Source organism: Phyllobates terribilis, unplaced genomic scaffold (assembly GCF_046119375.1).
Source record: "Phyllobates terribilis strain yellow unplaced genomic scaffold, ASM4611937v1 Scaffold_200__1_contigs__length_3551848, whole genome shotgun sequence".
Classification (NCBI taxonomy): domain Eukaryota; kingdom Metazoa; phylum Chordata; class Amphibia; order Anura; family Dendrobatidae; genus Phyllobates; species Phyllobates terribilis.
This window is the reverse complement of record NW_027362960.1, coordinates 2,871,880-2,943,968: the sequence shown is the minus strand read 5'-3', so window position 1 is coordinate 2,943,968 and position 72,089 is coordinate 2,871,880. Positions and strand designations below refer to the sequence as shown.

Here is a 72,089-nt window from a genome sequence, read left to right as displayed (position 1 = left end):
GTTACCAGCAGATACTGTGGTTCTGTTACGGTTTGAGTGCTGAACACTTGACGGTCCCACGGTTGGCAAGTTGGAACTGTGAGATTCACTACGTGCACCACTGGTGATTTGTGGAAAAGCACATGTAAGATTCTGCAACAGTCTCTGCTGATACTCCTGCATGCGTGCATCCCTTTCTATGGCAGGAATAATTTCGGCAAATTTACTTTTGTACCAGGGATCTAACAGTGTGGCAACCCAGTAGTTAGGATTATTTCTAATTCTCACAATTCGAGGGTCATGTTGCAGGTAGTGCAGCAAGAAGGCACTCATGTGTGTTGCGCATCCAGGAGCACCAAGTCCCTGTTGTGTTGGTGGCGAGGTAACAATCATGCTTCCTTCCTCTGTCCTCTCCCCCCAACCTCGCACAACAGAAATGTGATCAAGGTCTCCCTCATCTGATGAGTCTTCCATCAGTTCGTCCTCCACTTCTTCCTGGGCTCCTGCACCTTCCTCACTAGTTTGGCTGCTACCATGCGCCCTGGTAAAACCATCTCCCCCACCCTCACATGCCTGCCGCCTTGGTGCTGCCGACCGTCTGGACCTTGCAGATGTTAGCCCTTCCGCATACAACTCCTCCTCCTCTACTTCCTCCACCTCCTCTTGTGCCACCACCTGACTCCGAATTCTGTTTAACATGTGCTCCAGCATGTAAATCACCGGAATAGTCATGCTGATAATGGCATCGTCAGCACTAAACATCTTCGTCGCCATTTCAAAACTGTGCAGAAGGGTGCATAGGTCCCTGATCTGAGACCACTCCTCCAGCGTGATTTGCCCCACCTCTGGATCTCGTTGGCCCAGGCTATACGTCAGAACGTATTGCACCAGGGCTTGTCGGTGCTGCCACAGTCGCTGCAACATGTGCAGAGTTGAATTCCACCGGGTAGGCACATCGCATTTTAGCCGGTGAAGTGGCAGGCCCAACGACTTCTGTAGAGATGTAAGTCGCTGAGCTGCGGGATGCGAACGGCGGAAGTGAGCACACAGCGACCGTGCCCTCTGCAGAAGGCCATCTAGTCTGGGATAGTGGGCTAAAAATTGCTGGACAACCAGGTTCAACACGTGAGCCATACAAGGCACGTGTGTGACATTGCCCCGGCGAAGGGCCGCACCCAGGTTTGCAGCATTGTCGCACACGGCCTTCCCTGGTTTCAGGTCCAGTGGAGACAACCATTCATGAAATTGGTTCTCCAGAGCTGACCACAACTCCTCAGCTGTGTGACTCACATTTCCCAGACATTTCAAAGTAAAAACCGCCTGATGACGTTGAGCCCTACTGCCAGCATAGTAAGGAGGTGTGCAGGATCCCTTCTGCACAGTTAGAAAGCTTGTGGCATGACCAGACAGGCTTTGGGTGCAGGTGGAAGACCGAGAGGAGGTTGAGGAGGCAGAAGCAGTGGAGGAACTTTGACATAAAGAGGATTGACGCACAACTCGTGGGGACGGCAAGACTTGGACAGCAGCCCCTTGTCCTGCTGTCACCATAGTTACCCAGTGCCCAGTCAGCGACATGTAACGCCCCTGTCCATGCCTACTCGTCCAAGTGTCTGTGGTGAAATGCACCCTGTCACACACAGAGTTTCTCAAAGAAGCGGTGATGTTGTGTGCGACATGCTGGTGGAGCGCAGGCACACCTTTCTTTGAGAAGTAGTGCCGACTGGGCATCTGGTACTGGGGCACTGCGACGGACATAAGGTCTCGAAAATCCTCTGTGTCCACCAGGTGGAAAGGCAGCATTTCTGTAGCCAAGAGCTTGCAGATGGTGAAATTCAACCTCTTAGCTTTCTCATGGCTAGGAGGAAATGGTCTTTTACTTGTCCACATCTGAGGGACCGAGGGCTGGCTATTGTGCTTAGACGGGGTTGATAAGGGTGTCCCCGGCAAACTGCCGGTCTGTAGGGAAGATGCAGGCGGACATGTTAGGTTGCCTTGATCCAAAGGTGGTGCTATCGATGTCGGACAGCGCTCAACACCAGCTGGTGTTACCACCTCCAAAGAAAATGATGACCTGCCAATCACGCTGGCTGTTGCGGGTAAAGAGGTGGCAGGTCTGCGCCCCAAAACAGGTGTGACTGCTGTCCCCCCAGTCACAGAGGATGAAGAAGCCGCGGATGCACAAGATATGGCAGACGGTGGTTGGCCCGGCCGGCTAGGCCGCATTGTAGCACACTGAGCTTCCCACTGCAACTTATGCTTCATGTCCATGTGCCGGTTCATGCATGAAGTACTCAAACTATGTATTTTTTGGCCTCTACTTAGCTTTTGCTGACAAATGTTACAGATAACACGAGTTGGGTCATCTTTATCGATCTGAAAAAATGCCCAGGCTATGCAAGGCTTAGCACCCATGCGACCTGAAGAGCCACCACGACTTGTGGTGAGAGGCAGAGTTGTGTTTGAGGATGCAGTTGTTGACGTGCTTCCAGTACTACGTCTCTGTCCAGGAAGGCGCAACCTGACCTCGTCGTCACTAGCATCTTCCTCCACCTCCTCTGCTGACCTCATCTCTTGGCTGACTGTGGGTTGACAGTAAGTGGGATCTCCAACCTCATCATCATCACCCTGTGCGTTATCACACCCGTCGTCCTCAGAGCCAACCTGTTCCTGCCCTGACAAAAAACTAAAGTTGTCGCTCCAATCAGGTATTTGAGTCTCATCATCGTCTTCCTCATTGTCTCCACCAACAGGAGTTACAGTTTGGGAATGAGGGTCTACATTATGGTCAGAACCTTCTGCGTCTGGTCCTGGATCCGACTCATAAAGATTCTGGGCATCAGTGCAGATCATTTCCTCGTCTGGATTCACAGAAGCGCTGGAGTCGACCTCTGATTCCCAGGCTATAGTATGAGTAAACAGCTCTGCAGACTCAACTATCTGTTCTACCTCATACTCAGACGGGCAGCTGGAGATTTGGGAGCTGTGAGGAAGCAAGTGCGATTGGGGTGACACCTTTGAGGACTGGAGTATTTGTGATGTTGAAGTTGATGTGGAGGAGAGCCCACTTAAAGGAGCACTTGATATCCGTTGAAGCACCTGCTGTTTTTGTGCCTCATCTGGAATTTGTAGCGATTGGCGTGGCCGTAAGAAAGGGATGTTATCACATTGTCCGCTAAAAGAAGTAGACATTTTAGTTTGGCTGGAAGATGGTCTTTCTTCTGCAGATGTTACTGTTGCTTTAACACCTACCCCACGGACACAACCTTTTTTCCCCTTCCCAACACGCCTATTCCCCTTTCCACCAGCAGCAGGCCTTTTTCCACTCATTTAGGTGGTTAACTAATTCACAACTCTGGAGTTGTTTGCACAAAAAAACAATGGATGGGAACCGAGCAGAGCTGAGTGGCCAAACTGAGGTATTAGGCCAAAACTATTGGCTGGGTTAGATGCAGAAAAAAATTATATTCAATTTGCAACCTGATGGAGGTCAGTATAGATGGACTAATAGAACAAGTCCCACACACTGCTAGAAGGCCAAATATTTTTTCAGAGCTAGATGCAGATAAATATTATTTTTAATTTGCAACCTGATGGAGATCAGTATAGATGGACTAATAGACCAAGTCTCACACACTGCTAGAAGCCCAAATATTTTTTCAGAGCTAGATGCAGATAAATATTATTTTTAATTTGCAACCTGATGGAGGTCAGTATAGATGGACTAATAGAACAAGTCCCACACACTGCTAGAAGCCCAAATATTTTTTCAGAGCTAGATGCAGATAAATATTATTTTTAATTTGCAACCTGATGGAGGTCAGTATAGATGGACTAATAGAGAAAGTCCCACACACTGCTAGAAGCCCAAATATTTTTTCAGAGCTAGATGCAGAAAAAAATTATATTCAGTTTGCAACCTGATGGAGGTCAGTATAGATGAACTAATAGAATGATGCTATGCCCAAAAGGTTTTACTTCACTAGGTGCAGTAAAAAAAATTGGTATTCTATACACAGGTGGTGTAGCTTGCAACACAGATAGGCTACTCCACTGACTAACACACTCTGCAATAGGCCAAAAAGGATTTGCTTTGCTAGATTTTGCCAAATGCTGTGAAAAAAACTTGCACAGCACTGGCACAGACCTGCCTGGCAAAAACTGATAGGAACTGATGTAACTTAGTCCTGAAAAGGACTGCAATTACAATTAGTCTTTATGACTCGCCCCCTGGGCCGTGGGGCACTCGGATCCGGGCAATAGGGGAACGATGGGGGTAGTAGTGGCTACCCGGTTCCGTGGCTCAGGGTGGTCAGACCAGTGGTAGTCTGCGATGCGCTGTTGTGTCCGACTACGCCACCCGTGGATTGCGGTCAGTGCGGACCGCCGCTGCCAGGTAGACCGCTGGGGCTGATGATGTATGCAGCTGGTATAGTGTGACTCCCCACGGGAACAGTGCGGCCCCAGGGCAGTATAATTGAAGATGGGGGTGATGGTGTAGGGGGTCCCAGTACCATTAGTGGTGGAGGAGCAAGGAGCACACAGACAACAGGTTGCAGTCCAGGGTCTTTACTAGAACAGGTGAACTGACCCACAAACAGTCCCGACCAGGAGGGGACCTGGATGCCTGAGAGCAATTGGGAAATTGGCCCTGGTCAGGGTGAGGGTGTAGGCATACCGTGCTCTCTGCGCTCCTTCTGGCTATCTCCTCCTGGTAGGGTAACAGCCCACGGTCCCGAGCTCACCGTGTCCTCTCGCCCATATGGTTTGCAACGTGGGTTCCTTTCTACTCCCGGCCTGGTACGGCTTTGCTGGTCCCTTCTGGTGTGGCGGAACCTCCGGGCTTCTTAGGCCAAGGAACGTACAGTCCCCTGCGGACTGGTTATCTGCTGTAGGACGTGGAATCCTCACAGCCTCAGACATCAAAGTCTGGTAAATTTGGTTCTTTATCTGCCAGGACAGGCGTACTTCACCTCTTGTCCCTAGCTTGTGGCTCTCCTACGGCCACACGTCCACTTAGGGTGCAATACAACTGTCCCTCACTGCTCTGGGACACCTCTCAATCCAGAGACAGGTCGTCCAGTTCTCCCTAACCCTGCCCCCAGTTCCAGCTTTTATAGGGGCGGGCAGCCTGCTCCCCCTACTGGCCTGTGACAGGAGGTATTGCATGCTAATGTTCCCCTGACCAGAGAACCTCCCCCTTGCTCTCAGACACAGCTTTATTATATTTGTTGTATCCAGGCCAGGGTGACACATTCCCCCCTAGTAAAATTTAGTACTCCGGGACTAAACAGTAAACAAAGATAATATACATGACTATAAAACATTATCAGGAAAGTGACGCACAGATTGAGTTCTTAAGGTCACAGTGTGGTCTGTGACCGGGTGTCCATATCACCAATACAACGGGGAGCCTTAACCAGGTGGGGGTCTGTCCTAGCCCCAAGTCCTTTACAGTCTTAGTTCATTCCTTGGTTAGGCTCCGAATGCAGTCCATACAAAGTCCCGGTTATTAAAAGTCCATAACCTTCGAGTCCGTACGGTAACTGCAAGAAACTGAAATACACTATTAATAATCATGCAGGTAACTTGGCAAACATTTCAACATTTGGCAACAGGGTTATTTACAATTTTAGTGCACCCTATATTCTCCAGAGAGCGGGTATCTGCCCCTTTGTGCTCCTGGTTGACCTCCTTAACCCACTGTCTGGTGGTGGACCGACCTGGCTTTCCCCACTAGCGTTAGGGGTACAGCTACCAGCTGGACTTGCAGGCAGGGCAGGCAGCTGTCTGCGGGTCCTTTGGCTTACCGCAGGCATGGCAGGCTCACTGTCAGCAGAGGGTTGACTCTCCTGGGCTGCTGGTACAGGCTCTTCTGCCTCTGGAACTGCTTGCTCTTCTTCACCTTCTGGCTCTGGTGTAGTTTGTTGCTGAGCCGGTTGCAGGAAATGCAGGACGGGTACCACTATTGCACCGTTTATTCGAGTCCAGGACTGAGGGAACTCTCCGAGAACAGTGCTGATCATTTCTTCCTTGTCCTCTGCGGGTTCAAGGTCACTTTAATCCTCTTCTGCACTACGGAGTTGCTCGAGGGCATCTATTGAGGTGGTCTCTGGAGACGGTACTAGTGGTTTCTCCTACATCCTTGGTGATCATGCACACCTTCGGGTTGTATTGATCAGACTGCAGTACGGTGTAGGGTTCCCTTTCCCACTGGTCGTCCAACTTGTGAAGCCTTCTCTTTCGCTTCAGGACCTGCTCACCAGGTTCTAGGGGACCAGCAGGGGCGTGTTGGTTGAAGAGTTTTTCTTGCCTCTCTCTCACCTGGGCCAGGCTCTTCTCCACACTCTCCTGTACCTTCTTGTACTGCAGTTGCCTTTCCGTATCCCAGTCCGCATCCGGGGAGGTGTCCTCAGGTGTTAGGACTCCCATCTCCAGGTCTTCGGGCAGCTTACCTGGTCTAGCTCGCATCAGGTAAGCCGGGGTGCAGTTTGTAGCATTCACCGTGATATGGTTGTACAAGTCTATTAGATCCGGCAGTTTTTCTGGCCACAGGCTGTGTTCCTCCAGGGGCAACGTCTTCAGGAGATCAATGACTATATTGATCATTTTCTCACACATCCCGTTGGTTTGTGGGTGGTAAGGCGTTGTCCGAATTTTCTTACAGCCATAGAGGTTGCAGAACTCTTGGAAGATTTCGGCCTCAAACGCTGGACCCTGGTCTGTCAGAACTTGTTCTGGATACCTGTGTGGACGGCAGAAGTATTGCTGGAAGGCTCTGGCCGCCGTTTGGGCTGTCAAGTCTTTTACTGGGACCACCACTAGAAAACGGGAATAGTGGTCCACGATTGTCAGGGCATAGATGTATCCTGACCGGCTTGGAGCCAATTTGACGTGGTCCAGAGCTACCAGCTCAAGAGGCTGCGTGGTGATGATGGGCCTCAAGGGTGTCTTCTGGCTGGCACGATCCTTCCTCCTTAGGTTACAAGGGCCACAGGCTCTGCACCACTTCTCTACAGCCTCTCTCATGCCGACCCAAAAGAACCGTCCTCTTAGCAGGAACTCCAGTTTCTTCCAACCGAAATGCACCGCTCTGTCATGGTAAGCCCCCAGGACCATAGCTGCATCCCGCCTTGGGACCACGACTTGCCAGGTCAGCTTGTGCATCCGGTGGTTGACAAGCCTTCTGCACAGCTTGCCTTAGTAGAGGAACAGCTTGCTCTTCTCTTTCCATAGCTGCTTGGCTTCCTCTGGAGCATCCGGATCTATGCGGGCATCTTCCTGGGTCAGCAGATCTTTCACCAGGTGGATTGCAGGGTCACTATCTTGAGTCTTGGCCCAGCTGTGGTGAGGTAGGGGATTGATCATAACGGTGGTTAAATCTTCCTCCTTCAAGCGGTGGGAGTATTGAGCGGCTCCGTACCGGTGAAACGCGGGGAGTTCTACCTCCTCCAGCTCTTCTGGGTCTTCGTCACCTTCACATAAGTGAGGCATTCTTGATAGGGCATCAGCGTTGGCATTGGTTTTGCCTGCCCGGTACTTGATCACGAAGTCATAATTGGAGAGACGGGCCATCCACCGCTGTTCCAGGGCACCCAGTCTTGCATTGTCCAGGTGTGTCAACGGGTTGTTGTCCGTGTACACGGTGAACTTTGCGGAGGCCAGGTAATGCTTGAAGCGTTCCGTTACGGCCCACACCACCGCCAAGAATTCTAGCTTAAAGGAGCTGTAATTCTCCGGGTTCCTCTCGGTGGGCCTCAGCTTCCGGCTGGCGTACGCGATCACCCTTTCTCTGCTCTGCTGGTTTTGTGACAGTACGGCTCCCAGTCCCACATTACTGGCGTCTGTGTGGAGAATAAAAGGCTGGCCATAATCAGGGTAGGCCAGGATCTCATCCCCTGTGAGGGCCATCTTCAACTGGCGGAAGGACTCCTCTTCCGGTTTATCCCACTTGAAGGGTGGCTTTTGACTTCGGGACTTAGACTGTCCAATCAGGAGGTCCTGCATAGGAGCTGCCATCTTAGTGAACCCGGGGATGAACCTTCGGTAGTAGCCTACCAACCCGAGGAACTGCCTTACTTCTTTGATGTTCGAGGGGCTGGGCCAGCTCTTGATTGCCGTGACCTTGTCAGGGTCGGGGGCTACTCCTTCCGCACTTACCATGTGCCCTAGGTACTGGACCTTTGGTTTCAGCAGGTGACACTTCGATCGTTTCACCTTCAGGCCATAGCCTGCCAGGGCTTCGAACACCTCGGCCAGGTGCTTTAGATGATCCTCGTAAGTCTTCGAATAGACGATCACGTCGTCCAGGTAAAGGAGGACCGTCTCGAAGTTTCGGTGCCCTAGACAGCATTCAATCAGCCTCTGGAAGGTCCCTGGTGCGTTGCAGAGCCCGAAGGGCATACAGTTGAACTTACTCAGTCCCATCGGGGTGGTGAAGGCGGTCTTCTCCTTGTCAGCCTCTGCCACAGGAACCTGCCAGTACCCGCTAGTAAGGTCCAAAGTAGAAAAGAAGTTAGCTGATTTTAGTGCGGCTAAAGACTCCTCTATTCTAGGCAGCGGATATGTGTCTTTGTGGGTGATACGGTTGATTTGTCTATAGTCCACGCACATTCTCATGGTGCCGTCTTTCTTTTGTCCCAGAACCAGGGGGGCTGCCCAGGGGCTACAGCTATCTCTAATGACCCCAGCTTCTTTCATTTCTCATAGCATGCCCTTGGCGTTCTGATAATGTGCAGGGGGTACAGGCCTGTGTCTCTCTTTTATCGGTGGGTGGCTCCCCGTGGGGATATGGTGTTCTATCCCTTTTACTCTGCCGAAGTCTAGCGGATGCTAACTAAAAATTCTCTTGTACTCCTGGACCACCCGGTAGACTCCTTGTTTTTGGTGCAGGGGAGTGGAGTCAGCACCCACATGGAGTTTCTGGCACCAGTCCTCCTTTTGTTTCTGGGAGCCATTACCCTCCGCCTGAGGAGATGGAGGCAAGGGCTCCACGGCCCTGATAGCTTTGTGCTTAACAGCAAACAGTTTGGCAAGTGTAGCGTACCTGGGTAAATGTACCTCCCTCTCCCCAATGTTGAGAATGCGAACGGGCACCCTCCCATGATGGACATCAACCACCCCCCGGGCTGTCAAAATGGTGGGCCTGCTGTCTGAGTACACGGGTTCTACCATGGCTTGGTAGTCTCTACCTCTCAACCCGATTGCAGTCCGACACCAGATCATCATTTCACTTTTGGGAGGCATGGAAATGGGGAATGGGTCACTCATTCTTACGCTACCGATCTCACCACCAGACAGTTCTACCTGCTGCCGTCTCATCAGGGCTTTTATCTCCTTGTTAAGGACTCTCTGTTGGCTGGAACTAGCATTCACCGCCACCTGTTGTAGAATTACAATTACCTCTGAAAGACAATTTTCAATCACGTTAGTACCCACAGTTATTTTAGGGTGACTTTCACGACGGTCAATGTCCACAATAATCACTCCCTGTGCCGGTAGTTTAACTTTACCAATTTTAATGGTCATCTCCTTGAACCCCATCTGCGGCACGGGCAAGCCATTGCTGGCGATGATGCTCAAGTTACTGTCTGGATACCGTGTGATATCAGCATCAGTCCAATACTGCTTAAAAAGTACATAAGGGATAGTGGTTACTTGCGACCCAGTATCCAGCAAGCCGCTCATGGGGATACCGTCCAGCACCACGGGTCGGCCCTCTGCCCCAGGTTGGACCCGTTTAAATTACAGTACCTGGAAATGTGTCCAGGCTGGTTGCATCGACGGCAAATGGGCTGTCCATCCTCTGCGTAGCGGTCTGTGGGCCTCCCACTGAACGACGGGGTCCTCCTCTGTCGACGCCACGGGACATCCTCCGGACTTGAAGCCAACTCAATGGGTCTTGACGGGTCCACTTGTAACGCCTGGACGGTCCTGGTCAATGCCGCAACGCTCCTGGTCAGCTCCTGGACTTGGTGGTGCAGATCTTTCGACGAGGCTTGGTTCAGGGCCTGTGTGTCAGCCACCACAGAGTCCATAGAGGAGGGCGCTGCCTCCTGGTGGTAGGTGAGAGCAGGGCACCGGGGGTTTATAGCGCCACTTGTTGCGGGTTCACGGAGCACCCTTATGGCCCTGTCCTTAAATTGGGCAAAGGTCAGATCAGGGTTCTGAAAGAACATGAGGCGCAGTTGGGCCCTGTGGGCGCTAGACAGCAGACCTTCTATGAATTGTTCTGTTAGCAGCTTGTCCGTTTCCTGCACACTGCCAGGGTCAGTTTGTTTGATGGCCCTCAAGGCTTCATGCAAATTTAGGGCATAGTCTCTGATGCTGTCCTGTGCCCGCTGCTTACATCCATTAGAACCGCATTTTAATTCCTGCTGAGGTACGGGTATCAAAGGTACCTCGCAGCCGGGCCAGAATGTCCTTCACAGTCCTTTTCTCCTCAGCGGGCCACGACTTTACCTCCCGCTGGGCTGTGCCAGTTAACTGCCCCGTCAGTATGCTGACCTTCTGTTCCTCTGTCAGGGGGTAAACTTGGAACAAACTGTACAGCCTTTCCTTAAAATCAGTCAGGGCATGGGGCTCCCCTGAGTACTTAGGCAGCCAGGCCGCTCCAGGGATGTAGGGCAGGGAAAATGGCATCACCGCTGCTGCAGCTGCGCTGGTGGTAGTGGGCGCCTCTGTGTCCGCCATCTTCTTCCCCCCTAGTTAAGCGTGGCCTACCTTCCGACGATCCTCTTCTGTAGGCCGCGGCTCCGCTGATGCTGCTCTGGACGAGGACCTTGCGTCGCGTCCTGGTGACGTCAGCGTCGCTCTCTCTTCCTTCCAGGACCTTGCGCAGCGTCGGTGCATGGGGCGGAGCTTCGGGTCTTGCGCGGTTTGGACGTCCACGCCCCTCTTCTTCCCGCGCGGCGTCCTGAAGATGGCGTCCGATGGCGGGAAAACGGCTGAAGATGGCGGGAAACGACAGAAGATGGCGGGAGACGGCTGAAAATGGCGGGAAATTACTCCGGATGGCGGGAAACCTCTTTTCAGCTGCGTGTATAGTCTTTTTCAGGCACGCAATACCCGTTTGTGGCGGGTTGGTTACTATCCTGCCGACTACGCCAAAGCTGACTCGCCCCCTGGGCCGTGGGGCACTCGGATCCGGGCAATAGGGGAACGATGGGGGTAATAGTGGCTACCCGGTTCCGTGGCTCAGGGTGGTCAGACCAGTCGTAGTCTGCGATGCGCTGTTGGTGTGTCCGACTACGCCACCCGTGGATTGCGGACCGCCGCTGCCAGGTAGACCGCTGGGGCTGATGATGTATGCAGCTGGGATAGTGTGACTCCCCACGGGAACAGTGCGGCCCCAGGGCAGTATAATTGAAGATGGGGGTGATGGTGTAGGGGGTCCCAGCACCATTAGTGCTGGAGGAGCAAGGAGCACACAGACAACAGGTTGCAGTCCAGGGTCTTTACTAGAACAGGTGAACTGACCCACAAACAGTCCCGGCCAGGAGGGGACCTGGATGTCTGAGAGCAATTGGGAAATTGGCCCTGGTCAGGGTGAGGGTGTAGGCATACCATGCTCTCTGCGCTCCTTCTGGCTATCTCCTGCTGGTAGGGTAACAGCCCACGGTCCTGAGCTCACCGTGTACTCTCGCCCGTATGGTTTGCAACGTGGGTTCCTTTCTACTCCCGGCCTGGTACGGCTTTGCTGGTTCCTTCTGGTGTGGCGGAACCTCCGGGCTTCTTAGGCCAAGGAACGTACAGTCCCCTGGGGACTGGTTATCTGCTGTAGGACGTGGAATCCTCACAGCCTCAGACACCAAAGTCTGGTAAATTTGGTTCTTTATCTGCCAGGACAGGCATACTTCACCTCTTGTCCCTAGCTTGTGGCTCTCCTACTGCCACACGTCCACTTAGGGTGCAATACAACTGTCCCTCACTGCTCTGGGACACCTCTCAATCCAGAGACAGGTCGTCCAGTTCTCCCTAACCCTAAGTTCCAGCTTTTATAGGGGCAGCCTGCTCCCCCTACTGGCCTGTGACAGGAGGTATTGCATGCTAATGTTCCCCTGACCAGAGAACCTCCCCCTTGCTCTCAGACACAGCTTTATTATATTTGTGGCATCCAGGCCAGGGTGACACATTTACTCCCAACCTATCTATTTAAGAGCACAGACCTGCCTGATAAGTCATAGGAAATGCTGTAACCTAGTCCTTAGAAGGACTGCAATCACAACTCTTCCCTACTCCCAAGCTATCTGTAGATTTGTGCGAAAATTGGCTTGAAATTAACAAGGTATAGCGCACACAGCAACAGCGATGCCGTCTAACACGCAGCTGCAGCAGTGAGAAAATGGTGGCGACGGGGAAAATGGCTGGGTCTTATAGGGCAAGGACATGTGACATACACTGCCAATGACACATGCCCTTGCTTGTGTGAAAAAAAGCAGTTCGCTCCGTGTGTGCGCTGCTGATAGGCTGACAGATTGCACCTCCCCACTGTAAATGCGGAAAAGAGAAAAAAAAATGGAGATCTTCATTATTCCTGCAGAGATCCATCCCCTGCCCCTCCCCCCGCCCCGCTGTACACTCAAACTGCATATTAACATTAATTTTCAGCATTACTGAGAAAAAATCCAGTTATGATTTTGGTGCACGAACAGTTATCGAACATAACCTCGAACAGCCGAATTTTTTTCAAATCGTTCGTGTTCGCCGAACGGCTCGAATTTGAGATTGGCGAACAGTTCGAGTCGAACACCGCTCATCTCTAATCCTAAACCACAACTCTTTTAAGTATGAGGAAAGACACTACAGGCCAAGATGGGGCACCGCAATGGACACAAGCTTCGCGCCCAGTTACCCTAATCTGTATGTAGGCATGTGGGAACACCACAATATCTTCACCAATGGTAGTCTACACCCGGACTTGATTTTTTGGCGCCGCTTCATTGATGATATCCTTTTTATTTGGTCTGGTAGCCAGGACTCCCTTAAACTATTTTTGGCTGACCTAAATAATAATGAATTTTATCTTCATTTCACCTCAACAATAAGTACTAATCAGGTAAACTTTCTGGATTTAAATATATATATTAATGAAAGCCAAATATGTACCCATACTTTTTTCAAACCCACTGACACCAACAGTTTTATACACACAAATAGCTGCCACCTCCCAAGCTGGCTCTTAAATGTACCCAATAGTCAATACAGGAGACTATATCGAAACTGCTCAAAACCAAAGGATTTTGAGGAGGAAGCAAACCTCATGACGGAAAAATTTCTAAATAAAGGTTATGATCCAATACTTCTGGACAATGCCAAGGTCCAGACACGTAAAATTGTCCGAGCAGAACTCCTGGACAACAAAGAAGAAACAACTAATCAAAACACAAATGGTTCCACTATCGATATCCCAATAATAACCACATACAACTCTAATACTTACCTCCTAAGGAAAATTATTCAACGGCACTGGAACATTCTTAGAGACGATAAGTTAGTAGGGGACCAGATCCCCCTAAAACCAAGATTCATATTTAGGAAAGCCAGAAACCTTGGCAACCTAGTGGCCCCATCTATTTAAAACCCTCCATCCACCACTCTACCGAAAAGCCTATTTCCAAATCCTGCCGGCTTCTATCCATGCAACAAATATTCAGTCTGCAGGAATTTACATACAAAAAAACAAAATAAAATATCCCATGGTGATATTGAATTCCCGATCAAAGATTTCATCACTTGTACCACCAAGGGGGTAATCTATGGACTAAAATGCCCTTGCGAGAAGTTATATGTGGGACGTACTATACGTCCCCTAAATAGGAGAGTGGGTGAACATCTAAGGAATATACGGACAAAATTTCCGAAACACCCCCTCTCCAAACACTTTGCGGACAAACATGAAGGCTCAATCAAAGGTATAAAAATCACAGGGATTCAAATTGTCCAGAAACACTGGAGACAAGGTCATTACATCAACCAAATGTCCCGAATTGAAAGTAACTGGATCTTCAAATTAAATTCACTGAGACCAAAAGGTCTTAACAGTGAAATAGAACTCTTTGCGTTCAACTGAACAATGGAACTAATTACAATAATTCACTGATCCCAGACTACAATTAATTAACTACATCTGTTAGGAGACTTTAGCAACACATTGGAACCTCCTAGGGTGTGTTGTATTAACCACAAGTAAAGACTGGGTTTTGTCAACTAAACAACTACGACAATCAGCTCCACCCTGTATCATCTGTCTCCAATTAAATGTAGCACTAGGAGGACCGAGTACTTACGTATATAAGGAAGCACTCAGCACTGAAGGACCATCCCTGACGAAGGATTCCGTGCAATCCGAAACGCGTAGGAAAGGTCCTCAGTGCTACCCGTACCCAATCCACCGCGAGACCCCACGTGACCCTACGTCACGTACACCACGTGACTAGACGTCCCGCAGGTCCTCGCGAACAGGAAGAAGGTATCGCTACCTCTGAGCGCCCGCCACTACCGGAGCCTCCGGCCGGGACTCTGAGTGTGGCGTGACCCTCACACAATCAAGCGCAACAGCTCTCATCTACAGGTCAGTAATATACAGACCTTCACAACGCCGCCAGCGGACTGAACTATCAGAAGGTACGTGCTTGCACTGTCAACTGCCGCCTCAACTGTACGGTCTCCAGCATACGGTATACCACCGCTGACCTTCAGAAGTAGACAGCAACAAGACGCTGGCACCTACTCCTGTCTGGCACTAATTTACAGTGACCACGAAGCAAGACAGAGTAATTCCTCTTTTGCTCCTCCTGGCACCTGGAGGGGCGTAACTAAGTATCAAGCCGATCTGACCAAGGTCGCACGACGGCTACGACGCCGTGCACCAGGGAGGAACCGAGCAGAGGGACCAGGTGCTACTCCAGGCCAGACCCCGGACACGGCTGTGGACCCACACCGGGGAATACAGGAACAGGCAGGTTAGGCTGGAACACAGACAGGTGGGTATTGGCAGGCACGGATGGCATGCAGACGGGTGGGCACTGGCAGGCACGGCTGGAGTGCATACAGGAGGATACTGGCAGGCACGGCTGGTATACAGACAGGAGGGTACTGACAAGTACGGCTGGCGTGCTGACGGGGAGGTACTAGCAGGTTGGAGCACAGGCTGGATAGGGTCCAGTACAGACTGGGACTCAGGAACAGAACCGCAGATGTGGTAGACATGCAGAGCAGAAAGGAACCGCCGGAGCGGTGAGCAAGGCAGAGCAGGCAGGAACCGCCGGAGCAGTGATAAAGGCAGAGCAGGCAGGAACCGCCGGAGCGATGAGCAAGGCAGAGCAGGCAGGAACCGCCGGAGCGGTGAGCAAGGCAGAGCAGGCAGGAACCGCCGGAGCAGTGATAAAGGCAGAGCAGGCAGGAACCGCCGGAGCGATGAGCAAGGCAGAGCAGGCAGGAACCGCCGGAGCGGTGAGCAAGGCAGAGCAGGCAGGCAGCAAACGGAAGTACAGCGACAATGAGTAGGAGTTAGGTGCAGGTTCAGACTCTGCAGAAAAAGGGAAGGTACGGACATAGAGAAAAACAGGTAACAGGCTAGGAGAGTGTACAGACAAGAACGGACACTGCAGCGAGATACAGGAGCGGGTCTAGGTATGTGGCCCCTAGAAGGCGGGACGAACAGGCTAGGAGCGTGTTCAGACTGGCCTGGAAATACAGCCTCCAGGAAGGCGGACAGACAGGCAAGAAAACACAGATAACAGATCTAGGTATGCGGCCCCTAGAAGGTGGGACGAACAGGCTAGGAGCGTGTTCAGACTGGCCTGGAAATACAGCCTCCAGGAAGGCGGACAGACAGGCTAGGGTACAGTTCAGACAGGAACTGCTACTGAAAAAGATACAGGAGCCAGTCTGGGAATACAGTCCCCCGAGTGGCGGAAACAGACAAGAACAGAACAGGACCTGGCATATTCAGAGTAAAGGAGCACACTGAATGATAGCGTTGCTCAGGCACCAGCTTCCAGGTGAAGCTGGTTTAAATATCCAGTGACAGACAGCAATAGGCTGAGGACGCATTAGGGGTGCGCCCACAGCAGCTACAAGAAACAGGAAGTAACCGGGCCACTGCCCTAAGCAGTCATAACAGAGACAAACAGACAGCATGAATAGAAGCCAGGCTAGCAGAGTGGACTGAAGATCAAGTTTGCGATCTTGCATAGTGAGAGATGGTGCACCATGCAAGCCCACCAACAAGTATGTTACACTGTTCACTCTCCCCAGTACCACAAGCTCGCTGCCTTTGGGTAACCCTGGACTCTGATCTCTCCTTCAAACCACATATCCAAGCCCTTTCCACTTCCTGCCGACTCCAACTCAAAAATTTCTCCCGGAACCGTGCATTCCTCAGCAAAGACTCTGCAAAAACATCAGTGCATGCCCTCATCATCTCCCGCCTCGACTACTGCAACCTCCTGCTCTGTGGCCTCCCTTCCAACACTCTTGCCCCCCTCCAATCTATCCTAAACTCTACTGCTCGACTAATCCACCTGTCCCCCCGCTATTCCCCGGCCTCTCCCATCTGTCAATCCCTTCACTGGCTCCCCATTGCCCAGAGAATCCAGTTCAAAACCCTAACCATGGCATACAAAGCCATCCACAACCTGTCTTCTCCATACATCTGTGACCTAGTCTCCCGGTACTTACCTGCATGCAACCTCTGATCCTCACAAGATCTCCTTCTCTACTCCCCTCTTATCTCCTCTTCCCACAACCGCATACAAGATTTCTCCCGTGCATCCCCCATCACTCTCCTTCTTGGTCAAACAGCCCTTACACAGCCTGTAGGAGTGTTTGGAGTCATTGTCATGTTGAAAAATAAATGATGGTCCAACTAAACGCAAACCGGATGGAATAGCATGCCACTGCAAGATGCTGTGGAAGCCATGCTGGTTCAGTATGCCTTCAATTTTGAATAAATCCCCAACAGTGTCACCAGCAAAGCACCCCCACACCATCACACCTCCTCCTCCATGCTTCACAGTGGGAACCAGGCATGTAGAGTCCATCTGTTCACCTTTTCTACGTCGCACAAAGACACGGTGGTTGGAACCAAAGATCTCAAATTTGGACTCATACGACCAAAGCACAGATTTCCACTGGTCTAATGTCCATTCCTTGTGTTCTTTAGCCCAAACAAGTCTCTTCTGCTTGTTGCCTGTCCTTAGCAGTGGTTTCCTAGCAGCTATTTTACCATGAAGGCCTGCTGCACAAAGTCTCCTCTTAACAGTTGTTGTAGAGATGTGTCTGCTGCTAGAACTCTGTGTGGCATTGACCTGGTCTCTAATCTGAGCTGCTGTTAACCTGCGATTTCTGAGGCTGGTGACTCGGATAAACTTATCCTCAGAAGCAGAGGTGACTCTTGGTCTTCCTTTCCTGGGGCGGTCCTCTTGTGAGACAGTTTGTTTGTAGCGCTTGATGGTTTTTGCAACTGCACTTGGGGACACATTCAAAGTTTGCCCAATTTTTCGGACTGACTGACCTTAATTTCTTAAAGTAATGATGGCCACTCGTTTTTCTTTACTTAGCTGTTTTTTTCTTGCCATAATACAAATTCTAACAGTCTATTCAGTAGGACTATCAGCTGTGTATCCACCTGACTTCTGCACAACACAACTGATGGTCCCAACCCCATTTATAAGGCAAGAAATCCCACTTATTAAACCTGACAGGGCACACCTGTGAAGTGAAAACTATTTCCGGTGACTACCTCTTGAAGCTCATCAAGAGAATGCCAAGAGTGTGCAAAGCAGTCATCAAAGCAAAAGGTGGCTACTTTGAAGAACCTAGAATATAAGACATATTTTCAGTTGTTTCACACTTTTTTGTTAAGTATATAATTCCACATGTGTTAATTCATAGTTTTGATGCCTTCAGTGTGAATGGACAATTTTCAAAGTCATGAAAATACAGAAAAATCTTTAAATGAGAAGGTGTGTCCAAACTTTTGGTCTGTACTTTATGTATGTATGTATATATATATATAATATGTGACCTTGTTATTTGTTATTTTTAGGGCTGCGGTGATCAGTGTGACAAGACGAGTCATGGCTGGGAGATGTCGACATGAAAGTCTGACCAGATGGAGAAGAAACAACAGAAACCGGCTCTGATCAGAAGAGACGTCAGCGATCACAGGATGTAAGTATTTATTCTGTATCTGCACTGTATGACTTGGAGTAATACTGTTATTTGTAAAATCACTTAGGCCACATTCTCATTTTTGTGTGAAATGTCCATGAGCTGCCAGATTTTTTTATTAGACGGCACACAGACTCAGAGTTTTATAAATCCATTCACATATCTGTGAAAGTCACAGATCCGAGAGTGAGATCTGCAAGACTCAAATCATGTCCTGTTCTGATCCGGTTTTGAAGATCGGAATAGGACTTACTCAGTGGGTCTGTGTGCTGTTTGAAAGAAAAAGAAAATTAAGCAGGACACTGATGCAGAAATGTAGCCTTATTATATATATAGAGCAGTCCCTTAGTGTATAATGTACTCACTTATTATGGATAGCACAGTCCTTAAAGGAGTATTCTAATCTCCAAGTTCCTATTTCAATTTGTTGTAGGTATAATAATAGTAACAAATACCTCCAATTAGAAATGTAGTATAGTTCTCCTAATTAGCTATGTCACTTACCCCATGTGCAGGCATTGCAGTAGCTTAGGTATCCATGGTTACAACTACACACATATTGTTAGTTAGTCAGCTGTTGGTGGTCGTAACCATAGATACTGTGAGGCAGTGACCGGGATCGTATACGAGGGACGTTATATCTCCCCCAGAATGTGTACAGAGACCTATTAAAACCATTGGAGTGCATTGCAGTCATAGACACAGCTGCAATGCAGGAATGAAGGTGAGCATTGACCTGGTCAGACTACCTGGCTAAGGCAGATTAAGTAAAACCCGGCAGGGCCTTCATTTCTTGGAGGAGGTCACAGGAGGCAGTGGGGCGGCCTCCTCCCTCCAACCCGGGGTTTCCAGTGGCTCTTGCCACAGGTCCTTTAAAACCCCTGCACTAAGGATTAGTGTTCTTCTATGTTGGAACCTGCTAGGTTTATACCTAATTTTGCTGGGCGAACGGCGGCCCTGACCGATCTCTTGAAGGGAAAAAAATCGGTAATGGTTCGGTGGAACCCTCAGGCAGAAGAAGCCTTTCAGTCCATGAAGTTGGCCCTGTGTGGACAGCCGGTCCTCATCAGCCCCAACTTCAAGGAAACCTTCATGCCTCGGAGGTAGGCCTAGGGGCGGTATTGTCACAAAAATTGAATGGTGAAGAGCACCCGGTCACCTACTTAAGTAGAAAATTTGTCCGGGTAGAGAAAAACTATAGCGTGGTAGAGAAGGAGTGTTTGGCTATTAAGTGGGCCTTGGAATCACTACGTTATTATTTACTCGGTCGTCAGTACCACTTGGTGACGGACCACTCACCCTTGGTATGGATGAGAAATGCCAAGGAGAGGAATGCGCGAGTCACCAGGTGGTTCCTATCACTGCAAAATTTCAGTTTCTCTGTAGAACATCGCCCCGGGAAGTCACAGGGAAACGCGGATGCCCTGTCCCGGGCACCGTGTATGATGGCAAATGTTCAACCCCACAAGTTTGAACAGAGGGGGGGGATATGTGAGGCAGTGACCGGGATCGTATACGAGGGACGTCATATCTCCCCCAGAATGTGTACAGAGACCTATTAAAACCATTGGAGTGCATTGCAGTCATAGACACACCTGCAATGCAGGAATGAAGGTGAGCATTGACCTGGTCAGACTACCTGACTAAGGCAGATTAAGTAAAATCCGGCAGGGCCTTAATTTCTTGGAGGAGGTCACAGGAGGCAGTGGGGCGGCCTCCTCCCTCCAACCCGGGTTTTCCAGTGGCTCTTGCCACAGGTCCTTTAAAACCCCTGCACTAAGGATTAGTGTTGTTCTGTGTTGGAACCTGCTAGGAGCTCAGCCGGATTGAGAGTGGCTGAACCCACTCCTGGGAAGGCTCTGCACCTGTCAGGCTCTGAGCGGCCCAGCGCGGCCTTTGCCCCCGGCAACCGTTGTTTATGGACTCATGTTAACCCGGCTGCGAACCGGAGGACTTTCTGTTTACCCGTGAGTTGCTGAATAAAAGCTGTTTATGTTGGACTTGCTTGGGTCACTGCCTCAGTTACTGCACAGTGTGAACAACTTGGTGGAGAATGCGGGCATAGTGACTGAGGCATACCCCACCAGCAGCTGCATGACCACATTCCGACCTGCCACCTTTCAGTTCCACCCCGTGGACAAAATGGAGGAGCTGTACAAACAGTGGATACTCTCCCGGAGCAGCGTGATCAGCAGCAGCAGTTACTGTACCAGCAGCAGCAGAAAACTATCGAACTGTTGCTCCAACAGATTGTTGCCATGCGGGAGACGCCGACGGCACCAGCCCCGGAACGTTGAGAGGCCGGGACCAGGTTCGCTCAGCGTTGAGGAAGATGGGACCGGAGGACGACGTGGAAGCCTTCCTGACCTTTTTTTTTTTTTTTCTCAAGCATCATTTTTATTTGGTTTTTAAACATAAGAAATCATAGAAAAACAAATAAGAACAAATATAACAGAGCCAGGATGTAGAGAATAATAAACCTGTGCACAAATCACGTACCATAAATGATCAACAAGCTCCGGTTACCTGGCTTAACAAATAGACATCTAAACTCAGTATTAGCAAGTTACAGTCATCTACAATCAATGGAATTAATTAAATAACGATACATTGTGATGAATTTCTCCCCTGCTTTAGTTAACACGTAAGAGTCCTAGGTTATTATTTAGATCCTCCAGAATATACCATTCTGTAGAAGTAAATGGTTGGACAATTTTATTCTTTTCAGACAGAGAACGGCAAGTTATAATAAACTGTTTCCATTTTGATAGAAATTTGCCAGCTCGCTGTTCCTTGTTACTAAGGGCATCTAATTGCTCCACTCCCATAAAATGTTTCATTTGGATTATTAGCTCTGCTATGGGGGAATGATGGGATCCAGCCAATGTTTAAGTAACTGTTTTTTTGCCAGGAGGAGTAGAGTATGAAGCAGTTTTGGGGGGCCTTTTGATTTTTGGTCAGGGTTTTCTGGTTTATCCCAATGATGTAATATTGCTACATATGGAGAGAGATTGTATCCTGGGCCCCAAATAGTCTTTATCACATCTGATACTTGATTCCAGTATACTGTTGAATCAGGGCAGGACCATAGGCCGTGCATAAGATCAGAGTATGGGTGATGACATTTAGGGCAAGCAATCATCCTATTTGACAAGGGATCTTTTTTCGATATGTTTAAAGCGTAAATGGCAAGCGTACATTCGTTTATAATGTATTTTCTAAATATATTCCAACCCGATCTGATTTTAGTAGGGATTTCAACGTCATCTAATTGTTGCTTCCAATATTTAAAGAAGACATCAGGGTGTATCTTTAATAAATTAGATTTCATAGCCGAGTAAAGACTAGAATTTGAGGGAGTACCAGTTGGAGATAGTAAAATTACATCTAATTCGTTTTGAAAGGTCTCGAAGGTGACATCCTTTAAGTTTGACATAATGGATAATCTAATTTGTTCAAATTGGAGGCCATGCTGCAGAGGTAGATCATATTTATCTATACATTCTGGGAACGTCAACCATCTCCGATCGATTGGGTGGAGTAGGTGGGATATGTTATGAATACCTGCTTGCTGCCATTTCATAAATAATTTATTTTCACTGCCCTGTGGAAATTCCGGATTCCGCCATAGCGGCAGGTGTTTAGAAACTCTGTAAGAAAGGCCATATTTCTTTCTAACTGCTTTCCAAGCGGAAATGGTGTCTTTAAGAGTCACAGATTTTTTGATTGCTGGGGGAAGAGAAGAGTAGCGAGAGTGTAGAAGAGCAGTTAAATTAAAGGGGTAAGCATAGTCTGATTCCAAAGAGTAATCAGAGTATGTATGTCTTTTGTGGAGCCAGTCAATTATGTAGCGAAAAAGACAAGCCAGGTTATAATTTCTTATACTTGGAAAATTGATGCCTCCATCATACTTGGACGACATAAGTTTGTCAAGGCTAATCCTAGGAGGTTTTCCTCTCCATATAAAATGACTGAATGCCTTATTAATAGTGTTGAGCATTCCGATACTGAAATATCGGGTATCGGCCGATATTCACTGTATCGGAATTCCGATACTTAATTCCGATACTTTTATAATATCGAATACCGGAATCGGAAGTTCCCATAATGCCTGCGCTCTGCAGTGTCTGTGAAGGATGACAAGCTGGGTGGCAGCGCTCAGCTGCGATCCAGCCTGTCATCAGAATGCCATCCCAGCGTGGGAGAATTCTCCTGATTGTTTAAAAGCCGGCGGGCGGTAAAAAGCCGCCGGCTTTTAAACAATCACACAGCCCCATACTGCTTCCCCGCAGCCTCCCACCCCGATCCTCCGCTCCCCTCACCACCTCCAATCCCAATCGTAAATTAGGACCGGGCGGGGAGCGGAGCACCAAGGAGTGAAGGACCCGGGCGGGGAAGCCGGCAGTGAAAAGACTTCACCGCCGGCTTTCCCGTTCTGTGCTGCGCTTTCCCGCCGGTTATTTCAAATGAACAGCTGAGGTATCAGGTGATGCCGATCAGCTGTTCATTTGAAGTCGCTGCGGTGCCCTCAGAGGGTTCACGTGAGTTCATGCTTGACTGCATTGCATGAACTCACATGAACTTTCCCACGGCCGCACAGGTCAGCCTCACCTCCCGGACCCGTCATGATTAGTGTGTGCGCGGGGTGTGTGTGTGCGGGGTGTGTGTGTGCGGGGTGTGTGTGTGCGGGGTGTGTGTGTGCGGGGTGTGTGTGTGCGGGGTGTGTGTGTGCAGGGTGTGTGTGTGCGGGGTGTGTGTGCGGGGTGTGTGTGCGATGTGTCTGTGCGTGCAGGCAGACATAGGCCGATGTGACACTACTACTCCCATCGGCCTATGTCTGTCCCCCGTCCACTCGTGCCAGCAGGATCAGCTTGATGGGAGCAGTAGTTCCCATCAGCCTGATCCTGCTATTTAAATTGCCCTACTGTGTCCCCAATAAATGTTAAATACATGTCATTGGTGGCCAGTGGTTACCTAAAAGAAATTAGTTCATACATTACCTGTCCCCGCCGATCGCCACCTAAAATAAAGTGAAAAATAAAAAACTACACCTATACTCACCTAGACACCTAATTCCCCGAAGCCATCGATCTCCTGTAATAAAATATAAAATAATAAACCACAACCTTATCCTTACCCCTCCGTAGTAGTCCACGAGTGTCCCACGAAGATCTCCAGTTTAGAGCAGACACATAGAATGTGACCGCTCTGAACCGCTGCCGCCGCTAGAATGACGGGGCCGTAAGGGTTCACCGGAGTTCAGGCAGCGCTGCTCCGGTTAGCTCCTTTACGGCCCTGCTGTATCGTGAGAAATTCCCACGGTACAGCAGTGCCGTAAAGGAGGTCTCCGGAGCTGCGCTGCCTGAATGCACTCCGGTGACCTCAGTCAGTGGCTCCTGCTGCCGGGAGCGGACGTGTTCCCGGCAGCGTGAGCTTACAGCAGCCATGCACAGCTGTCACCTTCTCCAGATGTGACAGCTGTGCATGGGAGATCAGCGCAGGAACGTGGACAGGTAACTATTTTTTTTTAGTAAACTAAGAATTAAATAAAATGGTGTGTTTTATTTCAAATAAATTATTTTTTTCTGGGTGTAGTGTGTTTTTTCTTTTTAACACTTTGTAGGTTAGTAATGGGGGTGTCATATAGACGGCCATCATTACTAACCTGGGCTTCATGGCAGCTGGCGCTGACATGAACCCCACCACTATTACCCCCTGCCACCGCACCAGGGCAGCGTGGAAGAGCGAGGCTAAGTGCCAGAATAGGCGCATCCTATGGATGCGCCATTTCTGGGGCGGCTGACGGCTGGTGTTTCTAGCCTGGGAGGGGGCCAATATTCATGGCACCCTTCCTGAGCTATTAATATCAGCCCCCAGCTGTCTGCCTAGCCTTTGCTAGCTATTAAAATAGGGGGGACCCCACGTCATTTTTTTGGGGGGGGTCCCCCATTTTAATAGCTAGTAAAGGCTAGGTATTCAGCTGGGGGCTGATATTAGTAGCCTGGGAAGCTCCGTGGGTTTTACCACCTTCCCAGGCTTCAAACATCTGCCCCAGCCGTCTGCTTAACCTCCGCTAGAGACTAAAATTATGGGGGATCCCACGCCATTTTTTTTTTAAATAAATCCTTTATTTTAACACTAAATGACATTTGAGGAGTTAATAAAGATGCAGTCCCTAAATTATTATTTATTTTTTAATTAATTTTTCCCAAAAATTTTGACGTGGGCTTTGCCATATTTTTGTATGCCAGCCAGGTACAGCATCCAGCTTCTATGAGCGCGCCATTTTCCGGGGCGGCTGCGGACTGCAATTTGCAGCGGGTGGGGCCCAGAAAGCTTGGGTCTCCCTGCGCTGCAGATTCCATCCCCCAGCTGCCTAGATGTACCTGGCTGGACACAAAAATAGGGAGAAGCCCCACGTATTTTTTTTTTTAAATTATTTCATGAAATTCATGAAATAATAAAGAAAAAAAGGGCTTCCCTATATTGTTGTGTCCGGCCAGGTACAAATAGGCAGCTGGTGGTTGGGGGCAGCCCGTTCCTGCCTGCTGTACCTGGCTGGACACAAATATAGTGCGAAGCCCCACGTCAATTTTTTTTTAATTATTTCAGGAAATTCATGAAATAATTAAAAAAAATTGATGTGGGGCTTCGCCCTATATTTGTGTCCAGCCAGGTACAGCAGGCAGGAACGGGCTGCCCCCAACCACCAGCTGCCTATTTGTACCTGGCCGGACACAACAATATAGGGAAGCCCTTTTTTTCTTAATTATTTCAGGAATTTCATGAAATAATTAAAAAAAAAAATACGTGGGGCTTCGCCCTATTTTTGTGTCCAGCCAGGTACAACTAGGCAGCTGGGGGCTGGAATCTGCAGCGCAGGGAGACCCAAGCTTTCTGGGCCCCACCCGCTGCAAATTGCAGTCCGCAGCCGCCCCGGAAAATGGCGCGTTCATAGAAGCGCCATCTTCTGGCGCTGTACCCAACTCATCCAGGGCCCTGGTGCGGTGGCTCACTGGGTAATAAAGGGGTTAAGGCCAGCTTGGCATTATCAGCTGGCCCTAAGCCCGAAATTCATGGGGTCACGCCAATATTAGACATGACCACCATGAATTTCTAGTAAAGTATTTAAAAAAAACACAACACCCAGAAAAAAGTCCTTTAATTGAAATAAAGACACAATTCTTTATTGTTCTAAATTAAACTATACTTACCATCACGCCCATTCCAGCTGAAGCCAACGATCTCCTGCAATAAAAGAAAAATAATAAACCAACCTCATCCTTACCTTCCCATGGTTCCCAGGACAGCTTCAGCTCTGCTACATCGAGATGACAGGCTGGACCTGCAGAACGCTGCCATCCAGCCTGTCATCCCGCAGACACTGAGAAGCGCAGGCATGCTTGCGCTCCTCAGTGTCTCTCTGTGACGGCATCCAGATGAGCCGAGGTCATGTCCAATGAACTCGGCTCACCTCATGTACGTCACTGACAGCGTGGGAAAATTCTCCTGCACTCAGCGCTTCAGCGTGAGAATTCTCCCACGCTGTCAGTGACGTGCATGAGGTGAGCTGAGTTCATTGGACATGACCTCACCTCATGCACGTCACTGACAGCGTGGGAGAATTCTCCTGCACTCAGCGCTTCAGCGTGAGAATTTTCCCACGCTGTCAGTGACGTGCATGAGGTGAGCTGAGTTCATTGGACATGACCTCACCTCATGCACGTCACTGACAGCGTGGGAGAATTCTCCTGCACTCAGCGCTTCAGCGTGAGAATTCTCCCACGCTGTCAGTGACTTGCATGAGGTGAGCCGAGTTCATTGGACATGACCTCGGCTCATCTGGATGCCGTCACAGAGAGACACTGAGGAGCGCAAGCATGCCTGCGCTTCTCAGTGTCTGCGGGATGACAGGCTGGATGGCAGCGTTCTGCAGGTCCAGCCTGTCATCTCGATGTAGCAGAGCTGAAGCTGTCCTGGGAACCATGGAAAGGTAAGGATGAGGTTGCTTTATTATTTTACTTTTATTGCAGGAGATCGTTGGCTTCAGCTGGAATGGGCGTGATGGTAAGTATGGTTTAATTTAGAACAATAAAGAATTGTGTGTTTATTTCAATTAAAGGACTTTATTCTGGGTGTTTGTGTTTTTTTTTTAACTTTGACTATGGGGTTAGTAATGGGGGTGTCTTATAGACGCCTCTCCATTACTAACCTGGGCTTGATGTCAGCTGGCATTATAAGCTGACATCAACCCCAGCCCTATTACCCCCTGCCACCGCACCAGGGCAGCGTGGAAGAGCGAGGCTAAGTGCCAGAATTGGCGCATCCTATGGATGCGCCATTTCTGGGGCGGCTGACGGCTGGTGTTTCTAGCCTGGGAGGGGGCCAATATTCATGGCACCCTTCCTGGGCTATTAATATCAGCCCCCAGCTGTCTGCCTAGCCTTTGCTAGCTATTAAATTAGGGGGGACCCCACGTCATTTTTTTTGGGGGGTCCCCCATTTTAATAGCTAGTAAAGGCTAGGTATTCAGCTGGGGGCTGATATTAGTAGCCTGGGAAGCTCCGTGGGTATTAACCCCTTCCCAGGCTTCAAACATCTGCCCCAGCTGTCTGCTTAACCTCCACTAGAGACTAAAATTAAGGGGAACCCCACGCCAATTTTTTTTAAAATAAATCCTTTATTTTAACACTAAATGACAAGTACAGTAATCAACACTGTCACTGTACTTCATATATATGTGACTGACATGTTTCTATCTATCTAATCTATGTATGATTCTCTATTCCTTCTATTCTAAATTGTCGGGTACAGATGCTGAATTGCCGGCTGGCTTTCTTAAAGAGACGGTGCATGAAAACACTATTATTTTTTTAAATAAATCCTTTACACTAAATGACAAGTACAGTAATCAACACTATCACTGTACTTCATATATATGTGACTGACATGTTTCTATCTATCTAATCTATGTGTGAAGCTCTATTCTGTCTGTTATAAATTGTCGGGTACCGCTGCTGAATTGCCGGCCGGCTTTTTTAAAGAGACGGTGCACGAAAACACTATTATATTTTTTAATAAATCCTTTACACTAAATGACAAGTACAGTAACCAACAATGTCACTGTACTTCATATATATGTGACTGACATGTTTCTATCTATCTAATCTATGTGTGAAGCTCTATTCTTTCTGTTGTAAATTGTCGGGTACCGGTGTATGCCGCTGATGAAAATGGATGATAGTAATGTTGTTGTTGTATGCCTTATGTTTATGAGTGACAGTTTTCCTGCTATATACCTGCATGTCATAAGAATTTAAATTAAAAAAGGACCATGTTAAATTCAAATCTGTTTTTTTTTAAATTTTTACCGGTGTTTGGTATGCGTTGGAAAAGGGGTAGTCTTATACGGTGAATATATCCTAAACTCTATATTTTAACAGGAAAGTAGGGGGGTCGTCTTATACACCAGGTCGTCTTATACGCCGGAATATACGGTATTTATAGACCGCATGGCTGGTCTTAATAATCCTATACTGCTACTTTTTTTTAGGGATCCATATTAAGGCCCACATTTTACATCTAGGGGATTTCCCCATTTCTGGGTACGTCCTAGGAATCCAGGCACCAGGTCAGAGTCAGAGCTGTGTGAAAGCCCCATCCTCTTTCCTTAGTATATATGTATATTGGCTCACTATATGTAATTCCACCTCCCTTAGCGTAGCAAGGGTAATTATTCTGGGACCTCCATTAAATATATTTACATATTCATGAATGAAATCATTTTTCACATTACACCTTCATAAAGAATATCATTAATCATGTAAACACTGATGCTGGATGAGTCGTCCATTTCACCATCTTTATTCATGGAGGTGCTGATCTACAAGAAAGGGAACAAAATATAATTTAAAAAACGTTCACTGATTTCATCATTTAAAAGAAACAGACACTACTGAATTGTTGGGTTGAATTGTAAGTTATCACTGTAGTATTGAATTCCACATTCAATCCGTTCTGTTTGAGTGTATTTTACCTATATATCCATTCTAATTATTTTTCCTTTAATAGCTTAACTCTATCTCCCCCTCTCCTTTGGGGTAAGACTACATCTATTATCCTGAATTTTAATTGTTTTTTGACATGACCAGCTTCTACAAAATGTTTCGATACCGGGAGGTCCATCCGTTTTTTCCTTATTGTATATCTATGGTGATTGATACGGGTTTTAAAATCACATGTTGTCTCCCCAACATACCAAAGTGAACAAGGGCATTCCAATAGATATATCACGTGATCAGAATCAAATAATGTCTGATGTTATATATAACTCCCATTTTTGGATGAGTAAACTTTTCACCCTTCAGCACTGAGTTACAATTTATACATGAGAGACAGGGGTAACATCCCTTTTTGCTCCTACCTGTAATGAATGTCTGTGTCATAGTTTTTAATGTTCCAATGTCTGAATGGACCAACTTGTCTTTGATATTTTGTGCCCTTTTATAAGAGAATATTGGAGGATTTTTAAATTCTGGTACATTTGTCAGGCAATTTCCTAACATTCTCCAATGATTTTTAATAATTTTAGCTACCTCCCCACTTTCATCACCATATGTTGTGACAAGAGGTATCCTACCCATATACTCCCTCTCCTTTTTTGATTGAATCAAATCCCTCCTTTCAACTTGTTGAACTTTAGCCATTTGTTGTTCCAATAATTTTTTTGGATAACCTCTGTCCTCAAATTTTTTCGTTAATATTTTAAAATTTGTTTCCAAACCACTCTCCTCACTTTCAATTCTTTTAATCCTCACATATTGGTTATATGGCAAGGATTGTATAATCTTTTTTGGATGATGGCTATTAAATTTTAACATAACATTATGATCCGTAGGTTTGGTATAAAGGGAGGTTTGCAGACACCCATTTTTTTGTGAAACAAGAACATCCCAAAATTTTATTTTTTCTTTAGAGCTCACCAAAGTGAATTTTATGGTTTCATCAATTTTATTTAAATAAATGTGGAACTCTTTCAACCCTATTTAGGAACCAGTCCACAGGAGGAAAACGTCGTCTATGTATCACCACCACTCCAGAACCTTCCCGAAGTGGTGGGACACATAGACGAGGTCCTCCTCCAGAGATGCCATCACAATATTGGCGTAAGCCAGCGCCATATTGGCCCCCATCGCAGTGCCACGTAATTGGATAAAAAAATCATTTCCAAAAAGAAAATAATTATGATACATTACAAATTTTATTAATTCTATAAAGAACTTCTGGCTCTCACTAGTGTACTCAGTTGTCAGGAACTTGCGTCTGATTGGCTCAATCCCGCTTTCATTATCAATAGATGTGTAAAGGGAAACCACATCAAACGAGACCAACATCACCTCCCCTTTAAGTTCAACATTTTGTAATTTCAAGATGAAATCCAAAGTGTCTCGTATATATGATACCAAATTTTTTGATAGAGGATTCAAAATTTTATCTAGGTATGTCCTAATTGTACTGCTCAACAAATCCACACCCGACAGTATCAGTCGCCCTGGTGGACTTTGTAAGCACTTATGGATTTTTGGCAACTCATATAGTATGGGTGTGGTCAGATGCTCCATCCATAAATATTCATACAAATCCTTGTTAATTAATTTTTTATCCAATGCTTTAAGCAAGATAATCAAAATATCTCAACATATGCATAAATTCAAACTTGGGATCCCTCTCTATTTTTTGTTATATACCTCCCCATTGCTTAATTGTCTCCTAATTTCATTAATATACTTGCCCTTGTCCATGATGACGACAGCCCCACCTTTATCAGCTGATTTTATTATGATGTCGTCGTCATGGACAAGGGCATTTAGAGCTTTCAATTCCTCTACTCCTAGATGAGGATTTCTTGTATTCCTATTTACATTCTTTTTGAGTACCTCTATATCTCTGTGTACCGCTTCTATAAATGCCTCTATAACCGGCACATTCCCTGGTGGTGTAAAGGTACCCTTTTTAGTTATAAGCGCTTGCTGTAGACTGAGCTCACTATCACATACTTTGGGAACCACAACATTATTGGTAAACCAATTCTTTAACTTAATATTTCTAACGAACTTCTGAAGATCCAGCACTAACTGAAACCAATTCACGTGTTTGGTTGGACTAAAAGTCAAACCTTTATTCAGAAGCGCCATTTGTTGATTCTGATAACTCTTTACTTGATATATTTACCACTAATTAATGTCCTTTTTCCGTGTTGTTATTTGGCTTTGCTGTCGTTGCTTGCTCCTGTCTCTTTTCTCTCTTTTGTTGTTTCCGATGCCGCTTGCCTCACCTTTTTGGTACTTTTTTGTATGCTGTGTTGTATCTGGATCTAGGGAGAATAATATTATGGGTATGGGTAAGTCCTTAAATTATTATGTCTCATTTTTAGATTCTTATGATCATAACCTCTTCTATTCCAAGAGGTATTCCCCTCTTTCTGCCAATTGTATATATGACCATTCTGGTAATCCTCTATATCTCGATTCCACTTGCGGCGCTTTACAGAGTGGCAATTACTGTGAGTAATTTTGAGGGGCTGTGTATTGGTGAGCTGCCACACCAGATTGTGTATAGTTTTGTGTGATTGTAATGTGCTTGACATATGTTTGAGAAGGATTAGCTTGTTGTGATCTTGGCAGAGGCTTGTGAAGTTCAAATTGTTGAGTGTAGGGCTGAGGCTCACAAAATGTTGGCCCACCAGTAGCCTCCAGAGGCATGAGGGTAGTCAGATGTGAATGTTGCTGGTTGTAGGGTGGTGTTGGACGGACAGAAGAAGGGTCAGGCATGTGCTGGTACTGATGGGTGTAGGCTGTGTTTGGCGAAACGGAAGAGGGAGCAGCCATGTGTTGATAATGATGGGTGTATCCGTGGTTTTATGGGGCAGCAGAGGGTGCTGGCATGTGCTGATAGGGTTAAGTTGCAGTTAGATTTACCAGCCCAGAAGACAAGTGTAGCAACATTTTGACCATGTGTACTGGAAGTAGCAGATGACAGCTGAGTTTCATGGTGGCCAGCTCACCATTGTTCAATTGGTGAAAGAACCTGGTTTGGCACCTGTTGTCCCTGGCTAGCATCAATGAGGGTCAGTATTGCAGCCCGTACCCATTCCTGCCATTCCTCTGGAACTTTTGCAAGACATGGAGACAGTGACCTACAAAAGTGATCAACTGATGTTTCTGGTGTGAGGGTATTGATGATCGCAAGAACCCGAGCATCAATCACCTATGGCAGCATACGCAGCTCTTCCAGACGCCTGGTTCTTCTTCCTCGGACATTGGTGGCAATAATCCTTGGACGAATCGGTGTGGATGACTGTGGTTGTAGTGCATTCTGTGTTTGGCCTGATGGTTGCGAACTTTCTTGTGTGCTTACTGGAGCAGGATCAGTGGAGCCTTCAGCAGCATCAGACACTTCTTCAGCCTGTGCTTGTGGATTCTGGTCAGCTGGGAGGGGTGATCTGTCTCGGATGCTGATGTACATGTTGCGGATGGTTCTGCTCTTGTAGATTCATCTGAGTCATCCAGGTTGTCATCAGTTCTATGAGAAATTACATTGCCAAGATATTATTGTAGGTATAATAGAATGTAGACAAACATAAGTGTTGGCATCTTTAAAATGATAAGAACATATGAAGCTAAAGCGTCAGTGTAAAGGCCTTTACCATTATGAAGATCACAATTTGACTATGTGTACTTCTAACTTAACACATATGTATTTAATTAGGCACTTGATCTGTATGTGTCTTTCTGATCTAGATAATATACATTTTTGAAAATAACAAGTTAACACATCAGATTATGTTCTGCCTAAAATAATAAAATACAAACACAGTCACGTACTGGTTGAGTTCCATTATTGGCTTCAGAAAAGCTAAATTCTTGTAGTAGATATATTGCCTTTTTTGGTGGCACCTGATGTCGTGGGTAGTGGAAGAAATTCTCGTCTGAACTGATCCCTCGCTGAACGCCATCGCCGCTTTCCAAAATCATCTGAAAGACAATAGTGCAAAAAATATGAGTGTACATGTTTAAAGTTGGTTTTAAAAATTGCCTAATATACTATTTTCAATTTTGAAAAAAAAATACTTTTGCACAGATAATTCAATTGATAAGTGAACAATTAGGCATTTCCAAACAAAAATCTATTTATATTTTAATAGTATTGGAACTTACTACTGTGGGGCCAATTTAAGGGATGATGTCAGCATTAAATTATATTTTGGGATAACATCATAAATGTAAGCATTTGTAATTTTTGTAAAGTGAAAACTTGGTTGAGGGACTCAGGGTAGTTAGGCTAAAATAAAAATAGTGGGTGCAGTAATGCATTATATGTGTGGCCTTGCCAGTGGCAATAAATAGTCAGTGTTTACAGGAACACTGGAGATAACACCCAAAAAACATTCACACAAAGGGGTAGTATTATGTAAAGATTGCCATTTACATGGAGAACAATACCAGCCGGCACATGGCCACCTAATGGTTTATACATGTAATTTGGAACAGATCTTATGGCTCCTAAAACCAAAAATGCAAGAAAACTTTCAGTCGCCTTACAACATTCAGTTAAGACATTGGATAATTTATGTGCAAATTTACCCAGAAGGGTTCAAATTGTAAGGCATCAAATCCAATATACATATGGTGCAATACAATAAGCAGAAAAATCAAAAGTAATGGCAGAAAGTTACAAGGCCATGGAAGGGAATGCCAAACAATATTACACTTTGTAAAATTATAAGGGATTTGGCCAAACACTTCTCCACATATTATGGATTTCCACATTGCAGCTACTTTTGAGACATTTTCTTATATTACCTAACAAATTATTTAATGTGTTGTAAGAAAAGACTGGAAATAACACTGGCCTAATGAGATGCATAAATACAAGCTACAAATCAGGCCACGGACACACAATGCATGTGTAATACATGCTTACGCTAGGCTGGTTACTAACAACCATACTGTAAACTAAACAATTGGGAATGAAAAACAGTCCACACAGTAATATATGAATAATTAGGTCTATATGTTATTTTTAACAAAGTAAAAACAATCTACACGTCTGGTAATGTCTGTGTGGTTCAGCCCTTTTAAATTACAAAGCACACAACACAATAAACAGTATATGCATATAAAAATACATTTTGTTATGAAAAAGGAACTGCTATGGGATAACTTACCAAACTTTGCCTGCTTGGCTGGTGAATATGTGGCCCATCCTGGTCTGTGGAAGAGCTGTGCGGCTACAGCGAGCCAAGCCCGCTCTATTCTCCGTCTGTCATGGTATCCCTCTGTTCTGGTGTCCCAAAGCTCAGGGTGCTGCTCCACAAGAGATATTAGCCGTGCTGTGTCCACCCTGGGGGCCATTCTGCATCGAATCCTCACCACACTTGCAAAACTCCACCACTCTCATAGTATTCCAACTTCACCTCTCACAAAATGCTGATAAGATTAGGCCAAACTTTTAAAACAATCATGGTCTAAACACCTGGGTGATATTGAAACAAATTGTTATTATGTTAACCCTATAACCTTTAAAAACGCACACAGATGGCACACGGATGTCATCTGTGTGCAGTACGTGTTTACATAGACCCATTGACTTTAATGTGTCCATGTGATCGGTGCTGTCGTCAAAAAACTGACTTGCCTCCGTGTGGAGCACAGGAACACATGGTCTGTGAAAATACACTGAGGTGTACAAAGACCCATTGATTTGAATGGGTCTGCATGTGTCATTGTCTCCGGTACGTGTGGAAACTGTCACCACTTGTACCGGAGATACTGAAAAGAGAAAGAGTCCTTAAGGAGATAATTGTCAGGAGGAAAGGGTTTGGGTTCATGGAGAACATGGCTGACTTCTCTGTCGGCTACAGGCTCTACGATAGGGACAGGCTGCACCTCAATGGGGAGAACAAAATGAATTAGAGACTCTTAGGTCAGCCACAGATTACGATGTGGTGGGCATTACAGAAACCTGGCTGGATAAAAGCCATGACTGGGTGACAAACATAGAGGGTTACATTACATTCAAACGGATAGGAAAGAAAAATAGGTAGAGGGGTGGGTATTTTCGTTAAAACCAATTTAAGACCTCAAGCTCAATGATGACATGGGGGGGGGGGAGCTTCAACAATGTAGAGCACACATGCCCAAGTCTTGGTGATTATATTTGACCCGCGAAACCAGAACCACCACACCTATGTGGGGCCATTATTCTGCATGAAGGACTTTGTGGGGCCCATTATACTGTATGGAAAGCTATGTGGGGCCTATTACACTGTATGGAAAGCTATGTGGGGTCAATCATACTATATGGCGAACTATGTAGGGCCATTATTTTGGAGGACGCAAGCAGAAGATCTCATGATTAGATTTAGAGAAAGAGGGAATAGCCATCGCTCTGTGAAGAAAAGCATTTCACCGAGATAAATATACCACACATCATAAATCCCTCTATAATATAAAACCAGCCAAAGACGACAATACGTTACGGTTCATTACAACATTCCACTCTAAAGCGACAGAATCAGGGCCCATCTTAATGGCTGACCCCATATTGGTAAAATATCTACCACAGAGACCGCAAATCATCTTCAGAAAAGCAAAAAATCTCTATGATCATCCTACAAGAAGCCACTATTATCCTACCATTCTCCCTAATTTTTTGAAAAGACCACCTCCAGTAAATTGATGTGTACCATGTGGTAGATGTGTGGCGTGTCATAATGTCGAACATGCTCTTTCACAGATTCCCAGGGCTCTAGGACCTATTACGTCACCAAAAAGATAACTTGTACCTCTAAAGCGGTGGACTATTATGCGACATGCCTGTGTCCTAAAATCTATGTAAGGCTGACAACTAAAGACAAGAATACGTGAACACGTCCTAAGTATTGAAGCGGCGGTAAATGAAACTGATATTTCTACGTTAAAAACTATTCCCAAGCATTTTAGAATACACCATAAGTGTGACGCATCTAAACTTAAACTTCTGGGTATTGACATGATCACCACTAATATTAGGGAAAGTAGAGTGAGCCAACTATTAGCCCAGAAAGAGAGCAGATGGATTTGGACTTTAAAAACACTCCATCCATTGGGCTTGAACGAAAATATTAGTTATGCCCCATTTCTCTGATCACCTATATCCACATTGTTTTAACTTTTTTCTATTTCTTTAGTGTTCCTCCATGAGAGTTCATAGTCTTTTTCTACCAAATATTCATAAAGGCAATACATGGTGATTGGCATGTTTGTATACGTGATATCTCCATTTCTATCCGTCAATGACGTTGTGGACTTCCATTCTGCTATTGGATAACATGGACATAATTGCTGGCGCTGTATGGTCTCTCAAGCTCTGTAACTTTTTTTGTGTGTGCACATTTTTTGTCCATACAGTTATTATTGTATACCTTTCGCATTTACAGATCGATATTTTGAGAGATATTTATTATGCATTTATACTATGATCTCATATAATCATGTTATACTTCATGCTTTTCTTGAAGATATACTTTGTTTTGTGATGGCCAATTAACTTCTCTGACTTATATATAATTGGCTATCGCCTATACCCTTAGATATATATACATATTTGGTCCATGCTATTATTGACAGTTATGCTAGTTTCTTTTTCTCTCCGGTTGTATTTGACTATATGTCTGTGGACTGGGCGGTACGCATGGCTTCACTGTTCTCTGTGGTGTCCTCGTTGCCCATATTAATGTGCTCTGTGACGCGCGGTCATGTGGATCACCACGTGCTTGCGGCATCATGGATTACATGACGCGGTTGCTGTGGTGTAGCGGTGATTGCCATGCGTCATGCCATGCCCTCCCCACACCCATTGGTGGAGAGACTACCCCCTTTTCTATTGGCTCATAGGCCCTTTTTAAACCCTACCCAACTTCATTGATGCCACCCTCTGACGAAGGCAGCCGTGCCAAAACGCGCGTCAGGGTGAGCGCCATTGAGGGGCGTGTTCACATCCACTGTGGCTGGAAGTATTCTATAGGATTCATGATACTCTCTTTTTGCTGCCGTTCTTTAATCTTTTTTCCTACTTAGGTGCATTTTCTAGGCTTTAATATGTATTAGGATATACTTTTACCCTGTAGCCTAAGAGGTCAGGGCACTGATACCACTTATAAACATCTGCTATAAGCAGATATGATAAGCACCTGCACTTTTATTGAATGCTTCACTGCATTTTAACAATATATTCTTATTTTTGGGAGCCCAATTATGTATTTACATCAGAAAAGAATCATGTTTTTTAACAAATGTCTGAAAAGCAATGTCTAAAGCATTCCAAATGTTATGTTATCATATGTGTCATGTTCGAGATCTGTGTTCTGCTGCTGTGATACCGCAATTTCCTCCGGGATAAAAATAAAGTATATCTTATGTTATATCTTATGTTAATTTGTCTCATGCTCCTCATTAGTGTTCCTCCATTGTTTTACTATTAACTGCCTCTGTTTCTGCAATTCATATTTTTTTCCTGTATAAATTATAATGAATACAATTTTGTAATTAATTCACTATTATATGGGACGCTGACTCAAATTTTTTTCCTCTTGTTTCTTATGTATGGAGGACTATGTGGGGCCCATTATTCTGTATGGAGGACTATGTGGGGCCCATTATACTGTACACTGGTTGTGCGACGACTTTGTCTACATTTTTCATTTTGTTCCTCTGCATGTTTTGAGTTTTTGTTCAAACGCAATTTTCGCAAGTTAACAGATGTCGGCAATATGAAAATCACAACTAAAACCAAATAAAAAAGGGAGAAGTTGATTCAATCTTTGCATTGTGTGCATATGTGTGCCACACTAAGCATGGAGAAAACAGAAAAAGGAGAAGAGAACTGTCTGAGGACTTGAGAACCAAAATTGTTGAAAAATATCAACAATTTCATGGTTATAAGTCCATCTTTAGAGATCCACATTTTCCTTTGTCCAAAGTGCACAGCATAATCAATAAATTTACAACCCATACAGTCAAATATAGTGGAGGTTCAAAGGTGTTTTGGGGTTGCTTTGCTGCCTCTGACTGTGTGCAAGGCATCATGAAATGTGAATATTAGCAAAGGATTTTCTGTCACAATGTAGTGCCTAGTGTCAGAAAGCTGGGTTTGCGTCCTAGGTCATGGGTCTTCCAGCATGACAATGACCCCAAACATACTTCAAGAAGCACCCAGAAAATGGATGGAAACAAAGTACTGGAGAGTTCTGACCAGCAATGAGTCTGGGTCTAAATCCCATTGAACACCTGTGGAGCGATCTTAAAATTGCTGTATGGAGAAACATTTTAAAATTTGAGAGTCCTCAGTGGTTGATACCATCTTTTCAGTTTGCCATTAGTCAGTAAGCTTTCAAGACTACTCAGGTCTCTTCATCAGACATAGTATAATACAAAATCTGAAGAGTCACATATTTATACATAACAGGGCACAGGAATAATGCAATAGATAAGACAAGTGATGTGAAGCAGAACTATCAGTTTCGGAAAAGGATAAGCAGTTGTGGCCGTAAAAAAGTGTGGCCACAAGTAGATCTATTCTTTTTTTGTGTGGCGATGAGAATTCATCCTTGTTTTAAGTTTTTGCCTCGTCTCCCCGAAATACAGACCCCCAGTTGGACATTTGGTACATATAATTAAGTAACTACATTATTTGTGGTGCAGCTGAAAGTACCTGGGATCTTGTGGTCCTGATGTGAGTTGGGAATCTTTATCTTGTCCGTGGTCATTATAAATGGACAGGTTTTACATATACAGTTGGTGAGGATGAATTTTATAAGTTTCACCACAAAGGTGAAACTATCCTCCCGGTAAGTTTGCTTTTCCTCCCAGTACCTTTTCATTCTAACAATGATAGGTTTCTAGGAGATTATACTTGTTCCTTTTATTTTTGGTTCTCCTTAGCTTGCCTTCTTTGCCCTATATGAATGTATTTTGGTTTCTCATTCAGGTTTTTCGTATTTTACTTCATACTTCCCTTTCCCCTTGTTGACAGTGTGTTGCAGCCTCCCCTCTGGTTCCTCAGGAGGTATGACAAACTCCTCAACGACTTATTAGGGAGTTAGGTCTGTGGTGGTATTTTTAGTTGTGTAGTTAGGGCCTTTCTTGTCTGTACAGAGACTAGTAAGGTGTAGCTGCGGCATTCTCCCCAGTGTGGGTTCTACGGTGGTTATCAAAATGCTCTTTCAGGTTAAAACATTTCCCACATTTTGAACATGAAAAGGGCTTCTTCCCTGTGTGAATTCTCAGATGTTTGGTAAGATTTGATTTCGCTGTAAAATATTTCCCACATTCTGAACATGAAAATGGCTTCTCTCCTGTGTGAGTTCTCTGATGGTTGATAAGAGTTGATTTCTGTGTAAAACATTTTCCACATTCTGAACATGGAAAAGGCTTGTCCCCTGTGTGAGTTCTCTGATGTATATTAAGATATGATTTCTGTACAAAACATTTCCCACAATCTGAACATGAAAAAGGCTTCTCCACTGTGTGAATTCTCAGATGTTTGGTAAGAGTTGATTTCTCTGTAAAACATTTCCCACATTCTGAACATGAAAAAGGCTTCTCTCCTGTGTGAGTTATCTGATGGTTGATAAGAGTTGATTTCTTTGCAAAACATTTCCCACATTCTGAACATGAAAATGGCTTCTCTCCTGTGTGAGTTCTCTGATGGTTGATAAGACTTGATTTCTGTGTAAAGTATTTTCCACATTCTGAACATGGAAATGGCTTCTCTCCTGTGTGAGTTCTCTGGTGCCTAGCAAGACTTGTTTTCTGATTAAAACATCTCCCACAATTGGAGCAAGAAAATCTATTCTTCGCTGTGTGAATTTTTTGATGTTTAAGAATAGACTTTTTGAGAGGAAAACTATTTCTATATTCTGAATGTGAAAAGGTCTTCTTTGCTTTAGGAGCAGTTTGTTTTTTAATGCTTATTTTGTGACTTTGATTTTCCTTAGTAGTCGGTAATGAATCAGAAGACAGGACCTGTATCAAAGGATCAGATGACAGATCTTTTCTGTGAAGGGATGATGGTATATCTGGAGAAATGGCATTCATTTTAATTGTATCCTGTGGGATCTGAAAATTATCTGATTTGAAAATTGAAGATGTCAGCTGTCCCTCTGATGTTCTGGTACAGTCATCTGCCAAGAATAAAACCAATTATTATTTTTTAATAAAAAATCCTTGAATTTTATATTTTTGAACAGTTCTACTTAAATTGTCTGTAAAAAAGGCAAGTTATATAAAAAAAAATCACTTATTCACCAGGACAATGACTGTCTAATAGAAAACCTCATAGGATGGACCAGGAGCGTGGTGTTCAACTGTTTGTTCATTCTGCCTCCCAAATATGGAGTTAAAGGCGCAGGCTCTGTCCAGCCACTAAGATTAGGGTTGCTGGAACCAGTAGTACCATCGAGTCTGACAGTATGGGTGTGTGTTCTGTCCAGCTGGATTAATCTGCTCCCTGCTTCAGCCATTTGGAGAGCACCGCACCCTACTAAAGCTGGAAGCATATTGCCGGAAGCTGCCAGATACAGCCTTGTTCTCCTCTGGTTCAGTCCTCTGTGATCAGCTCCCGGCTTGTGTATTTGTTTCCTGTTGTGACCTCGGCCCGTTTACTGACTACTCTTGTGTCTTCTGATTTTGTATTTTCTTTGCCCACCTGGTTCTGACCCGGCTACCTGACTATTCTTCTTCCCATCTCACTCCACAGAACATTAGGTAACACTGTGGCCCAAGCCTAGGGGTCTCTGTGTAAGTTCAGATCCATGTAGAGGGGTTAAAGGATGATGAGCAAAGTAATTTGTGAAATCTGTAAACAGGGTAGATAGTGACAAGCCTGTTCGTGGTGGCCATCTTTTAAGCTTCCAGATGACCAAGACCAGCGCCCCCAATACATTGTGTCTGTGAACTATTCCAGCAAAATCGGCATTCCTAATAGCTAAATGTCGCTCCTTCCCTTCTTAACCTGCCATGTACCCAGACAGTAGTGTACAGCCATATATAGGGGATTGTCAGATTCAAAATAAGTTGGAAAATAATTTGTAAGGTCCATTTGTTTCCTATTATTTTTTTGTGAAGAATTCCAAAGTTATCACCACATAAAGTGACACACGTCAGATTTGAAAAATGAGGCCTGATTAGAAACATAAAACTGTCTGCGGGAAGAGGTTAAAGCAGAGGATTACTGAAGTCAAAAACTGTGACTATAGACAATAAAACATCTACTGAAATGATCAAACTCAACAGTCTCCATCAGAGAAAAATGAGTAACTAGTGGTGAAACCTCTCTGGGGTAATTGGAGCATGGGGCTCGGTGGCTCTTGGCAATCTAAACTATCGTAAGGGACAATATTTTCTGTCAGATGAGTTTCAAGAAGAAATATTAGACATTTAAAGTGAACTTTTTATAATAGTGCAGAGATGAGGTGTCTTAAATTTAGATCTCGGGCATTTGGAATAGGCAATGGAGACCTTTTTGAAAGACTACCAGGGAGTTACAGACTCACATAAGTGAGGGAGGCCGATCCAACCACAATGAAACTATCATAGTGAACTTGTGAAATAAAGAAAGAATATATAAATATGTAACATCCCCAGCAACAACATATGTATGAGGGGAGAAATCCAACACTAAACTGGAGTTGCACTCATTTATGGTGGACCATTGGACCTACTATGAGTTCTGACCAGAAGAGTAGAGAAAGTATCAGTGCCTCCCGTTTCAGGAGAGATTCTGCAGTTATCTGAATTTCTTAGGCTTGAAAACATAATGGAATCTATGATTAGTGTTAAGCGAATTTGTTTGGCATTTCAAATTCGGGTTCGTGTTCGGGCGCATCCGATTTTTTTGCGCGAACAAGCCGGAAACCCGAACATGAACCCGAATTTGAAATGCCGAACAAATTCGCTCAATACTATTTATGATGTGAAGTGAATCCATGAAACCAGGGATCGAGCCATGCCAACACATCTCCTGCAGTCGTGAATAAATGTATATTACAGCCATCAGCCACGCATAGCTTAGAGATACAGTTATATGAAAAAGTTTGGGCACCCCTATTAATCTTAAGCTTAATGTTTTATAAAAATTGGTGTTTTTGCAACAGCTATTTCAGTTTGATATATGTAATAACTGTTGGACACAGTAATGTTTCTGCCTTGAAATGAGGTTTATTGTACTAACAGAAAATGTGCAATCTGCATTCAAACAAAATTTGACAGGTGCATAAGTATGGGCACCCTTATCATTTTCTTGTTTTAAATACTCCTACCTACTTTTTACTGACGTACTAAAGCACTTATTTTGGTTTTGTAACCTCATTGAGCTTTGAACTTCATAGCCAGGTGTATGCAATCATGAGAAAAGCTACTTAAAGTGGCCACTTGCAAGTTGTTCTCCTGTTTGAATCTCCTCTGAAGAGTGGCATCATGGGCTCCTCAAAACAACTGTCAAATGATCTGAAAACAAAGATTATTCAACATAGTTGTTCAGGGGAAGGATACAAAAAGCTGTCTCAGAGATTTCACTTATCAGTTTCCACTGTGAGGAACATAGTAAGGAAATGGAAGAACACAGGAACAGTTCTTGTTAAGGCCAGAAGTGGCAGGCCAAGAAAAACATCAGAAAGGCAGAGAAGAAGAATGGTGAGAACAGTCAAGGACAATCCTCAAACCACCTCCAGAGAGCAGCAGCATCAACTTGCTGCAGATGGTGTCACTGTGCATCGGTCAACTATACAATGCACTTTGCACAAGGAGAAGCTGTATGGAAGAGTGATGCGAAAGAAACCGTTTCTGCAAGCACGCCACAAACAGAGTCGGCTGAGGTATGCAAAAGCACATTTGGAGAAGCCAATTTCTTTTTGGAAGAAGGTCCTGTGGACTGATGAAACCAAGATTGAGTTGTTTGATCATACAAAAAGGCTTTATGCATGGCGGCAAAAAAACACAGCATTCCAAGAAAAACACTTGCTACCCACAGTAAAATTTGGTGGTGGGTCCATCATGCTTTGGGGCTGTGTGTGCCAATGCCGGCACCGGGAATCTTGTTAAAAGTTGAGAGACGCATGGATTCCACTCAGTATCAGCAGATTCTTGACCATAATGTTCAAGAATCAGTGATAAAGTTGAAGTTACGCAGGGGATGGATCTTTCAGCAAGATAATGATCCAAAACACCGCTCCAAATCTACTCAGGCATTCATGCAGAGGAACAATTACAATGTTCTGGAATGGCCATCCCAGTCTCCAGACCTGAATATCATTGAACATCTGTGGGATCATTTGAAGAGGGCTGTCCATGCTCGGCGACCATCAAACTTAACTGAACTGGAATTGTTTTGTAAAGAGGAATGGTCAAAAATACCTTCATCCAGGATCCAGGAACTCATTAAAAGCTACAGGAAGTGACTAGAGGCTGTTATTTTTGCAAAAGGAGGATCTACTAAATATTAATGTCACTTTTCTGGTGAGGTGCCCATACTTATGCACCTGTCAAATTTTGTTTGAATGCAGATTGCACATTTTCTGTTAGTACAATAAACCTCATTTCAAGGCATAAACATTACTGTGTCCAACAGTTATTACACATATCAAACTGAAATAGCTGTTGCAAAAACACCAATTTTTATAAAACATTAAGCTTAAGATTAATAGGGGTGCCCAAACTTTTTCATATAACTGTATATCATGGCACAGGTGTAATGTTTTCTGCATAGTTTATCACAATCCTGCTTGAAGTTAGCTGGTTTTAAAAGAAATTGAAAAGTCAGGATAAAGGGAAACTCTGTTGTTATTGTACAGAAATTCACACTTGGCCTCACTGCACATTTAATGTTATCGATGAAAAAAAGTGAAGTTTGACCAGAAAAACTGGACCTGGTCTTGTAGGGACCATATGAGCACATTCAGCAGCACAGAAGGGAGAGAAGGTAGATTCATCCAATAAGATATCAGGGATCTAGGAAGCCAACAGCATCATTACCCTCCGTTTCCTCTTACAGGTCCATTATAATATAATGTAATATAATATAATATAATATTCTTCAAGTGATTTTCTAACTTGTCAGCACATTCTACGTACGCTGTCATTATGCTTTGTAGTTTACAGATCTGGGCAGGTAACGGTCAGCGTCTACTAATCCCAGGGGGTAGGTGGATCCTCCAGGTTGTAAGTTCTATAGAAAAGGGCTTTCCCAATTCACAAAGTAATTTGAATATTTTCGGACGAAGAATTTTGTGGTCTAGCGACAAAATGGTGATCACGCGATTGTGATACGGCCGGACTACACCACCGATAAAGCAGCCACAGCTGGTGACTGAGAAGAATCTGTGACTTCTCTGCATTTAGTGGTTACTACTCACCTGGGTAGTCATATGTAGGAGTCTCCTCTTTACAACGCTCATCACCCCTCACGTATGTCTCTGGAGTATTAATATGGGTCAGATCTTCACCCTGAGACAAATGTTATAAAAGTCACAGAGAGATGGAGAAGTCACATCTATGATCAGCTCTAATCCTGCCATCTCCACTGTTCTCATAACACAAATATAAAACATAATAATGATGGCTAAAACAAAACTGAAGATATGACCTTCACAGCCGTCTACACATCATAGGGGAGATCTCATGACACCTTCTCTCTATCTACCTGATGATCCTGAGGAACATTGAGATCTTCGTGTTTACAGTCCTGTGGAAGAAGAGGACGGGGACATCTCTCCGGTGTTGTCCTCTTACTGGATAGATCTGAAGGAAACACATACAGGGACTGAATTCATTCTTTACATACAGATAATTATAGGCCGTGTGTATTTAGTCCTATTACCTGGTGATATGAGGGGCTGGGGAACCTCCATCATGATGTCCTTGTACAGATGTTTGTGTCTTTCTAAATATTCCCACTCCTCCATGGAGAAATAGACAGCGACATCCTGACACCTTATAGGAACCTGACACATACAATGATACCATCATCCCCCCAATCCCTTCATAGCGTTACGGTATAATGTCCCAGCAATGTCACCTCTCCAGTCAGCAGCTCAATCATCTTGTAGGTGAGTTCTACGATCTTCTGGTCATTGATGTCCTCATGTATCAGGGGGTGAGGTGGAGGTCTCGTGATTGGGCTCAGGGGTCTTTCCCATCCCTCAGACACATGGACCTGACAGCGCTCACTAGAGGTCTTCACTAATATGTAATCCTGGTTATGGAAAGACATATAAATAAATCTCACTACAGACATTTCCAGAGTCCTCACCTCTCCAGTTCTGTCCATCTGTTATTCCCATAGATAAGAATGATGTAATGTGATGTCATCAGAATTTCTCACCTCTCCAGTAAGCCGGAAGAGGATCTCTAGGGTGAGGTGGAATATCCTATCCACCATCTTGTCCATCATTTTACTGGATAAATCACGATCTTCACTGAGAGGATCCGGTATTCTAGAGATCTGAATAAGAAAAAGATAAGCTGATAGAACATCATAAAAATCCTGTGTAATAATACAATTGTTGGAGATACTAAGGGGAAATGTGGCGCCCCTGAGGGTTCGGTCGCCACAGAGGTACTGCATCTCAACCAGAGGTGTGGTACCTCACTCTCAGGTAAGGAAGGAGTACAGCTCAGGACCCTAACATCAGCATCCAACACACACCACTCCAAGCAGCAAAGGGGGGCAATATGCCTCTGAATCCTTGCTGAGCCCTCCCCCTGGCTGGAGTGGGGAGAACCCAGAGAGGGGGGGGACCAAGTAGTGGGTGTAGGTGGAGGAAGAAGATCAGGGGAGCACTTCCATAGGAGTATATAGAGGGAAGCCATCTTAGAGTAGAGAGTTGTTGGAGAGGAGAAGTGAAAGGAGCAGGGGCTCTTTAGGTGCTCTGCTTCAGAGGTGGGCCTAGCCTGTGAGACCCAGGACAGAAGGAGAGAGGAGAGAAAGCGGGAGGCTCCAGGCACAGAGAAGAAAGGATCCCAGGGGTACGGGCAGTGCTGGAGGCCACCCGTACGCCCGCGTCTACCAGGAGGTGGAGGGGTCAGGCCATCAAAAGGGAACCGGTCCATCAACTAGTAAAAGAATCCTAGTCTTAACTAGAAACCGGAGGCTTCTGTACTTTCAAGGTGCAGTTGCCACAAGTCCACATCAGTCGCACCGAGTAGGTAGCCACATAGGACCCAGGGGACGGAACAGATGTCACCCGCCAAGGCCCGAGGGTACCGGATTGGAGTCACTAGATGTGAGGTGCAGGGAAAAAGCCAGAGAAGAGAACACACCGAAGGGGGGCCTGCTAAGTACTCTGGAGCTACTTGGGGGTAGCCCGAGCCCCTCACTGAGTAAACACAGGACGACGTGGGAAGTTATGATCTGCAGTTGTAACTTGGAGTGCAATAACCGTGAGAAAAGACCCTGGGACAGCACCACGCTGGCTCTGTGTTTATTACTGCGCCATCAATCCCTGCACTATAGCCCCCAACATCAGCTATAACACCAACACTGCCCTGAAGCTAACTCTACCTGTGGAGAGTCTCACCATCCCTGCTGCTACAAGATCAGCTTCAGAGGACTGTTCCGCAGCAGCGGCTCCCCTTAGCAACATTCCACAGGTGGCGTCACGAACTCTAATAATAAACTATAAAACCCCTATAAATACCCCTTTTATCGACCGCCCTGGGTCACGGACCGGGTCACCGCCACTGTGACATCACCCGCAGCATCTACCGGCCCGGCACCGAGTACCCCACGGCCCAGGGGGCACGTCGCAGAAACATATGAGGAGATTTATTTTTTTACAGTATTTAGTTTTTTCTTTACATCTAATAATAAAACCTTTATATTTTAGGCGACAGACAACAAGCAATTTCTTCCTCTGAGTCTGCAGCTGAATACGTTTCTCAGACTCACCTTCCATAAAGCTAATTCTCGTCTCATTTTCCGACACTGGAATTGGAATTAGCAATACTACAGGAGATATTCATTACACAAGAGAAATAACTACTTCATGATGAGGCAATATCTTCTACTACAGATCTAAAACCATATTTGGCCACAGTCCGTCACTGACTACATCTCCACCGGCCGTCTATATGAATGTTTCCCGTCTTCCCCGAACTGTAATCTTCCATCAAGTTAGATCTCATGTCTGATTCACATACAGAAGTTTGAGGATTTTATAAAAGCTGTTTTGTTTGCACAAACACCGCAGACAGAAATTATTTGATACTAAAGTCTACATGTACAGTGTATTATGGGGTTTATTTCTGGCCTTAGGCTTTCCTATATTAAAAGAAAAAGCAGATATTAAAATGTTTCAAAAGAAAATTGTCACCAACAATTCTTGTAAAAGAAAAAGCATGCAAAAAGCAGAAGATATGAATAAAGAGAAAATTTCAGCATTCCATATGTTACCTTTTAACGCCTCCATAAACATTAGACTAAAGTTGCATGGAAGCACTGATTTTGGTCGACTATATAATGTATTTGGGGGCCTCCCTACAGATGCAGTCAGTCATACAAATCACAGGAAAGCTGGAATATGTGTGTATGGGGGAGTCTGGAGAGATAGCCGTCTGCCAAATGACGGTTCAGCCAACACGTATCATGTGTATGGGGCTGTTACTATTGCACAGGCAGTGATAATACACGGTACTACAGTAGTACAGTGCATCACCTGAGCAATCAGAGGCTTCTGTGTTATATGATCGCATTAATGAGAGTTGTTTAAAGTTTATAAAAAAGATTAAAAAAAAGTTTTAAAGTGAAAATATCACAGTTTTAGCAAAAATAAATATTCGTCATTATAGGGAAAACATGGATATAATGGTAAAATGGAGAGGGAGGTCAGCTCACTGTTTATTCAATGTATCTTGTCTGAAGATCACCGCATGGAGCCGCCCCGGTCAGGGACTGTGAAGACCCGGGGTCTACCGTGGGCGTAACGTTACTCAAACACAGGGTGAGGGTAAAACAGTGTGCAATACTTTATTATCCACAAAGCGGACAATAAACACACAGAACAGTCCCAGCAAATACCCAAGATGGTACAACATACACCGTCTCACCCTTCATTCTCCACCCACCTGGGACAGAACAGCTGCGACTTTGGAAGTCTTCCAGGGCCGACTACCTCCACCAGTGGCCTCCCACTTCTGGCGGGCCCCCACAGAGAGAAGGTAGCGGCAAGCTTAGGAAGCCAACAGTCCATCGGGGTACAAGACCAGGAGACCCGATGGTCCCATCCTGGCCTCTTCGAGAGTTTTCATGGGGCCAGGCGACCGGTGGGTGCCTCCTGGCAACTCCAAATGTCTCCATGGGTTCTAGGCGACAGGTGGGTCCCTCCTAGCAACCCCAAAACAACATATCCATGAGGCCAATTGACTTTTTCGTCCTCTCCTGGACTCCCCAAAAGTATCCATGGTCTCTCTGATGGTTAATGGAGCAGATCTGAACCTTTTCAGTCAGGGCCAATACCCTTAGACTAGAATCATGTAGAATACAAATCTGTGTCTCTTTAGATGCCATACAATCTATCTACTTTCCTGAAGGATGTCTCCCATTCTCCTTCCAAAGTCCTTCTGATGTTCCTTGATTCTCTGTCCCAAGTCTCATTCTGTCTACAGCACTACAGACATCCTTGTTTATATTTACATCTGTGTGAGGTCATCAGGCCCAGGTAAAAGAGGTAAAGGTGCAGGGATCACCTATCATTGTTTGAGCTAACCTATTTACATAGTTGGTATCACAGGGGTTGTTGTAAATAAACTTTCAGCTGACTCAGTACAATTTGTCGTTAGCATAGTAAACATGATTGTTTCTATACGAATAGAATTCAGCATTCAGGGTTATACAAATACTATGACCTTATTGATCAGCAAGAGAAATACAAATACATTTGTAAGGCTGGGTGCCCACGTTGCGTATTTCAAGCGTTTATGCTGCGGAATTTCCGCAGCATAAACGCTTGTGAAACGCTAGGTAATCCGCACCCCATGGTCCCCAAGGGGATTCCGCATGTTCTATGCACATGCTGCGGATTTTTCCGCAGCGTTTATGCTGCGTACAAAAATCCGCAGCATGTCATTTAATTTTGCGGAAGCGCAGCGGAACTCCCGCCATTGACTTGCATTGAGAAGCATAGAAACCACGACTGTACATTTTTACAAGCGGCTTATATGCGTCTCTATGTGCGGATGGTACCCAGTTCTGGAGGAGAGAAGACTCTCATCCAGACCTGGGTACCATTCCACCTGTAAAAAAAGAATAAAATAACAAATAAAGTTTATATTCACCTTTCCGAAGGCTTCTCTCTGAATGCCGGCATCGCTTGAGGACCTGCGGTGACGTCACAGTCATGTGACCGCAGGCCCTTCACCGCTCTGTCTCGCGATATGCCGGCATCCAGGAAGCAGAGAGGAACGAGCGCTGCAGCCACGCTGGGGCATCGGGGGTGAGTATAGCTTTATTTGTTTTAATTTTTACGGTTCACACTGTATAAATCCATGCTGTTTGCATGGATTTATACAGTGTGACCTAGTTGTCACAAGCACTTTCCAAGTGATGCTATCGCCTGGAAAGCGCTTGTCAATCTGCATGCGGAAACGCATGTGAATCCGCATGAGGATCCGCATGTATTCTGCAGGAAAACCGCATGCACAATCTGCATGCGTTTTTTCAGCCAGGGAGATGCAGAAATGCTGCAGAAATTTTCTGCTTCATTTCTGCATCGTGGGCACATAGCCTAAGTCAACACAACACGATAGTGTATTTCTCTTGACTTAACAAATCTAATCGTATGGCTTATTAAGATTTTACTCTGTATCGTCACAGGGACATTTCAAGGTTCAAGTAGAGAAAGGAGGAGAGATGGATTCTCCAGCATTGTCTATATTGTTAAAACCTCACATTTTTTGCAAATTCATAAAAACTGTTGTGATGGCATACCACCAAGTGCCGACATAGGAAACCAATGCTTATTCCTGATTTGTAACATGTGGGTCTCTGTGATACTTTTATATTTTTCCCTTTGGAACGCCTGAGTTTCTGTTGATTACAGAGTACTTCTCAGACAATTTAACCCTGTATTGTATGGAAGAAAATGGTAAAACATGTAAGGAGCTGCCCACCTACTAAAGATTATGATATTTTTCCAGAACGGACGACCATTTTCGTCAATATTATTAGAGTGTGTTATTAGTGATTTACTTGTTATGTTTTATATAGTTCTGCATACTTGTCAGTATGTAAAGCCCCCGTCTCACATACCGAGATCGCTGCTGTGTCACGGTTTTGGTGACGCAACAGCGACCTCACCAGCGATGTCGCTATGTGTGAGACTTTGCAACGATCAGGCCCCTGCTGTGAGGTCGCTGATCGCTGCAAAGTGTCCTGGACCATTTTTTGGTCGTTGCCCTCCCGCTGATCAGCACACATCGCTGTGTGTGACCAGCGGGAGCAGCGATCAGGCTGGTAACTATGGTAAACATCGGGTTACTAGGGGCACATGCGCACCTAGTAACAAGCTGTTTATCATGGTTACGAGCCTGCTAAAATGAGTGGTAACCTCCCGCTCACTGTAGCAGAGTGGTAACCATGATAAACAACGGGTTACTAGGAGCGCGTGTGCCCCTAGTAGCCCGATGCTTACCATAGTTACCAGCCTGCTCCTGCTTCAGCAGGCTGGTAACCAGGAGCAGGGCATTGTGGAATGATTTTTTCCACGATGTCGCTGCTGCCCTGATCGTTGGTGAGCCTGCCTGTTTGACAGCTCACCAGCGACCACATAGCGACTCAGCAACGATCCCTGACAGGTCGTATCGTTGTCGGGATCGTTGCAGCAGCGATCTCGACAACGATATGACCTGTCAGGGATCGTTGCTGCATCGCTAATACATCGCTGGTGAGCTGTCAAACAGGCAGAATCACCAGCGATCAGGGGAGCAGCGATATCGTGGAAAGAATCGTTCCACGATGTCCTGCTCCCATTACCAGCCTGCTGCAAGCAGGAGCAGGCTGGTAACTATGGTAAACATCGGGTTACTAAGTGCGCGTGTGCCCCTAGTAACCCGCTGTTTACCATGGATACCACTCTGCTACGGTGCGCGGGAGCCTCCGCGCACCGTAGCAGAGTGGTATCCATGGTAAACAGCGGGTTACTAAGTGCGCGCGTGCCCCTAGTAACCCGATGTTTACCATAGTTACCAGCCAGATCGTTGGTCCCGCTGGTCACACACAGCGATGTGTGCTGGCCAGCGGGAGGCCAACGACCAAAAAATGGTCCAGGACACTTTGCAACGATCAGCGACCTCACAGCAGGGGCCTGATCGTTGCAAAGTGTCACACACAGCGACATCGCTGGTGAGGTCGCTGGTGAGTCACCAAAACCGTGACTCAGCAGCGATATCGCTAGCGATATCGCTATGTGAGACGGGGGCTTTAGTGTGACGGGGCCTTAAGAGTCATTTGTAAAATGTTCAGCATTCCACTAATCTCATCTTTATCTCAAGAGTCCATTGTTCGAACAGCCAATAATCTCATTAGGAGAGTGTAGACTGTAGACACAGTGGAGCTGTCACCACAGGGGGTCTTACAAGCAGTCTCAAATGAAGGCTTCTAGAATATTCATCATTGCTTTAGCGAACAGTAAATGCTTAAGGGAAAGGGTGTCATCACTTCCGAGCAGGGAAGGGGCTGACCCCAGAGAAGGAGAGGAGAGACATGTTTTAGCTTTGGGAGTTGGTGGAAGGATGTAAGAGGGTTAGGATCTGTGGCTCTGGAGCTGGTGGATGGATGGCTTATGGAGTGTTGAAGATTTGTTATCAACTAAAGTGGATAAACGTGCTTCAGTTGTGGATATGTCATTTGGATTTAACCTCTATTGAAGGACTGCTGCTACTGGATACCTGTGCTTTCATCTGTCGTCTAGAGGATCATGGATTGTGGCTACAGACTATACTGGCTGGAGATACGAAATCTGTGGGCCAACCAAAAGATGGGAGACAGTGGGCATCACCTGATACAAAGCCAGGGGAACTACTGATCCCAGGTTGAGAACTTAAGGACTGAGAGAACTGTATTTTGGGCCATTTACCTGGAATTGCTGCATTACCATGGCTGTGATTAATAAAATATTGTTGCATCGTTAACCTGCCTAGGTGATTACTTACAACCCACAATCTCAGATCTCTACAATACACACATACAACTCATGCATGAGACATTCAATAAAATCACTGGAAATCAAAGACAAATACAATTAATTGTACTGTGATATTAATCCTGTCTGATGTCCATTCCCTGTGGGGCTCTAGTGTGTAAATTAAATATCAAATATGACTTTCTATTTAAGATTTTTCTTTTCATATCTCCACCTCTTAATGGTTTATAAACCTTTTCTATTCCTAATATCTGAAGGATCTGATATCCCCTTTATGTTTTTATGAAAAGCGTCTTGAAACCACAGACCTGTTTAATGCTGTGGGATTGATTGCGTCAGATAAATGTCTTCTAATACATGTTTATAGCGGATCTGACGTCCATCCCACATATTGTAATTAACTCTCTATACACTCTATTAAATAGATGACCCCTATAGTGTTACAATTGATGAAACTGTGTATTGCAAATTGCTGTCCCGTTAGGTTTTCTTCAAATGTGTCGGCTTTATTAACATAGTTGCATGCTTTACAGGACGTATGTCCACATTTAAAAAAACCCTTAGGCTGTGTGCCCACTATGTGTTTTTCAAGCGTTTTTGATGCGGATTAACCGCAGCGTAAATGCTTGCAAAACGCTTGGTAATCCGTGCCCCATGATCCCCACTGAAAATCTGCATGTTCTGTGCCCATGCTGCGGAATTTTCCACAGTGGATTTTCCTTGCGGGCAAATCAGCAGCATGTCCATTATTTGTGCATTTCTGCATGCGGATTTGAGGTCCCAACGCACTTGAAAGACGCAAGTCAAATCCGCAAGTAAAAACGCTGCAAAAACACATGTAAAATCAGCAAGTGTTTTTGACTGCCAAGACCATGCAGAAATTTTCTGCTTCATTTCTGCATTGTGGGCACATACCCTTTGGCTATGTGCCCACGATGCAGAAAAGCTCCAGATTTTTCCTAAGCGTTTCTGCATCTTCCTGGCAGGAAAAACGCATGCGGATTTTACATGTGTTTTTCCTGCCAGGGACAAGCAGAAGTGAAGCATTATTGCATGCATTTCCGCATGCGGGTTGTCAAGTGCTTTCCAAGCGATTTTAGCATCACTTGGAAAGTGCTTGACAACTTGGTCACACTACAGTGCTGGCCAAAAGTATTGGCACCCCTGCAATTCTGTCAGATAATACTCAGTTTCTTCCTGAAAATGATTGCAATCACAAATTCTTTGGTGGTATTCTCTTCATTTAATTTGTCTTCAATGAAAAAAAACACAAAAAGAATTGTCCTAAAGCCAAATTGGATATAATTCCACACCAAACCTAAAAAAGGGGGTGGACAAAAGTATTGGCACCCTTTGAAAAATCATGTGATGCTTCTCTAATTCGTGTAATTAACAGCAACTGTAAATTACCTGTGGCACCTAACAAGTGTTGGCAATAACTAACTCACACTTGCAGCCAGTTAACATGGGTTAAAGTTGACTCAACCTCTGTCCTGTGTCCTTGTGTGTACCACATTGAGCATGGAGAAAAGAAAGAAGACCAAAGAACTGTCTGAGGACTTGAAAAACCAAATTGTGAGGAAGCATGAGCAATCTCAAGGCTACAAGTCCATCTCCAAAGACCTGAATGTTCCTGTGTCTTCTGTGCGCAGTGTCATCAAGAAGTTTAAAGCCCATGGCACTGTGACTAACCTCCCTAGATGTGGACGGAAAAGAAAAATTTATGAGAGATTTCAACGCAAGATTGTGCGGATGGTGGATAAAGAACCTCGACTAACATCCAAACAAGTTCAAGCTGCCCTGCAGTCCGAGGGTACAACAGTGTCAACCCGTACTATCCGTCGACGTCTGAATGAAAAGGGACTGTATGGTAGGATACCCAGGAAGACCCCACTTCTTACCCCAAGACATAAAAAAGCCAGGCTGGAGTTTGCCAAAACTTACCTGAGAAAGCCTAAAACATTTTGGAAGAATGTTCTCTGGTCAGATGAGACAAAAGTAGAGCTTTTTGGGAAAAAGCATCAACATAGAGTGTACAGGGAAAAAAAAGAGGCATTCAAAGAAAAGAACACGGTCCCTACAGTCAAACATGGCGGAGGTTCCCTGATGTTTTGGGGTTGCTTTGCAGCCTCTGGCACTGGACTGCTTGACCGTGTGCTTGGCATTATGAAGTCTGAAGACTACCAACAAATTTTGCAGCATAAGGTAGGGCCCAGTGTGAGAAAGCGGGGTCTTCCCTCAGAGGTCATGGGTCTTCCAGCAGGACAATGACCCAAAACACACTTCCAAAAGCACTATAAAATGGTTTTAGAAAAAGCACTGGAGACTTCTAAGGTGGCCAGCAGTGAGTCCAGACCTAAATCCCATAGAACACCTGTGGAGAGATCTCAAAATGGCAGTTTGGAGAAGGCACCCTTCAAATATCAGGGACCTGGAGCAGTTTGCCAAAGAAGAATGGTCTACAATTCCAACAGAGCATTGTAAGAAACTCATTGATGGTTACCGGAAGCAGTTGTTCGCAGTTAATTGGCTAAAGGTTGTGCAACCAAGTATTAGGCTGAGGGTGTCAATACTTTTGTCTGGCCCATTTTTTGAGTTTTGTGTGAAATGATCAATGATTTGATTTTTGCTTCATTCTCTTTTGTGTTTTTTCCTTGCAAGCAAATTAAATGAAGAGAATAATACCAAAGAATTTGTGATTGCAATCATTTTCAGGAAGAAACTGAGTATTATCTGACAGAATTGCAGGGGTGCCAATACTTTTGGCCAGCACTGTATACAAATCCATGCAACCGGCATATATAGTGTGACCGAAAGAATGGTAAAAAATAAATATTATACTTACCTTCTGATGGCCCCTGGTGTCTTTATCCGATGCGTCCTGGCTTGCCGGTAGCTCGCGGTGGACTAAAAGGACCTGCCATGACGTCATTTAGTCATGTGACGGGTCACGCGACCCGTCACATGACTAAATGACGTCATGGTAAGTCCTTTTAAGACCATTGCGAGCTGCCGGCAAGCCAAGACGGATTGCTATGGAGACCAAGGGCCATGAGAAGGTAAGTATAATGTATATTTTTTATTTTATTCTTTTTTTTTTACAGGTACTATGGTACCCGTGTCCGGAGAAGAGTCTCCTCTTCTCCAAACCCGGGTACCATCCGCACATTGAACCGCATGGTATCCGCATCTGCAGATGCAGTGATGCGGATGTCTTGTGTTCCAATGCAAGTCAATGGCGGCGAAAACGAAGCGATTCCGCAAAATAATTGATAGTGCTGCGGATTTTTCCGCAATGATAATCCGCAGCGGAAATTTTCACAGCATGTGCACAGCACATGCGGATTATCTTTGGGGAACATGGCAGACCTTCTACCAAGCGTTTTTTAAGCGCTTCTGCAGCGGAACTGCCGCTACGGAAACGCTTAAAAAACGCATAGTGGGCACACAGCCTTATAGGATAAACAAGTCACGTTGCGTTTGATATTTGTTTCTTGAAAAAAACTCAGTGAAAGTTTTCCGCCTAGTGTAGAAGACTTTTGGGATGCAAAACTCGAACAAAATATGCAAAAGAATTTACAAAGTCTGGAGGATGGATCTCAGACATGAAAAAAACTAAGTTTGAAAGAGATATGAAAGACCACGAGTCAAATTCAATTTACACATGGAAATGAAACAAACCAAGAGCTACTGTTTTGAAATACAGGTCACACAATAAATTCTAAAGAAATAGAGGAGAGCGGAGGTCAGCTTCACAAATCCTAATGTGTCCATGGGTTCCTCTAATTATAATTCTCTGAGGACTTATCTGATGCATCAGTGGGATCAACTAAAGACAGATGGAACAAAAATAAATTCTCAAGTATTCCCCACAATTCAGCACAAAACAAAGGGCAAAAAGAAAGCTCAAACATGCCGGACATGTGCGTTCCATGCCGGAGTGCATCACGGTCTCCTATCTGCGAATGCGCATGTCTGGAAGCATGCGTTCCACACCGGAGCGTATAATGGTTTTGGATTGCATATCGCAAACATAGAAAAATCCTCTCTCTGAGATCAGCATCATGGGAGACGAAAAACAAGTATTGCACATCCTCCCATCATGCAATAGGCGTGTAGATCTACTTTATCACTACATAAAATATGGGATGATGGCCCACAGTATATTCCTAAATGGTCCAATTTGACTCCTATTACATAATTGGAGATACAAAAGCATTACCACACTTGTTAATTATGAAATAGTATAAGTGGAATATAATTGATAAGTAATAATTCTGATATAGAAGCTCAGACACAATATTTAAACCCCATTCACAGGGAACTGACTAGCAATGAGTAGAGTATACAATCTAAAATTATAATCCAGAATGGGACTGTATTCACACTAAACAGGTATAGGAAATTTGAATCCAGCCTAAAAATCCACTTACTTTCTTTTTTGAGGATACATCTATTGCGATCACCTCCTCTCACATTGGATTTAACCACCACAATGATACAAAAGGAGATGTCTCCGGTTTCATCTCAATGTGCACTGTTCTTGTATCTCACTAATGGGATCTACCAACCATGGCGTATATCGCCCAAATGCTCCCCTACTCTCCTCTTAGACACCCTCTTGATCTTGTCTATATATTCTAGGGGGCGGATGCATGTGGCCTTATCTACTAGTCCTGAGGTTTTACAGTTGTAATAATCCCACTGGAAACATTTTTTAACCATGAAGGAACTTGAGAAAGATTTACATGGTCTCATCCAATTATATGTACAACGTTCTCCAGATCTAAAGAAACCACAGATTCTTCTATCTAGCCAAATCCACTTTGGTGCAAGTGCAGTAGAAACTATGCACTAAATGGTCCCTAATTGACCGACCCTTTCTGAAATTTATTGTGGGAGTAGATCCCACAGCACCCTTCAGGTCCGAGTCGACCACAAGTATATCCCAGTGTTTTCTGAGGATAAGAGGATATAAAAGATACAGTCACTCTGATTGTCGTAAGTTTTTCTTATTCGTGTTGTCCAATCTTCTTCTTGGTCTCTTGGATTGGTATGGAGGAGTGTCTCTCTCTCCCATTTTTCTGCAAACGATGATGCGGAATCCAAAATGTACCATGAGTACCCTTCATCCCTCAATCTGTTGTTCAGGTCTATTGCCTGTATATTAAAATCTGTGACATTCGAGCAGTACCTTCTCAACCGTAAAAATTGGCCCTTGGGTTTTCCTCTTTTTATGGGGATGGGGTGGTAGTTATCCCACTTCAATAGTTTATTAGTGCTTGAAGGTTTATGGTAGATGAGTGTCCCTAGGGTCTCATGACAATCTTTCTTGATCAGTACATACAGGAAAGGCAACTGATAATAATTGGTGTTGGTCTGCTCCTTTAAATAAAATGTACTTTTCAGGTTATATCCTCAGTACCCTCACTTATCTTCCCTTCTTTTGAGGCCCACACAGTCATACTCTACTGGCCTTTCTCCCTGCGAGTGGCAGTTGTGTATCGCCTATGACATCCCCACCCTCATCATGGGAGACTTTAACATCCCAATAGGCGATTCCCTCTCCCCATCAGCCGCTCATCTTTTATCGCTCACAGCTTACTAATTCTCCTACACATGAAGATGGAAATACTCTTTGACCTGATATTCACCCGGCTCTGTTCAATACATGACTTTACTAACTCTCCTCTTCCGCTCTCTGATCACAACCTTCTTTCATTCTCTGTCAAGAACTGTCACCCTGCTCAAGACACCCCCACTTTCCACACTTATAGAAATATACATGGCATTAACACCCAGAAATTTATGAAAACGTTGCAATCATCATTGGCCCCAATCTCCTCCCTCTCATGCCCTGACTCTGCACTGAAGCATTAAAACGAAACATTGCAATGCGCCCTGGGTGAAGGTGCACCTCCTACACAGAGAACAACTCGGCACAGACGGCGACAACCCTGGAACATGCTGCAAACACGTTTTCTCCAGCGGTGCTCCAGGTGTGCCGAACGGCTATGGACAAAATCTAATCTGGCTGAAGATTTCCTCCATTATAAATTTACGCTTAAAACCTATAACTCCGCTCTTCACCCCTCCAAACAAACCTACTTTAACAACCTCATCATCTCACGGTCCAATAATCCTAAACACCTGTTTGACACTTTTCACTCTCTCCTTAATCAAACAGCACAGACCCCAACCACCAACCTCAGCACTGATGATCTGGCCAATTATTTCAAAGAAAAAATTGACCATATCCGACAGGAAATTTTCTCTCTATCCCCAAATGTTATGCATGCTCCTCCCTCCCACACTGCATCTTGCTCATTTTCTGACTTCAAACCAGTCACTGAAGAAGTGACAAGGCTCCTTGCTTCCTCTCGCTCTACCACCTGCACCAGTGACCCTATTCTCTCATATCTCCTTCAGTCCCTTTCTCCAGCTGTCACCACTCACCTAACTAAAATATTCAATCTCTACCTCTCATCTTGTATTTTTCTCTCCTTTTTTAAACATGCCAGCATACATCCATTACTTAAAAAAACATCCCTGGACCAGAACTGTGCTGCTAACTACAGACTTGTTTCCAATCTTCCCTTTATCTCTAAACTCCTGGAAGGACTGGTCCACTCCTGTCTAATCCGCTATCTCTCAGATAACTCCCTTCTTGACCCTTTACAATCTGGTTTCCGCTCTTTACATTCTAGTGAAACTGCACTCACTAAAGTTTCTAATGATCTACTAACAGCCAAATCTAATGGTCACTACTCCCTGCTGTTTCTCCTGGATCTCTCTGCAGCATTCGACACTGTGGATCTACCTCTCTGACCGCTCCTTCACTGTGTCTTTTGCTGGCTCCTCTTCCCTTCCCCTTATTTTCGGGTTTCCTCAATGATCAGTCCCAGGCCCCCTTCTTTTCTCCTTATACACCGCTCCTATTGGACAAACAATCAGCAGATTCGGTTTTCAGTACTATCTCTATGCTGATGACACCCAATTATACACCTCTTCTCCGGACATCACCCCTGCATTATTACAAAATACCAGTGATTGTCTTTCCGCTGTCTCTAACACTATGACCTCCCTCTATCTAAAATTGAATCTGTCAAAAACTGAACTACTCGTATTTCCTCCCTCCAATAACCTACCTATGCCCGATACTGCCATTTCTGTTTGTGCCTCCATCATTACTCGCCAGCAACATGCCGGCTGTCTTGGGGTCATGCTTGATTCAGATCTTTCCTTCACTCATCATTAGAGATGAGCGGTGTTCGACTAGAACTGTTCGCCAATCTCAAATTCGAGCTGTTTTGGGTGGTGTTCGAGTTGTTCGACGAACCCGAACGATTTGCAAAAAATTCGGCTGTTCGAGGTTATGTTCGATAACTGTTCGTGCACCAAAAGCGTGTACTGCATGTCTGGCGCTATTTAGAGCACCAATCATGCAGGGATTGTCTGCCACTCACTGTAATGCCACAGCCATGGTGGTTGTGGCATTACAGTGATTGCCCAAATCGATGGGAACAGTGCCAACAGTGAAACATGAAAAGCCGGCAATTCAGCAGCGGCATACACCGGTACCCGACAATTTAGAACCGAAAGAATAGAGCTTCACACATAGATTAGATAGATAGAAACATGTCAGTCACACATATAAGAAGCACAGTGACAGTGTTGCTTACTGTAATTGTCATTTAGTGTAAAGGATTTATCAAAAAAAATAATAGTGTTTTCATGCACCGTCTCTTTAAAAAAGCCGGCTGGCAATTCAGCATCTGTACCCGAAAAATTAGAATAGAAGGAATAGAGAATCACACATAGATTAGATAGATAGAAACATGTCAGCCACATATATACGAAGTACAGTGACAGTGTTGCTTACTGTACTTGTCATTTAGTGTAAAGGATTTATTAAAAAATATAATAGTGTTTTCGTGCACCGTCTCTTTAAAAAAGCCGGCGCAAATTCAGCAGCGGTACCCGACAATTTATAACAGACAGAATAGAGCTTCACACATAGATTAGATAGATAGAAACATGTCAGTCACATATATATGAAGTACTGTGACAGTGTTGCTTACTGTACTTGTCATTTACTGCAAAGGATTTATTAAAAAAAATAATAGTGTTTTCATGCACCGTCTCTTTAAAAAAGCCGGCCGGCAATTCAGCATCTGTACCCGACAATTTATAACAGAAAGAATAGAGAATCACACATAGATTAGGTAGATAGAAACATGTCAGTCACATATATATGAAGTACTGTGACAGTGTTGCTTACTGTACTTGTCATTTACTGCAAAGGATTTATTAAAAAAAATAATAGTGTTTTCATGCACCGTCTCTTTAAAAAAGCCGGCCGGCAATTCAGCATCTGTACCCGACAATTTATAACAGACAGAATAGAGCTTCCCACATAGATTAGATAGATAGAAACATGTCAGTCACATATATAATAAGTACAGTGACAGTGTTGGTTACTGTACTTGTCATTTAGTATTAAAATAAAGGATTTATTATTAAAAAAAATTGGCGTGGGGTTCCCCGTAATTTTAGTCTCTAGCGGAGGTTAAGCAGACAGTTGGGGCAGATGTTTGAAGCCTGGGAAGGGGGTAATATCCACGGAGCTTCCCAGGCTACTAATATCAGCCCCCAGCTGAATACCTAGCCTTTACTAGCTATTAAAATGGAGGACCCCCCCCAAAAAAATGACGTGGGGTCCCCCCTAATTTAATAGCTAGCAAAGGCTAGGCAGACAGCTGGGGGCTGATATTAATAGCCCAGGAAGGGAGCCATGAATATTGGCCCCCTCCCAGGCTAGAAACACCAGCCGTCAGCCGCCCCAGAAATGGCGCATCCATAGGTGAGCCGAGTTCATTGGACATGACCTCGGCTCATCTGGATGCCGTCACAGTCAGACACTGAGGAGCGCAAGCATGCCTGCGCTTCTCAGTGTCTGCGGGATGACAGGCTGGATGGCAGCGTTCTGCAGGTCCAGCCTGTCATCTCGATGTAGCAGAGCTGAAGCTGTCCTGGGAACCATGGAAAGGTAAGGATGAGGTTGCTTTATTATTTTTCTTTTATTGCAGGAGATCGTTGGCTTCAGCTGGAATGGGCGTGATGGTAAGCATGGTTTAATTTAGAACAATAAAGAATTGTGTCTTTATTTCAATTAAAGGACTTTATTCTGGGTGTTTGTATTTTTTTTTTTTAACTTTGACTATGGGGTTAGTAATGGGGGTGTCTTATAGACGCCTCTCCATTACTAACCTGGGCTTGATGTCAGCTGGCATTATAAGCTGACATCAACCCCAACCCTATTACCCCCTGCCACCGCACCAGGGCAGCGTGGAAGAGCGAGGCTAAGTGCCAGAATTGGCGCATCCTATGGATGTGCCATTTCTGGGGCGGCTGACGGCTGGTGTTTCTAGCCTGGGAGGGGGCCAATATTCATGGCTCCCTTCCTGGGCTATTAATATCAGCCCCCAGCTGTCTGCCTAGCCTTTGCTAGCTATTAAATTAGGGGGGACCCCACGTCATTTTTTTGGGGGGGGTCCTCCATTTTAATAGCTAGTAAAGGCTAGGTATTCAGCTGGGGGCTGATATTAGTAGCCTGGGAAGCTCCGTGGGTATTACCCCCTTCCCAGGCTTCAAACATCTGCCCCAGCTGTCTGCTTAACCTCCGCTAGAGACTAAAATTACGGGGAACCCCACGCCAATTTTTTTTAATAATAAATCCTTTATTTTAATACTAAATGACAAGTACAGTAACCAACACTGTCACTGTACTTATTATATATGTGACTGACATGTTTCTATCTATCTAATCTATGTGTGAAGCTCTATTCTGTCTGTTATAAATTGTCGGGTACAGATGCTGAATTGCCGGCCGGCTTTTTTAAAGAGACAGTGCTTGAAAACACTATTATTTTTTTTAATAAATCCTTTGCAGTAAATGACAAGTACAGTAAGCAACACTGTCACAGTACTTCATATATATGTGACTGACATGTTTCTATCTATCTAATCTATGTGTGAAGCTCTATTCTGTGTGTTATAAATTGTCGGGTACCGCTGCTGAATTGCCGGCCGGCTTTTTTAAAGAGACGGTGCACGAAAACACTATTATATTTTTTAATAAATCCTTTACACTAAATGACAAGTACAGTAAGCAACACTGTCACTGTACTTCGTATATATGTGGCTGACATGTTTCTATCTATCTAATCTATGTGTGATTCTCTATTCCTTCTATTCTAAATTGTCGGGTACAGATGCTGAATTGCCAGCCGGCTTTTTTAAAGAGACGGTGCATGAAAACACTATTATTTTTTTTAATAAATCCTTTGCAGTAAATGACAAGTACAGTAAGCAACACTGTCACAGTACTTCATATATATGTGACTGACATGTTTCTATCTATCTAATCTATGTGTGAAGCTCTATTCTGTCTGTTATAAATTGTCGGGTACCGCTGCTGAATTGCCGGCCGGCTTTTTTAAAGAGACGGTGCACGAAAACACTATTATATTTTTTAATAAATCCTTTACACTAAATGACAAGTAAAGTAAGCAACACTGTCACTGTACTTCATATATATGTGACTGACATGTTTCTATCTATCTAATCTATGTGTGATGCTCTATTCCTTCATGTCTAAATTGTCGGGTACCGGTGTATGCCGCTGCTGAATTGCCGGCCGGCTTTTTTAAAGAAAGCGTCTTCTGAGCAGTTTGTCACCTTTTGGACACCTTTGAAGGTGTTTTCTATGTGTTCCTATGTGTTTTTGTTTGCCTGCCATTGGTTTTAACGGTGTTCGACGAACAGTTCCTCGAACATCCAGGTGTTCGACGAACCGAACCGAACCCAACCCGAACACTACGGGGGTGGCTCAACACTACTCATCATATCAAATCGCTCGCTCGTGTCATCTACACCTGAAAAACATCTCTAGAATCAGAACTTTTCTTACCTTTGAGTCGGTAAAAACTCTTACTGTAGCTCTTATTCATTCTTGTCTGGACTATTGTAACTCTTTACTTATCGGTCTCCCTCTTTCTAAACTTTCCCCTCTCCAATCCGTCCTGAACACAGCAGTCAGGGTCATATTCCTCACCAACCGACACAACGATGCCTCTTCCCTGTGCCAGTCATTGCACTGATTGCCAATCCAGTAAAGAGTTCAATATAAACTTATTGCTCTTACCCATAAAGCTCTCGACGATTCAGCACCGCCCTACATCACCTCCCTCGTCTCAGTCTACCACCCTACCAGTGCCCTCCGTTCTGCTAATGACTTAAAGCTAAAATCCTCCATAATACGAATCTCCCACTCCTGTCTCCAAGATTTCTCTGCACCAATCCTTTGGAATGCGCTACTCAGGACAATTCGATTAACTCTCAATACCCACAGTTTTAAGCGTGACGTAAAAACCCATTTCTTTAGACTGGCCTATCACCTCAACGCACTCATCTAACTGTCCCAGTTTGGCCCATATTAAAATTTTCTTCAAAATCATGCTCATACCATCCATGCACTGAATAGCCTCTGTCTGTACTGCACACATACTGGCTGGGGACCAGTTCATGTAGTGTTATGTACTTACCCTATTTAGTATATTAAGGCTGTATTATACAATATATGTACATTTTACCTTTTGTGTCTCCCCTATTTCCTTATAGACTGTAAGCTTGTGAGCAGGGCCCTCACTCCTTTTAATATCTGAGTTAAGCTTATTCTGTATTGTCTGTATAAGTTCCCCCTAAAATTGTAAAGTGCTGTGGAATATGTTGTCGCGATAAAAATAAAAATTATTATTACAATAAATTCAGATGTAAATCTAAGGCCCACTCTATTGATATTGAGTTCCCCGACAAATTAAAAAGATCGTTCACTCGTCCCTGACCAGATGATAAAAATGTAGTAACTCTATTTGTACCATACCCCAATATATGGATGCCATCACTTATGATCATCCCTGAATATTGTGGATTCCTCCCACCAGTCCAGGAATAGGTTAGCATACTGGGGGGCACAGCATCTCCCCATTGCAGTACCCCAGAGCTGGTGGAAGTACTTCCTGTCAATAAGAAAGAAGTTATGAGTAAGAGTGAATTTTAGAAGATCCTCCATGAAGTCATTATGTCTGCTACCCTCTATTGATCTTGATTTCAAGAAATGTCTTACTCCTCTGATACCATCCTCATGCGATATATTACTGTACAAAGCCTCAATATCTAGTAAGGCCTGCTCCCCTACATGCATGTATACATGCTCGAGGGTCTACATGTAGGTGAGCAGCCAAAGGAAAACCAATTCCAGAGGGATTATTCCAACTGCAAGACCTCAGGCGGTACAGGAGGAACATTATACTGTGGGGGGCATCATACATGCTGCATAAGGGGCATAATGGGGGCATTACACTGTGGGGGCATCATACATCCTGCATAAGGGGCATAATGGGGGCATTACACTGTGTGGGGGCATCATACATCCTGCATAAGGGGCATAATGGGGGCATTACACTGTGGGGGCATCATACATCCTGCATAAGGGGCATAATGGGGACATTACACTGTGTGGGGCATCATACATACTGTATAAGGGGCAGAATGGGGGCATTACACTGTGGGGGGCATTTAAGAGGCATAATGGGGGCATTACACTGTGGGGCAGTAAAGAGGCATAATGGGGGCATTACACTGTGGGGCAGTAAAGGGGCATAATGGGGGCATTACACTGTGTGGGGGCATCATACATCCTGCATAAGGGGCATAATGGGGGCATTACACTGTGTGGGGGCATCATACATCCTGCATAAGGGGCATAATGGGGGCATTACACTGTGTGGGGGCATCATACATACTGTATAAGGGGTATAATGGGGGCATTACACTGTGTGGGGGCATCATACATCCTCCATAAGGGGTATAATGGGGGCATTACACTGTGTGGGGGAATCATACATCCTGCATAAGGGGCATAATGGGGCATTACACTGTGTGGGGGCATCATACAACCTACATAAGGGGTATAATGGGGGCATTACACTGTGTGGGGGCATCATACATCCTGCATAAGGGCCATAATGGGGGCATTACACTGTGCGGGGGCATCATACATACTGTATAAGGGGTATAATGGGGGCATTACAATGTGTGGGGGCATCATTCATCCTGCATAAGGGGCATAATGGGGGCATTACACTGTGTGTGGGGGCATCATACATACTGTATAAGGGGCAGAATGGGGGCATTACACTGTGGGGGGCATCATACATCCTGCATAAGGGGCATAATGGGGGCATTACACTGAGGGGGGCATCATACATCCTGTATAAGGGGCATAGTGGGGACATTACACTGTGTGGGGCATCATACATACTGTATAAGGGGCAGAATGGGGGCATTACACTGTGGGGGGCATTATACATCCTGCATAAGGGGCATAATGGGGGCATTACACTGTGGGGGCATCATACATCCTGCATAAGGGGCATAATGGGGGCATTACACTGTGTGGGGGCATCATACATACTGTATAAGGGGCATAATGGGGGCATTACACTGTGTGGGGGCATCATACATCCTGCATAAGGGGCATAATGGGGGCATTACACTGTGTGGGGCATCATACATACTGCATAAGGGGCATAATGGGGGCATTACACTGTGTGGGGGTCATCATACATCCTGTATAAGGGGCATAATGGTGGCATTACACTGTGTGGGGGCATCATACATACTGTATAAGGGGCATTACACTGTGGGGCGGCATCATACATACTGCATAAGGGGCATAATGGGGGCATTACACTGTGTGGGGGTCATCATACATCCTGTATAAGGGGCATAATGGGGGCATTACACTGTGTGGGGGCATCATACATCCTGTATAAGGGGCATAATGGGGGCATTACACTGTGTGGGGGCATCATACATACTGCATAAGGGGCATAATGGGGGCATTACACTGTGGGGCCAGTAAAGGGGTCCTGTACTATGAGAACAATACGTTTCCTCCCTTCCTGTCTCCATAGTTGGGTCGTATGTATCTATTACAGGAAACAGAACAAAAACCTTATGATTCTTATAAAGGGACAACACAAGACCCCAAAAGAGTCTCCGTGCTGAAGGGGTTAATGCCCCCTGCGTCCAGTAATGGGGGTCTCCACATACCTCCACCTGCAGAGCCGCCACCACATATATGGCTGCTCTGTGCGCACAGGAGCTGTGATGAGGTCACAGGAGGGGAGGAGTCAGGGGTCACATGATCAGGGGCCTCAGTGGATGCAGGACTCTGCTGTGCTGGTTGTCATGGTGCTGGATGAGCTGAAGTTTATGTGTGGGGTCAGGAGGGGTTTACAGTGTGGATGTAGCAGAGCCGCGTGTGTACGAGGTGTACGGAGCAGAGCCGCGTGTGTACGAGGTGTACGGAGCAGAGCCGCGTGTGTACGAGGTGTACGGAGCGGAGCCGCGTGTGTACGAGGTGTACGGAGCGGAGCCGTGTGTGTACGAGGTGTACGGAGCTGAGCCGTGTGTGTACGAGGTGTACGGAGCAGAGCCGCGTGTGTACGAGGTGTACGGAGCGGAGCCGCGTGTGTACGAGGTGTACGGAGCGGAGCCGCGTATGTACGAGGTGTACGGAGCAGAGCCGCGTGTGTACGAGGTGTACGGAGCAGAGCCGCGTGTGTACGAGGTGTACGGAGCAGAGCCGCGTGTGTACGAGGTGTACGGAGCGGAGCCGTGTGTGTACGAGGTGTACGGAGCTGAGCCGTGTGTGTACGAGGTGTACGGAGCAGAGCCGCGTGTGTACGAGGTGTACGGAGCGGAGCCGCGTGTGTACGAGGTGTACGGAGCGGAGCCGCGTGTGTACGAGGTGTACGGAGCGGAGCCGTGTGTGTACGAGGTGTACGGAGCAGAGCCGCGCGTGTACGAGGTGTACGGAGCGGAGCCGTGCGTGTACGAGGTGTACGGAGCGGAGCCGCGCGTGTACGAGGTGTACGGAGCGGAGCCGTGCGTGTACGAGGTGTACGGAGCGGAGCCGCGCGTGTACGAGGTGTACGGAGCAGAGCCGCGTGTGTACGAGGTGTACGGAGCAGAGCCGCGTGTGTACGAGGTGTACGGAGCAGAGCCGCGCGTGTACGAGGTGTACGGAGCGGAGCCGCGCGTGTACGAGGTGTACGGAGCGGAGCCGCGCGTGTACGAGGTGTACGGAGCGGAGCCGCGCGTGTACGAGGTGTACGGAGCGGAGCCGCGCGTGTACGAGGTGTACGGAGCGGAGCCGCGCGTGTACGAGGTGTACGGAGCGGAGCCGCGCGTGTACGAGGTGTACGGAGCGGAGCCGCGCGTGTACGAGGTGTACGGAGCGGAGCCGCGCGTGTACGAGGTGTACGGAGCGGAGCCGCGCGTGTACGAGGTGTACGGAGCGGAGCCGCGCGTGTACGAGGTGTACGGAGCGGAGCCGCGCGTGTACGAGGTGTACGGAGCGGAGCCGCGCGTGTACGAGGTGTACGGAGCGGAGCCGCGCGTGTACGAGGTGTACGGAGCGTAGTTGCGCGTGTACGAGGTGTACGGAGCGGAGCCGCGTGTGTACGAGGTGTACGGAGCGGAGCCGCGTGTGTACGAGGTGTACGGAGCGGAGCCGCGTGTGTACGAGGTGTACGGAGCGGAGCCGAGCGTGTGTACGGGGTGTACGGAGCGGAGCCTTGCGTGTACGAGGTGTACGGAGCGGAGCCGCGTGTGTACGAGGTGTACGGAGCGGAGCCGCGTGTGTACGAGGTGTACGGAGCGGAGCCGCGTGTGTACGAGGTGTACGGAGCGGAGCCGCGTGTGTACGAGGTGTACGGAGCGGAGCCGCGTGTGTACGGGGTGTACGGAGCGGAGCCGCGTGTGTACGGGGTGTACGGAGCGGAGCCGCGTGTGTACGAGGTGTACGGAGCGGAGCCGCGTGTGTACGAGGTGTACGGAGCGGAGCCGCGTGTGTACGAGGTGTACGGAGCGGAGCCGCGTGTGTACGAGGTGTACGGAGCGGAGCCGCGTGTGTACGAGGTGTACGGAGCGGAGCCGCGCGTGTACGAGGTGTTCGGAGCGGAGCCGCGCGTGTACGAGGTGTACGGAGCGGAGCCGCGCGTGTACGAGGTGTACGGAGCGGAGCCGCGCGTGTACGAGGTGTACGGAGCGGAGCCGCGCATGTGCGAGGCGAGCGGAGCCGTGTGTGTACGAGGTGTACGGAGCAGAGCAGCGTGTGTACGAGGCGTACGGAGCGGAGCTGCGTGTGTACGAGGCGTGCGGAGCCTTGCATGTACGAGGCGTGCGGAGCCAGGCGTGCGGAGCGGAGCTGCATGTGTACGAGGTGTGTGGAGCCTTGCATGTACGAGGCGTGCGGAGCCAGGCGTGTACGAGGCGTGCGGAGCGGAGCCGCGCATGTACGAGGTGTACGGAGCGGAGCCGTGTGTGTGCGAGGCGTGCGGAGCCGTGTGTGTACGAGGCGTGCGGAGCGGAGCCTTGCGTGTACGAGGTGTACGGAGCGGAGCCTCGGGTGTACGAGGCGTACGGAGCGGAGCCGTGTGTGTACGAGGCGTGCGGAGCCTTGCGTGTACGAAGCGTGCGGAGCGGAGCCAGGCGTGTACGAGGCGTGCGGAGCGGAGCCGTGTGTGTACGAGGCGTGCGGAGCCGGGCGTGTAAGAGGCGTGCGGAGCGGAGCCGCGCATGTATGAGGTGTACGGAGCGGAGCCGTGTGTGTACGAGGCGTGCGGAGCCGTGTGTGTACGAGGCGTGCGGAGCGGAGCCTTGCGTGTACGAGGTGTACGGAGCGGAGCCGCGCGTGTACGAGGCGTACGGAGCGGAGCCTTGTGTGTACGAGGCGTGCGGAGCGGAGCCTTGCGTGTACGAGGCGTGCGGAGCCAGGCGTGTACGAGGCGTGCGGAGCGGAGCCGTGTGTGTACGAGGCGTGCGGAGCCGGGCGTGTACGAGGTGTACGGAGCGTAGCCGCGTGTGTACGAGGTGTACGGAGCGGAGCCGGGCTTGTACGAGGCGAGCGGAGCCCTGTGTACGAGGCGTGCGGAGCGGAGCCGGGCGTGTACGAGGCGTACGGAGCGGAGCCGCGCGTGTACGAGGCGTGCGGGGCGGATGCTGCGCGTGTACGAGGCGTGCGAAGCCGGGTGTACGAGGTGTGCGGAGCGGAGCCGGGCGTGTACGAGGTGTACGGAGCGGAGCTGCGTGTGTACGAGGCGTACGGAGCGGAGCCGGGCGTGTACGAGGTGTGCGGAGCGGATGCTGCCCCTCTCCAGGAGCGATCACAGCAGCTCGGCATGAGACTTTCTTGTACTACACTGACCGTCCTGACAGAACACAGCTCGTCAGGACATAGCCCCGACCTCCAGCGACAGCCGGACAGTCCCATTGGATCGGGGACGGTTGGGAGGTTCCTGTATATAAGTTGTGTGTGATAATTGTAGAATTATTAATGTCTTAGCATAAAAGGATGTACCTGAGTGTTTGTGCCGGGGTCCACATGCATGGAGGGGTTGAGGCGGTGCTGGCTGTATTATACAGACGGCATCTGCCTGTAACAGTAGTAACCAGAAACTACTAGAACTCTGCACCAAAATGAAGCAAATCCTTATTCTGGGACCTTCGCCTTGTACGTAACACCCCCGGATCCGGTACAAGCCGGGCAGATGTTCTCATTCATGTCATTTTCTGCTTAAGGTTCTGCGGTTTTCTGGCCAACTATAAAAAAGAAAAAGCATAAAACAATATTTGTTTCTGCTGCATTGACATAAGTACAATCTTTCATGATATATAAATCTATTACACGTCGGGTCAATGCTGTAAAGGACAGTAAAGTGCCATGGTTGTGGTTGTGGTTTTGGGGTCACTCTTCTTCCCTCCCAAAAATGCAATCAGAAACTTGTAACTACTGATCTCTCCACAAGAAGAAGCCGACAACTCCATCAATGGGATCATTTTATAAAATTAGGTCTTCGCAAGATGAAAATGGTCTCACAAACCACATTTTTTTTCTAAATGTTCATAAAAAACCCCCAAACAAACAAAAATAATAACCTTACTTTGATTTTTTCCCCATTTTTCAATACTTTATGTGCTAAATTGAATGTTGTCATTCCAGACAACAACTAGTCCCACAAAACACAAGCCCTCCGTCTATGTGAATGGAAAAACAAAGTTATATTTTTTGGGAAAAAGGGGAGGAAAAAACAAAAAATTGGTCTTGTCAGAATAATGTAATTGCTATATATATATTTTTTTAAAATTTAATAATTTTACCCCAAAATTGTGATCTGTTATAAAATTATCATTCTTCATGCGAGATTAATCATTAGTCTGTAATAAATCCAAACATCTGGAAGATGTAGAACAATATATCTGATTCTCTTTTGCCTGGATAAGCGCCTCCTTTCTGTGATTGAGAAAACACTTGAAAGATTCAGAAAGTCCGATGAGTTTTTGGAGCTTATTGTAAAGGGCCTTAATGACGACCTGGGAAAGAAACCACCAGAAACAAAGGATCCGACCAGGTAAGTTCTAATGATCCCATCTGATAAAATGATCAGCTTTATTTCCATGGGATTGTTCTGTAGAAGAGATGGGACCTGCAGCGTTTTCATCCTGAACTTCACTATGTATAGATGTAGCAAAGCTTAATGTGACAATTCACACAGCGCATTGATAAACTGTCTCAGAAGGTTAGCTCTCATAACAGAATTAACATCACTTATAGTGGAACTAAACTTACAATTTATTTTCAGAATTGTGAAAATTATGGCACTTTGCAAAGCACTTCATTAGTTTCTTTGGCGTCATATCCATAAAATGATCATATTAAAGTGGCCTCCAGACCCTGCTTTTCCCCAGTGCAGGAGCGTTGCTGGGGTCCTAAGAGATCAGGGACCCCAGCCCCAAAGTACATGTTTCCCCATATAACCTCCCTGCCACTTAAAAGAGGATTTATACATATATAATTACAGTATACCACTGCTACTAATCTAAAATACACTATACAAAGACCAATATTCCCAAAATTACTACTATACAAGGCCAAAATGATCCTGCTACACAATGTCCTCTACCATCACCACCACACAGTGAGTCCATATATGAAAGAAAACCCCGCAGGGTAAAAAACCATCAAAGGAGTCCAGGGAGTATAAAATCTATCATATTTATTCAGCAATAGAACAATAGGATGATGGGGGAAGGGACACAACACATATGTGATTGTTAGACATGTAAGCAAAAAAACCATGGCACGCAAGGAAGGGGCCATTCCAGGTATAATGGCTGTCTATAGGATCATCATGGGTGTACTAAAATATCCCAAAATAGACACCGCATATATTCCACTGGGGGCAACAGTAATCATATGCAGGTGCATCTCACTAAATTAGAATATCATCAAAAAGTTAACTGATTTCAGTTCTTCAATACGAAAAGTGAAACTCCTATATTATATAGAGTCATTACAGAGAGAGAGATCTATTTCAAGTGTTTATTTCTGTTAATGTTGACGATTATGGCTTACAGCCAATGAAAACACAAAAGTCATTTTCTCAGTAAATTAGAATAATTAACAAAAAACAACTGCAACGGCTTCCTAAGTGTTTAAAAATGTTCCATAGTCTGTTTCAGTAGGCTCCACAATCATGGGGAAGACTGCTGACTTGACAAATGCCAAGAAGGCAGTCATTGACAGCATCCACGAGGTCCCAGAGTTCCAATTTTCCTTTGGAAATCAAGGTCCCAGAGTCTGGAGGAAGAGTGGAGAGGCCACAATCCAAGCTGCTGGAGGTCTAGTGTGAAGTTTCCACAATCAGTGATGGTTTGTGGAGCCATGTCATCTGCTGGTGTAGGTCCACTGTGTTTTATCAACACCAAAGTCAGCGCAGTCGTCTACCAGGACATTTTACAGCACTTCATGCTTCCTTCTGCTGACACCTGTCCACACTGCCAAAAGTACCAATACCTGGTTTACACACAACAGTATCACTCGACTTAATTGGTCAGCAAACTTACCTGACCTTAACCCCATAGAGCATCTATTATAGAGAATCTATGGGGTATTGTCAAGAGGAAGATGAGAGACACCAAACCCAACAAAGCAGACGAGCTGAAGGCTGCTATCAAAGCAACCTGGGCTTCCATAACACCTCAGCAGTGCCACAGGCTGATCGCCTCCATGCCACATTGCCGCATTGATGCAGTAATTAATGCAAAAGGAGCCCTGACCAAGTATTGAGGGCATTTACTGAACATACATTTCAGTAGAACAACATTTCGGATTTTAAAAACATTTTTCAAGCTGATGTTATAAAGTATTTTAATTTACTGAGATAATGACTTTTGTGATTTTATTGGCTGTAAGCCATAATCAGTGGCGTACCGCCAATGGTGGCAGGCCACACCACTGCTATGGGGCCCGTGAGCCTCGGGGAAGCGAGGAGGATAGGTGAGTATTGGGGGGTGGGAGGTTGCGGCGGCGGAGGAGCGGGCACACGCAGTAGCGGCTGCTGTAGCTACCACGTGTGCCCGCTGCTAAAGGGACATGAATATTCCCTCTTCTCCACTTCCATGGGCGTGGAGAAGAAGGAATATTCATTCTCTTTAGTAGCGGGCACGGAGGAGCGCTGAGCTGTGGCTCCTGCTTACAGTTCCCGCTACTAAAGAGAACGCATATTCACGC

The 72,089-nt window shown here is 45.8% G+C and overlaps 1 protein-coding gene across 1 annotated transcript; it reads right to left on the bottom strand.

Annotated features, from left to right (window-relative positions):
- Nucleotides 1-27,143: 27,143 nt before the first annotated feature.
- LOC141213627 (uncharacterized) lies at nt 27,144-65,635 on the bottom strand. Its single transcript, XM_073665240.1, has 11 exons — nt 65,564-65,635; nt 44,572-44,691; nt 44,266-44,442; nt 44,068-44,191; nt 43,891-43,988; nt 43,604-43,694; nt 33,380-39,376; nt 32,037-32,186; nt 31,420-31,734; nt 30,385-30,526; nt 27,144-28,036 (listed from the first exon to the last, which is right to left on the bottom strand). The coding sequence occupies exons 2-7, from the start codon at nt 44,638-44,640 to the stop codon at nt 38,352-38,354; spliced, it is 1,584 nt and encodes a 527-aa protein (XP_073521341.1). The 5' UTR covers nt 44,641-44,691; nt 65,564-65,635; the 3' UTR covers nt 27,144-28,036; nt 30,385-30,526; nt 31,420-31,734; nt 32,037-32,186; nt 33,380-38,351.
- Nucleotides 65,636-72,089: the final 6,454 nt, after the last annotated feature.

Bases quoted from the DNA above. Each gene is read 5' to 3' on its own strand.
- LOC141213627 (XM_073665240.1), bottom strand. From the start codon at position 44,640: ATGATGGACAAGATGGTGGATAGGATATTCCACCTCACCCTAGAGATC. The intron at 43,989-44,067 runs GTAATAGGACTA...TGTTTCCTTCAG, and splicing joins CCAGCCCCTCATATCACCAG to ATCTATCCAGTAAGAGGACA. The intron at 43,695-43,890 runs GTAGATAGAGAG...CATTTGTCTCAG, and splicing joins ATGTTCCTCAGGATCATCAG to GGTGAAGATCTGACCCATAT.